The following is a 72,089-nucleotide window of genomic DNA, read 5'->3' as shown; positions in this document are numbered from 1 at the left end:
TTGGCCTGGCTTGGTGGCTCATGCCTGTAATCCCAGCACTTTGGGTGGCCGAGGCAGGCAGATCACCTGAAGTCAGGAGTTCAACACTAGCCTGGCCAGCATGGTGAAAACTTGTACCTACTAAAAAAACAGCTAACCAAGATATCCATTCTCTTACCCTACTAGATAAATAATTTCCATGTATTAGTAGCTAATTTAGTTTAATAATTATGTGGGTCCTTTCAGCAGATGAGAGTAGGAAAAAAATAAAAAATAAAAACAATAATTATATGGATCTTAAACTCTGAAACTTAGAAAAAGGGAAAAATATTAGACATGGTCATATGAAAGCCACTTGTTTAAAAGGCAGGATGACATTTTGTATGTTCCTTTCAACCCATCCATGTCGAGTAGGGAACCATGTAGCCATTACTCAATCATACATTTTATTTTTTAAGACTGTTGGAATTTTGTCTGCATTTCTCTAACAGGCACCTCAGCATCAGGAGAGGGCAAACTCCAGAAAAACACCTGGGCTGTAAGTAGGGAGTACTTGTGAGGTGTCTAGTCCTCAGAAATGATATGCTGTAGACAGAATTTGAAATAAAAAAACTGCATCAGTTCATTATGAGAATCTCAATTTTAATTGATTGAAAGTAACAGAAAATCTGGACGGGGAGGAAGATGGCAGAAACCACTTGTGCTGGTCAAATATCCACGTGCACCTCTGCATTTACCAGCCTCCTTTGCAGTCAGATTGGAGCCTTCGACTGAATCCTAGCCAACAGGATGTGGGTGGAAGTGACGGAAGCCACTCCAGGCCTGACTTTAACTCATCTCATGAAACCTTCCAACTTCATGTCCCCCTGCTGTGTGTTCCAGAGGCCATAATTTACGAAGTAGAGAAAAGTTTCTCATTCTGTATCAGACTTTTCACAAGCAGGTGATAACCCTTTATCACATTAAACCACCGAGACTTCAGGGTTTATTTGTTATGCCATTAGCTAAGCCCATCCTGATGAACCTGGACAGATTAGAGAGCACGCCGTCTTACTAGAACAGGTGTGCCCAACTCTCAGTTGGAACCCAGGATTTGAACTTAAATCTATGCACTGTTAATAAGACACCAGGTAAATTAAAAAGCCAAAGACATCAAAAGGAAAAAACCTTTCCTGAATTGAAAATACCTGCGTCTACAGATTGAAAGAGCATAAAATATTCTAAGCAAATTCCAAACTATGCAGTAAGTGGGTGAATTGAGATTTACCTATCACTCCAAATCCTATGCTTTTAAATTCTCAACACTGAAGCCGAAGTGGTCATTTAAAAATCAGGCCTGAAATCCATCACTTCCCTGCTTACAACGTTTCAATGGCTCCTCGTTGCCTCGGGGATTGGGTCTAATCTCTTTGCCTTCCTGTGGCATGGCCCTGCTTGCTTGTAAACTCATCTCTTACAGCCTTGCTCTCCCCTGCTTCTGCTCTAGCCATTTCACTCCATGTTGTTCTCCACACATGCTATATCCTCTCACCTCTGCTTCCTTGAAAATGCTATTCCCTTTCCCTGGATAAAAAGCTACCAAAAATTCAAAAATGCTCTATGAATTGGTATGTTATGCAGCACAACAGTATCTATACACATTTGAAAAATTATTCATATATAGTCCTCCTATGGAAGAATGAACAGTGCTCCAGGCAACCAAAGTAAATATAGACTAAATGGGATTACATCAAGCTAAAAAGCTTCACGCAGCAAAGGAAACAGTCAGCAAAGTGAAAAGACAACCCACAGAATGGGAAAAAATATTTGCAAATCACCAATCTGACAAAAGATTAATAACCAGAATATATAAGGAGCTCAAACTACTGAATAGCAAAAGAACAATCAGATTAAAAAATGGGCAAAATATCTGAATAGGCATTTCTCAAAAGATGACAAATCCAACAGGTATATGAAAAAATGATCAACATCACTAATCATCAGAGTAATGCAAATCAAAACCACAATGAAATATCATTTCACCCCAGTTAATGTGGTTTTATCAAAAAGGCAATAATGAATGCTGGCCAAGACGTAGAGAAAGAAGAACTACGCTGCTGGTGGGAATGTAAATTAGTACAACCGCTGTAGAGAACAGTTTGGAGGTTCCTCAAAAGACTAAAAATAGAACTACCCTATGATCCAGCAATTCCACTACTAGGTATATACTGAAAAGGAAGGAAATCAATATATCAAAGAGACACATGCACTCCCACGTTTATTGCAGCACTATTCACAACAGCCAAAACACGGAATCAACCTAAGTGCCTATTGACAGATGACTGGATAAAGAACATGTGGTACACACAGTGGAATATTATTTAGCCATAAAAGAGAATGAAATCTTGCCACTTGCATCAACATGGATGGAACTTGAGGTTATATTAAATGAAATAAAACAAGCACAGAAAAATATCACATGTTCTAGTTCATCTGTGGGGGCTAAAGAGGTGGATCTCATGAAGATGGAGAATAGATTGGTTGTTACCAGAGTCCAGGAAGGTGAGGGGGTGGTATGGGTGAAGAGAAGTTGATTAATGGGTACAAATATATGGTTTGATAGAAAAAATAAGACCTAGTGTTCAATAGATTAGTGGTGTGACTATAGTCAATAATAATCTATTGTAGATTTCAAAATAGCTGGAAGAGAATAATGTTTCTGGCATAAAGACAAATATTTAAGGTGATGGATATTCCACGTGTACTGATTAATCTTTACAAACTATATAAATGTATTAAATGATCGTATGTACCCTGAAACTACGTACATCTATGCGCATCAGTAGAAATTTTTGTTTAAAAATAATAAAGAGTGCTTATAAGAATTTGTTTAGAGATTATAAAAGGAATTGATCGTGTGATATTAATAGCTTTAAAAGTCACATAGTAAGAGAAATATCTGAATCATAGTCTGGGCTTTGGAGTTAGAATTTTGAGCACTCAGTCACTTACAGCTTTAATCATTTGACCATGACGAGCTTCTGCCGCAGCAGAAGGAATTCTTAAAAGTGGAGCAATATTTCCCATTCTACCAGTTCTGCCACATCCGATCAAGAGACAGACTCCATTTCCCCTCCTCTAGAAACTGGGTGGCACCTTGTGATTGCCTCGAACAACAGAATGCTGTGGAAATGACACTGCATCTCACCTGAAGCCAGGTCATCAAGGGTGAGACAGCTTCCACCTGGCTGTCTCTCACTGGGCACTCAAACTGGGAACCCAGCCGCCATTGTGAGGCAGCTCACGGAGAGGGCGCATGGAGGTGTTCCAGTCAACAGCTCCAAGTAAGGTTTCGGCCCATGGCCAGTGTCAGCCACCAGGCATGTGAGTGAATGAACCTTCAGATGATTCCAACCCTGAGCCTTCCAGCTACCCCAGCTGACACAGAGCGGAGCAGAGATGAGCTTTCCCTGCCTCGACCTGTCCAAACGCACACTGGTGAGTAAAGCAAATGCTGTCATTTATTATTATTATTATTATTATTATATTATTATTATTTTCGAGCTGGAGCCTTGCTCTGTCACCCAGGCAGGAGTGCAGCAGCATGATCTCGGCTCACTGCAACCTCTGCCTCCCGGGTTCAAGTGATTCTCCTGCCTCAGCCTCCTGAGTAGCTGGGATTACAGGCACCCGCCACCACACCCGGCTAATTTTTGTATTTTTTTTTTTTTTTTTTTAGTAGAAACGGGGTTTCACCATGTTGGGCAGGCTGGTCTTGAACTCCTGACCTCAGGTTATCTGCCCACCTCAGCCTCCCAAAGTGCTGGGATTATAAGTGTGAGCCACTGCACCCGGCCAATGCTGTCATCGTTTTAAGCCACTAGGTTTTGGGACGGCTTATTATGTAGCAATGGATAACTGGAAAAACCACTTCACATGGCTCTTGTGAGGATAAACTGAGACAGAATGTATAAAATGCCCATTACAGTGTCTGAAATATAGTAGATCCTCAGGAAATATTAGTTATTATACCTACAACGTGTCAGTAACCGCTTGCATCTGACACTGCCTTCTCCTCTTCTATACTCAAATCTCCATTCGCCTCTCTTTCAGCAGAATCCTTGTGACTAAATCTAGGGCTCATCTAGATAATCCGGGACAATCTCCCCCTCTCAATATCCTTAGCTTAATTAAATCTATCAAATCCTTTTTGCTCTATAAGGTAACATTCACAGGTTCCAGGGATTAGGGCATGAATCTCTTTGGGGCCACTATTTGGGAAATTACCTCCCAAATAGTCAGTTTATTTCTTTCTACTTTGTTCCAGGAAAGATGATAAGGAAGTATAGTGTATAGTAAATCCTTGCCTTTAATACATACAATACAGTAGACACAATAAGCTGCGTACTCAAATACCTAGAACAGAAAACAGGAAATAAGTGCTACATGTCTTAAAAATTGATAAAGGTGAAAAAAAAAAAAAAACCTATAAATAGCAGAAACCTCCAGTGAGTGGGATTGCAGATTCAGGACCGTATCAAAGCAAGGCCCTAGGAGTTTGGTGCAGCTAGAGTGCCGGTGGGGAAGGCAAAAAACAGGTGAGTTGAGTTAACAAGCCCCTACTTATATCATGAAAGGCTATTATAAACTCACTGTTTCTCACCAGTTTTAAATATATAACTTTGCTTTGATGTCTGCAAACTACTGGGAAGAAAAGCAGTTAAAAAGAACAATAACAAGCAATGAATTGAAAAAAATAGCAAAATTAATTACAGAACATTGTGAATAGAGCTCTGTATTCATTTCCTGACAGAGTACCATGAACTCTGTACCTTAAAACAAGAGAAATTTGTTCTCTCACAGTTCTAGAGACCAGAAGTTTGAAACCAGCAGGACTAGTTCCATCTGGAGGCTCCAATGGAGAGAGAACCCGTTGCTCGCCTCCTCCAGCTTCCCGTGGCTGTGGGCATTTGTGGGCTCGTAGCTGCATCACTCTAATCTCTGCTTCCATCTGCACACTGCCTTCTCCTCTTCTTTAGTCAAATCTCCCTTTGTGTCCCTTTCAGAAAACTCCTGTGACTACATTTAGGCCCCATCTAGATAATCCAGGAAAATCTCCCCATCTCAAAATCCTTAACTTAATTAAATCTGTCAAATCCTTTTGCCACATAAGGTAACATTCACAGGTTCCAGGGATTAGGGCATGGATGGCTTTGGGACGATTATTCAGGCTCCTACAACCTCATAAAAAGATTCCAAAGTTGGAGAGAAATTCTAATAAAGATTTTACTTATTAGTTTATTACTTTATGTGGAAAATAAAGGACAAAACATTAATAAAGGGACACATAAAGGTCTGCCTCCAAGGGAATTGTGTGACTTAGTAAACAGAAAAGAAAAAATGTTGAGTTTGTGGATTAAAAGCAAACTTGAAAGTGTGCCTCCTTCACTTTCTGCTGGCAAGGAAAAAGAAAAAAAAAAAGAGGAAGGAACAAGAAAAAAACAAGGTTTTAAAGAAAAGAATTTTTAAAAAAGAATTAAAAAAATACTTGACATACTTTCTCAGGAAAGCGAAAGCAGCCTGCACTGTGACTTAAACATAACGGTAGTAGAAATTCACTTTCATTGTTATCTCTCTCTCTCTCTTTTTTGGCCTATAAAGGTCAGGCTCATAGAATAAGGAATTCATTGGTCTTCAGAGCATTCAAGGAAGCAGTGGGTGGGGAGTGCTAACCCAGAAGCTGACAAAAGTGTTGACTTCTGGTACTAAAGAGAGAAAATAGACAAATGAAAAATGAAGCAGATGATAAAAAAAGAAATAGAAAAAAGAGAGAGAAAATATTAGCCAGAACAAAACTGTAATGTGCGGAAGGGATCTACATGTCCATCAGTAGGAAAATGGCAAAATATGTTCATCAGACAAGGACCCTTCAGCTGTGATGAGGAACATTCTTCATTCTAACAAGAAAGGAAGTTTACAAATTATCAAGGGAAAAATCAAGTTGCAAAACAATATATCCAATATGACCCCACTTGTGTAAAACTGTGTATGTGTATTTGTACCAACATTCACATTTCTCTGTATGTATAGAAAAGTCTGGAAGTGTAGCCATCAATGTGTTCATTATGTTTACTTCTGAGGGATGGAATGGGAGAAGGGACAAGTGTGCAAGGCAAAGAGGGGATTTTACCAGCCCCAGTGTTTATAAAGATCGGTACATGGCTAATCTTTAACCTATACTCCTCACTCCAGATTATTTTGAAGCAAAGATAAAACTTTTAATAGATCTCTGTTGCTTGAATATTTTTATAATAAGTCTTTGTTATTTGATAATGGTTGTGTTTACTGCTGGAAACTGTTAATAGATGCCATACTCCTAATAGCAATAGCTGTCATTTCCTATTACAGTGTGAGGCAGTGTTCTTTTATTTTTTTTACATTCATGTCTTACTTAGATTTTGTAGGTATGTTTAATAAATTTAATAACCATTAAATTTAAGTAGATGCATCTAGATAATACACTTTCTTTTTCTTTTTCTTATTATACTTTAAGTTCTGGCATACATGTGCAGAACATGCAGGTTTGTTACATAGGTATATGCGTGTCATGGTGGTTTGCTGCACCCATCAACCTGTCATCTACATTAGGTATTTCTGCTAATGCTATCCCTCCCCTTAGCCCCCAGGCCCCTGGCAGGCCCTGGTGTATAATGCTCCCCTCCCTGTGTCCATGTGTTCTCATTGTTCAACTCCCACTCATGAGTGAGAACATGCAGTGTTTGGTTTTCCGTTCCTGTGTTAGTTTGCTCAGAATGATGGTTTCCAGCTTCACGTCCTTGCAAAGACATGAACACCTCCTTTTTTATGGCTGCATAGTATTCCATGGTGTATATGTGCCACATTTTCTTTATCCAGTCTATGGGCATCTGGATTGGTTCCAAGTCATTGCTATTGTGAATAATGCTGCAATAAACATACGTGTGCATGTGTCTTTATAGTAGAATGATTTATAATCCTTTGGGTATATACCCAGTAATGGAATTGCTGGGTCAACTGGTATTTCTGGTTCTAGATCCTTGAGGAATTGCTACACTGTCTTTCACAATGGTTGAACTAATTTACACTCCCACCAACAGTGTAAAAGTGTTCCTATTTCTCCACATCCTCTCCAGCGTTTGTTGTTTCCTGGCTTTTTAATGATGGCCATTCTAACTGGCGTGAGATGGTATCTCATTGTGGTTTTGATTTGCATTTCTCTGATGGCCAGTGATGATGATGAGCTTTTCTTTCATGTTTGTTGGCTGCATAGATGTCTTCTTTTGAGAAGTGTCTGTTCATATCCTTTGCCCACTTTTTGATGGGGTTGTTTTTTCTTGTAAAATTGTTTAAATTCCTTGTAGATTCTGGATATTAGACCTTTGTCAGATGAGTATCTTGCTATTACAAATTAGTCTGCTATGATAATTTCTGTACAAGTTTTCCTTACAGACATATGCATTCATTTCTTTTGGATAAATATCTAGGAATGGAATGTCTGGATCCTGTGGTATGTATATGTTGACTTTTTAAGATATTGCTAAATAAAAGTGGTTGTGCCATTTTACGTTCCCATCTGCAGTATATGAGAGTCCCATTTCTTCCACATTCTTGCCAGTAGGGTCACTGTTTCAAAATTTAGCCATTCTAATTGCTGTGTGGTGGTATCTTTTTGTGGTTTTAATTTGCATTTCCTAATGACTAATGGTAGTGGTTAATTTTCATGTCTTTATTTGCCATTCATATATACTCTTTCATGAAGTGTTTGTTCATGTATTTTGCTCATTGCAGGGAGCAAGGGGAGTGTTTTTTTTAATTATTATTGAGGTTTTGGAATTTTTTATACATCCCAGATGCCAGCCATTATCAGATATATGCAAATATATACTCCCAATGTGGTTCATCTTCTTATCCTCTCAACAGGGTCTTTCAAAGGGCAGAAGTTTGTAAATTTGATGAAGTTCAGTTTATAAAAAAAAAATTTTTATGTATCATGTTTTTGGTGACCAATCTGAGAAATCTGCATAATCCAAGGTTTTCTTCTAGAAGTTTTATACTTTTAGGCTTTACATTTAGGTCTATGATGTATTTTGAGTTCATTTTTACATATGGTATCAGATGTGGATCAAAGCATTTTTTTATGCAAATATTTTATTGTTGCAGCACCATTTGTTGAAAAGATTATTCTTTCTTCGCTGAATTGTCTCGTCAAAAATCAGTTGTCCATATATGTATGAATCTATTTCTGAACTATTATTCTATTGATTTGTCTATTTTGATGCCATTACTATACCATCTTGAGTACTGTCACTTTATAAGTCACCTTAAAATCAGATAATGTTGGTCCTCCAACTCTGTTCTTTTTCAAAGTTGTTTTGATTAGTCCTTCGTATGTGTATGTATATTTAAAAAATTTACGTATGCAATTCTGACTTTCATAAAATTTCCACTAGGTGATTTGTTAGAACCCAACAACCCCCTTGTGACCTAGGCCCTGTTTAAATGCATTAAGGATACGGCTGATAATGGCTTAAGTACTGTTCCCTACTGGCTGAGGCTGAAAGTAGACCTGAGAAGTTGAGATGGCTAATACAAAAGCCAACAGTCTTTCAGAAGTGAACATAACATGGAACTGTAGCAGGAGCATCAAGGGACCCCACAGTTAGCAGAAAGAACCAACAGAACCTAAGGAGTACTTCCAGTACTTTCTTAGGCATAGTTTAATATGCTCCCATTTTAAAATAAAGTACAAATAAACCCTGTCTGTCATTAACACTTTAGCATTTGAATCAGGTGATGAGACCACATTCTTCCAGGCAAGATTGTAAAACCAAATGGAAGGCAAGATTTCCCTGGAGGTAGAGAAGGAGGAGACAGATTCTGTTGGGCACAGGAAGGAAAGGCAAGACTGGTTGGGATATCTGAGGCCCAAGGCAGCCAGAGGTGGCACATGGCCACGGGGGCCTGAGGGGAAAGGATTTACCAAGAGAGGTGAGAATATGCTGCTTTGGCCACTTCGCAAATTAACTGGGTGTCCCATGGCAGCAATTGCCTAGTGATTACCTGGAAAATCTTTATGTGTTTTTTTGTTTTTGTTTTTGTTTTTTTTGACTGCCTATGTGCAGTTCAGCATTTCCACTTCCTGCTCCATTTACAAAAGGGTCCCAAAGTTTATCTTGTGACATTTGGTCCTTTATTAAGAGGAAGCAATAGGAGGTCATTTTTAGAGGATAACATCCTGTGCTGTTACCATTTCCATAAAAGGGAGGGGATTTCCCTACTTCTTAGGAGAAAAGAGTATGAGAGAATCACTTCCAGCTTCTCTTTAAACCCCTAATTTACTGTTCCCCAAGTCACAAAGAATGACTCATCTGAGTAGTGAATTGAGAACTTGAGCATGCTTGGCTAGGGGCCTTCTGCATTCTCTCACCACACACCAGCCTGTTAGTAATACATAGTTTTATGGTGCTGACAGGCTCTGCCCATGCCAGGAGAGGTCTTTTTTCATTAACTCCACCAGTGACTAGGTGGGGATGATCAGATCACAGAGGATATATAAGGAAGCCCACTTGGCCATAGACCCAAGCCATATTCTCCAGCTTACCTTTGTCAAAAGTAAATTTGGTATTTTGATCTCTATGTCTGGCTCCTATGCCCTGGTTCTAATCTTAGGAAGGAAAGATATGTTTTTGGTGATTTCCTACCAACCCTATGTTGGTAGTTCAGGGGCAAATATGCTGGTAGGAAAGGGTTAAAAGTGTGAGAGGAAACAAAATGAAAAAAAAAAAAAATGTGGTCAGGGAAACAGCACTGAGAAGTCCTCAAGGCAGAAATGCAGGCTGTAAGAATTGGGCTTTGGCTCTGTTCCTGCCACTGTGGAGCCTACAGGGTTCATGAAGAATGGGCCCCATTTGGGACACAATCTCAGACTGCAGACAGACCCTCCCCAACCCTGCTGTAGGAGACCTTTCACTCTCTCTATCGCCAGCTCCGGGTGGGAATTAGTCAAGTGTCTTACCTGCACATGGTGCTTTTGTCCCTTAAAAAGAAAACAGACTGGTGTTATCTGTGTGTTCAACTTTCAATGCAGCTTTGACTTTTCTTGTGTCCCAACATTTGTGATAGAAAAGATGGAGATTGTCTTAGTCCACTTTGTGTTACTATAAAGGAATACCTGAGCCTAAGTAATTTATAAAGGAAAAAGGTTTATTTGACTCATGATTCTGGTGGCCAGAAAGTTCAAGATTGGGTGAGGGCTGCTGGCTGCTTCCATTCACAGGAGAAGGTGAAGGAGAGACAGTGTATGCACAGGTCACATGGCGAGCAAGGGGTGGTGGTGGAGGGAGAGTGTGCAAGGAAGTGCTAGGCTATTTTTAACAACTGGCTGTATTGGAATGAATACAGTGAGAATTCACTCCTTACTCCACCTCCCAGGGACGGCATTAATCTATTAATGAGGAATCTGCCTCCATGACCCAAACAACTTTCACCTCCCAATACACTACACTGAGGATTAAATTTTGACAAGAGATTTGGTGGGGACAAACAAACTATACCCAGACCATAGCAGAGACTAAACTCAGTATTTCCCAAAGTGTGGTGTTCATGTTAAGGTGTACATAACTGTACATAGAGCTCACACCTTAATTATCTCAATAGTTATGAATTCATTTTAGTGTATAGAAAAAACTGTTTAACTCGTTAATGACAAGTGATACTCGTTTTCCATATATGGCAGCAGTGTGAAGTTTTACATTTCAATTTTTTTCAATTGAAAAAATAATTTTAGATAAAGTAATATTACACACAGTATTTAAATATCATAGAAATTGTGCAGGTTGTCTGTGAATGATGGGAGTCTAGGATAGCTAAAAGTAATTTGGTAAGAATTACAAGATATACCTAAGGTCAGGAGTTCAAGACCAGTCTGGCTGACATGGTGAAACCCCAGCTCTACTAAAAATACAAAAATTAGCTGGGTGTGGTGGCACGTGCCTGTAATCCCAGCTACTCAGGAGGCTGAGACAGGAGAATTGCTTGAACCCGGGAAGCAGAGGTTGCAGTGAGCCGAGATCACACCACTACACTCCAGCCTGGGTGACAGAACAGGACTCCATCTCAAAAAAAATAATAATAATAATTACAAGATATTCATTACTTGTATACAAATGAATACAAAATATTCATTACTTTTTAGAGGCTATTAATAGCAATGTTGGTTCTTTCTAACAGTGATGAATTCTAAGATTTGTGATGAATTAATACCACAAATCTTTTAGAGGTTAATTATAATCACACAAAGTTCACCAACAATTGAATCTTTTTTTTTGGCTTCCAAAATGACACTTACTGTGAAATGTCCTGATTTACCCACCCACTGACTTGTAGTCACTAATTTTCCCAAGACCACTTCAACTATAAAAAAAAGACAAGTCGTTTTTAAAAAAGAGATAAAACATTACTCTCTTAACCACAAATAATTTATTACTCAGGAGTGACTATTTTTAAAGTTATGTAGACATTGCAATTATAGTACTTAGTCTTTTCCTAATGTCCTGATGCCTGCAACTTACTTTGAAATGCACAAAAAATATGACAAATAATGGATATGTGATTGAGCAAATATAACAAAAAGCTTATAAATTATAGAATCTGGATGCTAGATATATGGGTATTCACCATAAAATTTTCAACTTTTTCTATAAAGTTGAAAGTGTTCATAAATGTTGAGGGAAAAGACACTGATATGGCTTCTTTTATGTGTATTTCCTTGGCTTTATAGGTGAATTTGATATAGAGTACAGATCAAATGTAGATTTATAACCTTGGACAGATGGCACTTTATGGTCTGACATTTCTTATCTACCAGCCTAGACAAGTAGTTTTCACTTACCTAATGATTCAAACTTGCTCTTAGGTTAAAGAGTGGGTTTTACAATGGCCACAGGGGGAAAAAAGGCAAGAACAGACGCAAACAGGCTGGCAACCTGCATCTCCTTTCTTGAACAAAGGTCAAGAACAAGGGGTCACTGTTCACTATCTGCAGCTGTGAAAAAAATGTGAGCTGCAGGCATGCTGTTTCATAACTTTCACACACAAAAGTCTTGAATGTGAGGGGCTTTCCTGTTTCTTCATTTAATGTGTATTGCACTTTTCTAAAGTTGAATTTTAAACTCTCTTTGGAAAATTATTTTGAAGAGTGGAATTTCCAAAGTATATAGAATATAGAGGGCAACACCAAGTTTCTACTACATCTATACCTCCATTAACCCAAAAAGCCAGATTAACCCAAATAACTTAAAAGCATGTCAAGTGCTCTTATGAAACAAATAAGAATGAAGTTAACTCAATCCAAGGGCAATGTTTACGCATTTTCTCATTGCTTAAAACAAACACTTGACATTGAGGAAAATAAAAACATTAAATGTAGTGCCTGTCCCTCAAAGTGGTTTCTCTGTTATTTTTTCTAATAAGGAAGAGTTCTACTTATAGGGTTCATTCAAGTTTATGAAAATGTTTTCTTTTGACAAAATGAAAAATAGTTTTTTCCAGTTCTAGAGAAAGTGCATATGAAGTAAATTAGGTCAAAATTAAGAGGATATATTTTGCTCTTTAGGATTTCTATAAAGAAATGATGCATTTTAACAAAATATTTCTTAAAGATGTTCCTTTGTCATGGTGAGATGTGCATTTTCATATACATATCACATAAATAACTGTTTAGACTGTGTTCTGCAGCAAAGAAATGCTACAAAAAATCACCTCAAATTTACCCACCCACAGACTTGTAGTCATTAATTTTCCCAAGACCACTTTAACTATAAAAAAAAAAGACAAGTCATTTTTAAAAAAGAGATAACATTACTCTCTTAACCACAAATAATTTATTACTCAGGAGTGAATATTTTTAAAATTATGTAGACATTGCGATCCTAACAAAAAGACAACCATTCTCAAGTATCTTATTACAGTCATTCATTGATTAACAATTAATTGAACAGCTTCTATGTTATAGTCCCTAGGCATATGGCAATGAACTAGATATACAAAGTCCCTGCTGCCATGGAGATTACATTCTAGAGGAGTGGACATAGACAATAAATGAATAAACAAATAAATAAATGAGATAATTTCAGATAATGATAAAGCCTTGATGAAAATAAGCCCAGGTGATACGACAAAAAGTGACAATGGATGTGGGTGTAGTTTTTTAAACATTTTTCTTCTTAAATTTGGGTTAAATGTAAACATTTACCAAAGTGATAAATATCTGCAGTTTAGTCCGATAGTACCGTATTTATTAATAGCATTTGTTACAAAAAAATACAGAAATCTCCATCTGCTTCTTCCCCTTATTCTCAGAGCAGGCTGTTCAGAAGCAGGCTCTTTGAAGTGACATTTGAGCAGAGAAGCGAATGACAAAAAGGAACTACTTAAGTAACATCTGGATAAAGAGCTTTCCAGACAGGGGCAATGGCAAGAGCAGAGAGCCTCAGACAGGAATGAGGGTCCCCAGTGTTGCTAGAGCCGGGGAGCAAGGGAGAAGGCCTAGGAAATGAGGCAGTTTATCTTTTTCATAGTAGCTTCCATGAATAGACTGGATTGTGGGTGTAGAGAGGGGAGAGTGATAGCAGAGAGGAAATATGAGATTGAGGGATGATGGTGGCTTGGACTAGGGTATTAGCAGTGACAAACTCCAGTGCAGTTTAAGACACACAGCACTTAGACCTGTTGATGGCTGGGATATACAGGGGGGACAGGGTAAGAAAGACTCCAATTTTGGAGCAACACGGTTCAGATAATTAGGAAAGCGTTGTGTATATTTGTCACTGTTTTGCCTGCTCAGCATCCAAATCTCCTGTGATCATAGAATCTACTTACTATGTAAATTCTAAGAAAGGATGCAAGCTAATTCCTCTCTGCCTCCTGGAAGCTGGAGTACAATCTCATGCTTCTGTCTGGGACTGTGAATCAGGAGTAATGCAGAGTGAGGATGTTTTCTAACTAACTCCAGTGGGGAGTACATGAGGCTGCTTAGTGACAGTGACAGCAACAGCAGTGTCGTAACCAGGTATGGCCTTGATTGCTGTCATTCTGACGACCTAGCCTCTCTTAGTTTCTGTTTCTTTTCCAAGTCTATTTCTCAAGCTTGCCCATTAAAAAAAAAAAAATTAAAAAATAGAGGTATGACATATAAAGGGCACAAATCTTAAGTATGCAACCTGATATGTAAACACCTATGAAACCACCACTTAGACCGAAATATAAAAGACTTTCAGCACCCTCAGTCTTCCCTCTGATACACTATTTTCTCAATAAATTCAGTTTCTGCCTGAGTTAGCAAGTCCGTTTCAGGCTGAGGCAGAATGTAATCAAGAAATCTGACTTGTGGCACTTCAGTGTTTATCAAATATGACCCTTCAGGAAAAAGAGCAAAAGAGCATTTTTGTACCAAAGTCCTCAGGTTGAGTAAGCCTCAAATTAAGACTTGTTATTATTAATCATAATACAACTTTATCATACCAAAGTGCCTAAAAATTGATATATTTAATTTATAAAATCTTAGCCATCAAAGTTAATCTGTGGTCTGGAAACTAAATTCTTTTCAGGGACCCTACCAGTACACAACCCTGTTTCTTTAGGGTCCATAACATGTAAAGCTACATAATCTGGAATTTTCCACACATTTATTTTTTATTTTTTGAGACGGAGTCTCGCTCTGTCGCCCAGTCTGGAGTGCAGTGGCGCAATCTCGGCTCACTGCAACCTCTGCCGCCTGGGTTCACACCATTCTCCTGCCTCAGTCTCCCGAGTAGCTGGGACTACAGGCGCCCGCCACCACGCCCAGCTAATTTTTTGTATTTTTAGTAGAGACAGGATCCAGACAGTTATAATGTGGGACTTTACTTAAATATATATGAAGTCTTGCTGGGGGCGGTGGTTCACGCCTGTAATCCCAGCACTTAGGGAGGCCAAGGTAGGCAGATCACGAGGTTAGGAGATCGAGACCATCCTGGCTAACAGTGAAACCCCCGTCTCTACTAAAAAACAAACAAAACAAAACAAAACAAAATAAAACAAAAACACAAAAAATGAGCCGGGCATGGTGGCAGGCGCCTGTAGTCCCAGCTACTCGGGAGGCTGAGACAGGAGAATGGCGTGAACCCGGGAGGCGGAGCTTGCAGGAACCGGGATCGCGCCACTGCACTACAGCCTGGGCGACAGAGCGAGACTCCGTCTCAAAAACAATAAATACATCAAAAGATATAGATGAAGTCTTCTGGCCTTCTTATTCTAGTAGTAACTCTATGAGCACCATCACCAAGTACAGAGGCATTAGTACTAATCGTTAACAGGATATTATAAGACATTTTAATAACTACTATATTAACAATACCAACGTCCAATAGAAGGAACTCACTGAAAAAACAGGGAGTCATTTCAGTCTCATTTGATGGCCCTCCATCATTCAGCTGCTCAGGCCCTACTCCTTTCATAGTCCACTGGCAGATTCTTTTAGCTCCTGCTTCAAAATATATCCAGAATCCAACCATATCTCACCATCTCTATTGTTTCTATCCTGGTCCGAATCTTTCTAGCCTGGACTACTGCAAAACTGGATGCTTGAAGGTAATAGTGAAATGTCTTCAAAATTATAAAGAAAAATGAGTTTGAACATAGAACTGCAGGCCCAATAAAAATAAACTGTGAGGAAAAAATAAAGACCTTGTCAGACACACAAGGACTCCTAGTTTCTCTCCTATGCACCCTTTCTGGGGGAAAAAAAGGCACCTGTAAATATACTTCAGCAAACAGAAAAGACAAATTCAAGAAAGAATGCAGCAAAAAAAAAAAAATATATAGGAGTACAAAGAAAATACATCCCAAGATGATAGCTAAAAATCACTGTCCAAATTCGATGAGGCTGATTAAGAAGCATAAAATGATCTCGGGGTTAGAGTGAAGAACATACTTTCTTCCTTCCTGTCAATTCTGTCAAAGAAAAATAAAGACAAGAATATAGTTCCAGAACTCCAGGATGAGAGCTAAAAGCACTCTGAACAAATTTGGTAATTCAATAGTATGATTAAAAGAAGAGCTACAGTAAAGCAAGTGTTTTTCTTCTGTCAAATAAAAGCAGGCTGGAAGCAGTGGCTCACACTGTAATCCCAGCACTTTGGGAGGCTGAGGCGGAAAGGATCGCTTGAGCCTACAAATTTGAGACCAGTCCTGGCAACATAACAATATCCCGTCTCTATTGAAAGATTTTTTTTTAAAAAAAAAGAAATAAAAGCAATTACTCCAGGAACCATTAAAGTATGCAAAAGCCATGACCCAATTACGTAGCAAATGACACATGGCATGATCTGGGGAAGTTGACGGCTGGCTATAAAAGAATCCATTTGGCCTTTATGCGTGAAAACATTCTGCTTAAATCAGCACAGACTTAAGGATATAAGATAGATACATAGAAGGAGATAAATCACCTGGTTTACCTGTGCATACTTTTGCATAGTGTGACTGCTAGTTACTGATTTGCAGTGTTTAGAATAAATATACAGTATACAGTATATACAATATACAAATAAATATACAGTATAAAAGGAAAACATTATACATCTATTAAAACTGATTATATAAACTAACAGTATAACTTAAGAGAAGTTAGGAGGTAAAGGACAGTAATGGAAGGGAAGTACAAGGTTGGTCATTTCCTCAGTGTTAGGGAAATATATTTAAAATCAATGGATCAAAAAAATTATTAACTATGGTTATAAAGGAGAACAAATGAACTAAAAACATAACAAAAATGGTGAGAAGGAATGAAGTGAGATAAACTGTTTATCATTCATAGAACGACAAATTCGGCTTAAATGATAAGAAACAGCAGCAAGAAACGTGCCGTTACCTCTAAGAGGTGAAATTGGTGTGGATGGAAGACAGAAACACTTGTACTTTTATCTTCTATCCATCTGAATTGTTTAGAATTTTTATTCAGGTACATGCTCTAAAATTAAAATTGTTTTTAATCCTAAAACACATTAGGGGCTGGGCATAGTGGCTCACGCCTGTAATCCTTGCACTTTGGGAGGCTGAGGCAGGTGGATCGCTTGAGCCCAGGAATTTGAGACCAGCCTGGGCAATATACTGAGATCTTGTCTCTATTAAAAAAAAAAGAAAAAGAAAAATTAAAGCTGGCAGCCTCAGAAAGGAGCAACAGTTGACACTACAGAAAGATCCTAGGAAATTATAAAAAGCAGGTATAAAAACTCTCAAAAAATATTTGAAGTAAAATGCCATTTAAAGTAAAGACATCTAAACTTATCCAACACTTCGGGTACAGCAGAGTCAATAAAAGCAGTTTATAGTTATAACTTGGTGATTAGACAACAAAAAAAGATAGAATTCTCTAAGAGGGCAGAGATTAACTTTAAAACTATTCTCATCCAAAATAATATAGTAATATAGTAATACAAGCATGGCCCTTAAAGTATTTCAGATTCTGGAAAATTTTGGACAAATAAATGTTATTTACATATATTGATGGATAATACATGATGGTCCAAAATTTTAACACCTTTGTTTAAAAAGAATATTAAAATAAGTGATCCTTAAACCATTATAATTAATAGCATAACACGAAGATTGTAATATTTTAATAAAATTTTTACATTTCTAGAGCAACTTATTCAATTCATACATGATATAGCAACAAAAGGAAGGAAACTGAGACAGCTTTCCTATAAAACATTCATGAGTACTTTCCTTTGACTATTTACTCAATATATATGTTCTCTTGGTATTCTTCTGAATTGTTAACACAAAGTTTTAAAAAATGAAAATTTCATATAAAAATATTTATCTTTTTTAACAATGGGTTTTCAAATTAAATAATGTCTGTTTATCAATATTTATTGCATAGAAATATTTTAAGTATTTTAATATTTAGAAAAACATCAGGAAGTCAGTTTTTCAATGGCTGCCATATCTTAAAAGTTGGTAACTTAAAGTCTATTTATAATTTTAAAATTACATATTCTGTAGATATAGAAGTTTAAAAAAATACATTTTGATTTAATACAAAAGCCTTCTAAATTTACATTTTCAAACATTACTGTGATTCTATAACATTGTATATATACTTAGCCAAAATAAGTTAATTTTTAAAAATCAGTAACATGTAATATGCTGGCAAGACTATTTAGAAACAAATGGGGGTAATTATAAAGTCAATGTTATAAATGTACTACTACAAATAAATAATTAAAACAAAGCAGAATATAAAAATGCATAGAACAGGGGCAGATTTATTAAATCTTAAGTCACCAGTGCACAAATCTGGGTACTTAATCCATTAAGGAGTTAGAGGATTTCACATTTAAAAGATGACTTTTCCCAGGGGACATTGTGACTTTCTGTGAATAAAGGAAAGAAAGTCTATTATTTCTATTCAGATGCTTCCAGAGTATTATTGTTCAAGTGTTTTTATGTAATTCCTCCTTTAATTTAAATGTTCTTTCCCTGAAAAAAATACTTTAAGATAATAATTTTGGCCTCATGACATATATACTTTAAAAATACATGTGATTCTACAATAACTCCTTCCCCATCCTGATATCTATACATATATGCATTTATAAATATATACATAGTTTCAGGATTATAAAAATATTTAATTTTTATAAGCTTAAATAATTACTGTTAATACAGAAAACATTAATACTTGTATAATTTCACTTTTATTTATAAAAAGATTTTCTTATAGCAGCATTTGCATTACAAATAAAATTTGACCAAAGGATGTTGCAGTGTACCAGGACCAGTACTGCAAATCAGACTGAGCAGCTGTGATGTTCTTCTAAAAGAACATCTAGAGGCCAGGCGCAGTGGCTCGCGCCTGTAATCCCAGCACTTTGGGAGGCCAAGGTGGGCGGATCATCTGAGGTCAGGAGTTTGAGACCAGCCTGGCCAACATAGTGAAACCCCGTCTTTACTAAAAATACAATAATTAGCTGGGCATGGTGGTGGGTGCCTGTCATCACAGCTACTCAGAAGGCTGTGGCAGGAGAATCACTTGAACCGGGGAGGTGGAGGTTGCAGTGAGCTGAGATCGCACCAGTGCACTCCAGCCTGGGCGACAGAGTGAGGCTCTGCCTCAAAAACAAAAAAAAAAAGGGACATCTGTCTCAGCTACAGAAGAGTGGTTCCCATAAAGCAGAAAAACCTTGAGGGGCTAATAACTTATGTGAACCTTCTTAAGTGCATTTGAAAGTTATCTCCATAGAGTTGGCAAGATGTAGTAAAATATCCCAAGAAGTCCAAGTTTTATTGATCCCCAGAAAAGTTTTCTAGTGAGATAAGTAAAAATTATATTAATGAATAGTGTTTTTAATTGAATCAGATAAACTTATTAGAAATTAATTAAAGATTTCAAGAGTAAAAAAAATGAAAACATCGCTGTGGGTGGTATAAGAAAATAAAAACAGATTTGAAACTTTAAGACATTACAAAAAAAAAAAACCCTCAATCTCAAAAACTCATATTAAGCTTGTTTTTGTTGAGCTCACGTTCCAGATTTCCAATCAAAATATCAATACTTTCTTGTAGATCTTTGAGATTGTTTTTTCGATCCACTGTAGACTCAATTGTCTGCATTGTCAAATATGTCTGAAATGTACACTCTTTGGACATGGGAATTGGCTGTTCAATCATTACTTCTGGCCCATCCATTTTGCTATAATTTTCTCCGATTTCTCTATCTTCTGAAGGGACATCTTCATAATCCACATCATTTAAATTTTCTTTTGTATTTAAAAAGTAGTTTTCCCCACAGCTGCTCCAGTCTCCTGCATAACGATTGCTAAGTGGACTGTCTAATCGGTTTTGCCTTGGCCTAAGTACTCCTGATGAATCAGTACCACTCAAATTTAACATATGAGGTCGTTCTTTCTTCTGCCTCAAATAATTCAGAGAAGACTTCTGCTCTGGGAATAAATTGTCTGTTGATTTTTTGATAGTTAAATGCTGCACTAGAAACAAACAATAATTTTGCTTTAGTGACAGTAATCCAACTGAACTTAAAAAAAAAAACAGAGCTAAAGATAAGCCATTTAATCATCAACTACAAACATGCATTAAAACAAAAACATGCACTCTACCAAAAGAAAGCATTCCATAATTATTTTTGTATTACCAGACATACTCTAGACTAAGGACAGAAGCAGTATAACGTTCCATGGTGCTAATTCATGCTACATCATAACGTTCCCCAAACAAATCACATTTCCAATGTCGATTAATTTTCTGTGCAACTTTATTATTATCTAGCTATAATTCAAACAATAGCTAAGCTGGTAGCTTCTCCTAAATTAAAAGCTACAGCAAAAAGCAGGCAAGGCATATTGGTGTACAAACAAAATATAACAAGAAGTTCCTTTGTCTGCAAACATCTAAATGAGGCAAAGGCATCTAAAGTGATCAGCCTAGTAAGTTCTGACCCTTGTGGGCTTTTCTGCAATTCTATTAGCATCAGAGTCATAGTTTACTAAGCAGATCAAATTTCACTTTGATAAAATGTACAGATACTAGATTTGACCACTTGTTACCTGAGTTTGATTATACAGCATTATCTACTATCTTCATTTATTGCCTGGAAATAGTACAGATATTTTATTTTCTCATTCTGGTTAGGTATTTTACAACCCCAAATAACATTTTCCATATTAAGACCAATTTCTTCTGAGAGTATGCATTGTACTAGCCATATAGACGATTACCATAGAGACACAAATTACTTCATTATAAACCAAGGTTTACTCTTGTGTGTTGAACAAAATATTTATCTAAGGCTATTCTGTATATAAAATAGACAATTTAAAATGCTGACACATAGCTATTAAAGATTACCCATAATATCTTTCTCTTTCTGCTTGTTTATTCTCCATGAATAAGTGCCCCTTCCTATTTCCCTTCACTAAGATAAAGCAACGTAAATCAGTGATAACACACCAACTTTATATTCTCCAATATATAATGAATGCTTGTTTGCTGTTGTATAAAATGAGACAACTGAAAAACTATAAAAACATATATATGGTTCTAGTTTTCCAGACTTAAAGTGATATTCATAACATTTTTCATAGATCTCACACTTTTTTAAATTTAGATTTTATTGAAATATTTGATAACTGTACACAGGTATGTTTTTAACATTTCTATTGCATTTTTAAGATGGTTATTATGTATCACTATAGATAGCCAAAATTTCTTGATCTAAAATTTTCTAGAAAATAAAGCTTATTTACTTTAAATTGATCTTTAATGTTGGTATTAATATAGAATGGTCCATACCATCAACTGATGTAACTGCAGAATGGATAACTGAATTTTCCACTGTAAAATTATTCATATTCTTTTTCCTCCTCTAGCTGCTTATCACCACTATCTCCTTGCTTTTCCCCCCTCATTCTTTGTGCTATTCCTGTTCTTTTTAGTGCTTAACTGTCATGCCTGTTGTTTTCACCAACCAATTACAATATTCTGCTAGCCCTGAGGTTATCTGTTCTGATCTAACCATGTATTTTTGCTTTATGTCTTAAACTTGTCCTATTGTGCCTGCATTTTCAGACATTTGCCTGCAAAATCCAGATTCATTTTGTTGCCAGTTGCTTAGTTACTCACCTAAGACCCTATTGAAACATTGTTTCTGTATCTGATATTTTATATCTTTTAGACTAAAAATTTCAATATCTGGAAAACCAACATCACTGACTTTTTAAGACTACTGATGTCAGAGTGGTTTACAACTAAATATACAGTGAAAATGGCTAATTTTAACCTCAAAAGTTCTGGTTTTCCCATCACTGTTGACTACCCACCTTCAGTAGAATAAAATTAAAAATGCAGTCTATAAGGTTGCTGAAAAATAATTCAAAATATAATAAGTACTAAGAAACTTAATTTTTCCTTATCTTGTTTTCTACCAGTAGATTTGTTTCTAATTAGTACTTTATGATCCTTTTATCTATAATTACCTTATTTAACAAAAATATACTGTCTAGTTAGTGCCAAATACTCTGCTAGGACCTGGGAATATAAAGTTAAAAATAATCCCCGATGTCACCAAACTTAAAATCTTGTAAGAAAGACGAAATAAAAAGAAATAAGAGAAAAACTGATACCTTTTCCAAAAAACTGGCCCCAAATATATTTATCATAGAAAATGTGGTATAGCAGCCAGGTGGTGGCTCATGCCTGTAATCCCAGCACTTTGGGAGGCCAAGGCAGGCAGATCACTTGAAGTCAGGAGTTCGAGATTGGCCTGGCCAATATGGTGAAACCTCATCTCTACTAAAAACACAAAAATTAGCCGGGCACAGTGGTACACGCCTGTAATCCCAGCCACTCAAGAGGCTGAGGTAGGAGAACTGCTTGAACCTGAGAGGCAAAGGTTGCAGTGAGTCAAGATTGTGCCAGTGCACTCCAACCTGGGTGAAACAGTGAGACTCCATCTCAAAAAAAAAAGAAAGAAAATGTGGTATAGCAAGGATCTAGGAATTATACTCTCTCTAAATTGATTTCTCCATCTTTAAAGTGATAGGGGGGCCAGGAGTATTATTTTCAGTATTCTTAAAACAGAAAATGAATATCTAAAAGAAACATTTTTGTGAAAACTCAATACATAAAACAGATAAAAAAGAAGGCTGTTCTGGTCAACGGGGAAGTGTGTTTCCATTTTGTTCCCCCACTCCTTGCGGATGTGGCTTCTAAGCTGCTTCCAAAGAACCCCAGAGCTTAGTAGAAGACAATCTAAAAAACTATTGGCAGGACGACTTTTACCTTCTAATGCTGATATGCTGAAGTTCTAACCAATTACTTTGAAGATAGGATTTTTCAAATATAAATCTCAAAGCAAATTATCTTCTTGCCCAAAATTAAAAAACAAAAAATAACATGAAACAAAACAAAAAGTTTAGAAAATAAGGGGGCGACTCTTTTTAACTCTGGAGTTGGAGAATTTCCAAATGGAAAAATAAGATATGCATAGCAAGGAAAGCTAAAACCTTCTATTGAATGCATGGAGATAGGATAGGCATTCACTGAGTTAATATGCTATGGCCTACTAGTCTTTGCCACATTCTCTATGTCACCATCAACTTTCTCAGGCCAAGTAAATGCACCTCGTCTACTTGATTTCTGCCTTTTCTTGAATTCAACAGCAGGTGATTGACAGGGTAAAACTGTTGTTTCTTCTCAGCTTTCTGCCCTGTTCTTTGTCTGAGGTACTACAACTAAAGAAAAATAACAGGTTATAGAAAAAGGAGCAGTTATTTTTAAAACCAACAACACAAATCTTTGGAATAAGGTGCTGTACACTAGGAACAGCTGTTTACGGCTGTCTTTAGAATACAGTGAATTTGAAATCTGAACCTGCTTTTTCTTTTTTACATTATATACATTGTTTCTTCGAGACGGAGTCTTGCTCTGTCGCCCAGGCTGGAGTGCAGTGGCGCGATCTCGGCTCACTGCAAGCTCCGCCTCCCGGGTTCACGCCATTCTCCTGCCTCAGCCTCTCCGAGTAGCTGGGACTACAGGCGCCCGCCACCACGCCCGGCTAATTTTTTGTATTTTTAATAGAGACGGGGTTTCACCGTGGTCTCGATCTCCTGACCTCGTGATCCGCCCGCCTCGGCCTCCCAAAGTGCTGGGATTACAAGCATGAGCCACCGCGCCCGGCCTGAAATCTGAACCTGCTTTTTCTATAACACAAGATATACATTGTTTCTTCTCTCAAACCCAAAACTAAGGTGGCTACTATTACAAAATAATAAAATGACCTTAACCTCTGGCACAGAATAATTAATAATTAATCATAATGAACTCAGGCACTGACAGTAAACTTAATGGTATCTCCAGGGAAGCAAGTTTTCATTTGTGGTAATGACAAGATGGCTTTCTCCCAAATTCTTGGTGTTTATTAGAATTAAAGCTGTTCTAGAAAAAGGAGACACAGTTGACACTCTGAAAGATCCCTTATGTTGGGCATCAAATGCTGAAATTAGCTCAATTACCCAGAGAATCTTGATTCAGGGTTTTAAAATAGTTAAAATAACATTCTAATTCAGTTAAAACATGAATTAGAATAATTTTTAAGCCAGCATTTAAAAGAAAATAAAAGCTTTAACTTTCCAAATTTTAAAGTTGAATTTTTTTTTTTTTTAGACGGAGTCTCACTCTGTCCCCGAGGCTAGAGTGCACTGTCGCAATCTCGGCTCACTGCAACCTCCGCCTCCCTGGTTCAAGCGATTCTCTTGCCTCAGCCTCCCAAGTAGCTGGGACTATAGGTGCCCGCCACCATGCCCAGCTAATTTTTTTGTATTTTTAGTGGAGGCGGGGTTTCACTATGTTGGCCAGGCTGGTCTCAAACTCCTGACCTTGTGATCCACCTGCCTTGGCCTCCCAAAGTGCTGGAAATTTTTATTAACTTAATTTTTAATTCACTTTAAACGATGAAATCAAGCATTCTCTTGTACTTTAATCTTTCTGTCCCTATCTATCTATCTATCTATCTATCTATCTATCTATCTATCTATCTATCTATCTAAAACAAAAGAGTAACCGAAGACATTGACTGAGTGCTCACTTTGTGCTAAACATTTTGCTCATTGCCTTAGATGCTTTATCTCAATCTTTACAACAACACTGAGGCAGGCATTATTTAGAGAGAAGCAAACTGGGAGTTGAAGAGGTTAAAGTTTTTGTCGTAGCCCATCCTGCTGGCAAGTGCCACCATCCAGATCTGAACCCAAACCTGACCCCAGGGCCAAGCATGGTTACTAGTGTGCTCTACACTAAACACCAAAGTACTTCACACTTGGTCCCATGCAGTGTGGGGCGAGACTAGCAGGGGTTACTAAAAGCTAAGAAAATTTTGAAATTTAAATGCAGGGTCCTTTATAGAATGTCAAATTAAACACATATTTCTTTTAACTCTGAAATTACATCAGAGATAATTAGGAAAATAACTGTCAGTCTTTAGTTATTGATTGAAATAAGGATTGGATAAGAAAGATGGAAAGGTCAAGGATAATTCCCAATGCAAGCTGAGATAATTTGACTAATGACCATGAATGCAGTTAAAGACGTAAAGAAGAATTGACTTAAGGGGAAAAATGAATTCTGCTTTATACCAGTTGAACTAAAAATGAGAAGAGTAAATAAATTAGTGTTTATTGAGTCTCTTTTACATGTCAAGAGCCACACTGAGCACATTACATACACAATTTTTAAAAATCCTAATAAAAATCTATAAACATATTATTAAATCCATGTGACGAAAGGTGATACAAGGCTCTAAGACGTTAAGAAACCAACCCAAGGTCAGATTGCTAATAAGTGGCACAACCAGGATTTAAATCTAGATCTGACCAAGTCTAAAATGTGCACATTAATCTACATGCCTACAATGTCATCAGCAAAGGCAGAAAACATTTAAATGAAAAAATCTAAAGGGCAGGTATCAATTCACAACATTTTGAAAAAGCAAAATCTAGAAGAGTTTCTTCAATCATATATGAGCATATTTAATGATTAGTTAATTCAAATACCCTATCATTGAAAGTGAAAAATATTTCCATAGAATCATTTACCTGGCCAGAGTTGGAGTAAGTAATGAAGAACTTCAATGTGTTTTTTAAAATCCAAAGCACTTGCGAGTTCTTCTGAATCAGTAAAGACTCTGTTGTTATGGGTGGAAGGCTCTTGCCTCTGACTTAATAATACTGGTCCAAAGCACACAGCCAAATTCTGGCACGTCATCTTATTCACTTCATGATAGGAAGCCACCAATTTCAAATGATCCAACAACATCTTTAGGGTTGCCTAAATTAAATTAAACTTCAATTAATATAGTCATAAAGGGGCAAATTCAAGGACACAATTTATAGCAGGAAATACAGATAAGCATCTTGTCACTTTTAAAAGGATTTTTTTTAAAGATTTGCTTATAAATTGGATGTTTGGAACCTAAAACATAGTTTCTAATAGAAACATTATATGGGGCCTAAATTATGTTCCAGCCGGGCACAGTGGCTCATGCCTGTAATCCTAGCACTTTGGGAGGCTGAGGCAGGAGGATCACCTGAGGTCAGGAGTTCAAGACCAGCCTGGCCAACATAGTGAAACCCCATCTCTACTAAAATACAAAAATTAGCCGGGCATGATGGCGGGTGCCTATGATCCCAGCTACTCGGGAGGCTGAGATGGGAGAATCGCTGGAACCCAGGAGATGGTGGTTGCAGTGAGCCGAGACTACACCCCTGCATCCAGCCTGGGTGGCTGAACGAGACTCTATCAAAAAAATATATTATGTTCCAACAACACAGTTTAATCCATTAAATGGTTAAAATATACATTCTTTATAAAATACTTATGAATGCATTCCAAATTTCAGCTGGAATCCCTGGGAAAATGCATCCATTAACTCTTTCTCTTCTAACATGGCAACAGCAAAGGCTGTGATGAAAAGGGGATTAGGGTAAGAATGTTCATTTTTAAGTACAGATAAGTCCTGTAGTTGTAAGTTGTAATCACTATCATGCTTAAATCTAGGAAGCTAACCATTCCGGAACATGGCCAGGTTCTATAATTATTTGGATTATGAAAGACATGTTTAAAAGGCCAATATGCTTCTTAACTAATATAAATATAAATAAATAAATATATATGGTAAATAAAGCTTAAAAAGAATACTACAGTTAGAAATGAAAGAAAAAAATTAACGAAAAAAATATGTTTTAATCCTTAAAGAAACTAGTAAAGGGAGTTGGCTCAAAAAGTGGAATGGTTATTTAGGTTTCAACAATTATGGAAAGAAATGATGTTTTTTGATGTAGTGGCATAGGATCAATCATTTAACAAAATGAGTAATTTTTCCTTCAAAATTGTATTGAAGACATTGATGCCAATTAAAAACTTTAATTTTTTTTTTTTTTTTTTTTTGAGACAGGGTCTCACTCTGTTGCCCAGGCTGGAGTACAGTGGCATGATCACAGCTCACTGCAGCACCGACCTTCCTGGCTCAAGCAATCTTTCCACCCCAGCCTCCCAAGTAGCTCGGGCTACAGGCATGTGACACCATACCCACTAATTTTTTAAAAATTTTTTGTAGGCCAGGCATGTGGCTCACGCCTGTAATCCCAGCACTTTGGGAGGCCGTGGCAGGTGAATCATCTGAGGTCAGAAGTTTGAGACCAGCCTGGTCAACATGGGAAATCTCGACTCTACTGAAAATACAAAAAAATAGCTGGTGTGGTGGCACACGCCTGTAATCCCAGCTACTCAGGAAGCTGAGGCAGGAGGATCCCTTGTTTTGGGAGGCAGAGGTTTCAGTGAGCCAAGACAGGGTCTTGCTATGTTGTCTAAGCTGGTAAAAATCTTATTTAAAGAAAAATCAAAATAACATTATTTCTGGAGCCAAAAGCGACAAGTGGATTTGCTGGTCAGAAGGCCATTTAGTAGCTGTGGCAAGAACAAGTCCAGCAAGATGAGGTAGGAAGCCAGATTACAATGTGCTGAGTAGTAAATGAGTGATGAAGAAGTGATAACAGCCAGAATAAACAGCCCTTCAATGTTTGGCTATGAAGGGAAGGAATGAAGGGAGAATGAAAACTAGAGAAGAATATGGCATTTTAAATCAAAACAAGTCAAATATATGAATCATATTTCTTTTTTAAATTCATAATTATTTCCCAACACAACTCCATATACATTGGCCTCTTAAGGGTATTTCTAGCAATAATTGTGATCATACACACACACAGACGCAACACACTACACCTGGTTAAATATATGTTCAATCTCAATAGCAAGCAAAGGAATGCAAATTTTTTTGTCTACTAAATAAGATGAGCCAAAAAATGTAATTGTCATGTTCCTTTTGAAAATTAATCTGGCTGGGCGTGGTGGCTCATGCCTATAATCCCAGCCCTTTGGGAGGTCGAGGCGGGTGGACTGCTTGAGCTCAGGAGTTCGAGACTAGCCTGGGCAACACGGTGAAACCCAGTCTCTACAAAACATACAAAAAAAATTAGTTAAGGGTGATGGCACACGTCTGTAGTCCCAGCTACTTGGGGGGCTGAGGCAGGAGGATGGCATGAGCCGGGGAGGTTGAGGCTGCAGTGAGCTGTGTTTGCACCACCGCACTCCAGCCTGAGAGACAAAGTGAGACCCTGTCTCAAAAACAAACAAAAAAAAACAGAAAAAAAAAAGAAGAAAGAAAATTAGTATGCAAACATATAAGGGCCTTAAAATGTTCATATTATTTAAATAAGCAATTCCACTTCTGAGATTCTATTCTAAATAATTCTAAACTAAAAATAAATCTGTGTACAAATATTTATAAATCACTCAAAATCTAAATATACAAAAGAGAATACTGATAAATTATGTTGTCAAATCCACTCAATGGTATATCACACAGTTATTGACTGATTGAGACAAAGTCTGGCTCTATCGCCCAGGCTGGAATGCAGTGGCATGATCTCGGCTCACTGTAGCCCTCCCTGGGCTCAAGCCATCCTTCTACCTCAGCCTCCCAAGTAGCTGGGACCCTAGGCACGTGCCACCATGCCCGGCTAATTTTTGTAGAGACACAGTTTCGCCAAACAGTCCAGGCTTACTCAGTCTTTTTAGAAAGGATGGTAATAGCGTGGGCCTTAGAGTCAGAAAGACTTATAGTGTGATAGACTATAATATTCACAGAAGCTATGTAACTTTCGGCAAGTGATTTAAATTCCCTAACACTCATTTCTTCACTTACAAGTGGCACTTATAATTTTACCTAGTGCTGGGCATGGTGGCTCACACCTGTAATCACAGTACTTTGAGAGGCCAAGGTGGGCAGATCACCTGAGGTTGGGAAGACCAGCCTGGCCAACATGGTGAAACCCCGTCTCCACTAAAATACAAAAATAAGTCGGGCATGGTGGTGCCCACCTGTAGTCCCAGCTACTCAGGAGGCTGAGGTAGGAGAATCGCTTGAACCTGTAAAGGTGGAGGTTGCAGTGAGCTGAGATTGCACCACTGCACTCCAGCCTGGGCAAAAGAGTGAGACTCCATCTTAAAAAAAAAAAAAAAAAAAAAAAAAAAAAAAAATTTTTTTTACCTAGTGTTGAGAAACCAGTATCTGTACTTTTTCCACCCACCCCCTCAAACTTCACCCCACCCTTCTGCTTCTGCACTCTTTAGCTGTTCCCTTCCCCTAATCCAAAGGAGGAGTAACTGTTAATCCAACTGGACAGAGCATAGGACATTCAGGGGACCACAGTAAACTCGCAAATAAAGTTACTGGACTTACAGTTTCTACCCACTAATTCTTGCTCTTTCTGCCCCAACATGATAAAAAAATGTAGGCAAATTTGGCCTCATCTAGACAAGCCCAATCATATATTTCTCCTATTTTCCCTTCTATTCTAAGGAACAACAGATAAAGTTAGGCTAAGGCTGGTTCTGAAGACCTACCTATCCTTCTCTCTCTCTCCTACAGGCATAGCTGAGGATGCTGGTCTGAAGATTTTGGAGAGGGGGTGAATGGAAAGGATAAGGAGGAAAAAACGAGGGGTGGGGCTGTTGTTTATCTTAAAGTTAAGCCATGTACACCAAAACAGCTGTCGTATCTAAAAAATACTAAAAGGAGACACACCAAAATGTTAATTATAGCTGCCTCTGGATATTGATGATGCAATTTTACATTCTTCTTTTCTGTATCTTTTCAATATTTCTATAATGAACAAATATTATTGTAATAATATTTTAACAATACAATTAAAAAAACTTCAGTGAGTATTCATGCTTGGGCTAAAATCACATACAGAAAAGATAAAACTGTTTCTAGATTTATTCTGTTTAATAAGCTTTTACAGACTTAGGCTGTTTAAAGGCAGTAACGGCAGAGCTTTTAAATCCATGAGTGCCACAAATGTCAAATATCTAAAATTATTTGTAGCTCTGGAGCTAGGTATACGGTTCATTAACTGGCTTTCAGGAAAAATGTATACTGGTAATGCTTACCTTCTCAATCTCTGGCAGACAATCCAGCAGGTCAACAGTGTACTTAGAGTCACTTGGGTCATTCTCACAACCATTTGATGACATTTTCAAAGGACTTTTTGCCATTGCATCTAATACAGCCTCATAAAGCTGCTTTGTTATCAGAGGAGAAGGGAGTTCTCTTAAATAATCCTTAAGAACACCTTTAAAAAACAAACCGCAGACAGTTGGTGATTGGACTGCAAAGTGAAATAGAGAACTATGGTCAATTTTTTTAAATTTAAGTATTATAGCCAACTTTCAACATTGTGAAAACAATAAAAGCAACAACATAAAAAGAATTATAAAATACTAGCATTTTGAGCATTTTGTATTCTTTTAAGTTGCCTTGATAATTGACTTGTTTTGAAAGCATGCTAAAAATGTACACACATAATTTTCAGTTACCATACATGTTAGGTTTGTTAATCATAAAGTAAGCTATTCTTGATACATATACCCTTATTGATTCTGCCCCCTATAAAAAGCTTCTCTAAATGTATGTGAAACAGAAATTAAGAAAGCAAGGCATATTTATGTTAATTATAAATTATTCCAATTACACAAATTTTGAGTTTCTAGACTTTAAATTGATAATGAAAGAGTACCAATTGTCTGAAACCCTTGGAAATAAATACATTTCCTCTTTAACACTGGAGAAGTGTCTTAAACAGCTATATTGGATGGCTGGATAATTGCTAATGCTACACCATCATATGGAAGAAAAAATCATTCCTAAAACCAAACAAATAAAACCAAAAGCTAAGAACAGAAAACATCAGACGTGTCACTATAATGGGAATGAGGAAAGTCAGTTGCAAACATTCCACACATAGTTTTGAACTAGGAGATATTACTTATAGTAGAGGAAACTGGAAAGAATAGTGGTTTTTATATATAAGCAAGGTAGGTAAGATACTAGCTAAAGGCTGGCATGTGATCACAAGGGAAAACAGGAGATATTCCTAACACTAAAACCTAAATATATACAATATTGATTCAGAACATGCTCTCAGCCTTGCTTAGTTTGAACTTAAACATGATTCTATACGAAGCTTCCCATCTCTCTTTTTTTTTTTTTTTTTTTTAATTGTGACAGGGTCTTGCTCCATCACCCAGGCTGGACTACACTGCTAACCTCAAACTCGTAGGCTCAAGCAATCCTCTTACCTCAGCCTCTTAAGCAGCTAGGACTACAGGTGGTTGCCCTCACACCTGGCTAATTTTCTTATCTTTTGTAGATCAGGGTCTCACTATACTTCCCAGGTTAGACTTGAATTGCTGGCCTCAAGTGATCCTCCCACCTTATTCTCCCAGGGTTACTTGGCATGAGCCACTGTGCCTGGCCCCAAGTTTTAAATATTTATTAGTAACATGATTCATTAGTTTCTTATGCATCCTTCTAATGTTTATGCAAATATAAATACGATTTGTCTCCCTCATTGAGTATCCTTAGTTTAAAAATCCAAAATGCTCTAAAATCCAAAACTTTTAAAATGCCAACATGATGCTCAAAGGAATGCTCATTAGAGCATTCTGGATTTTTGATTTTTGGATTAGGGATGCTAAACTGGTACAATAATGCAAATATTCCAAAACCCAAAGAAATCAGAAATAAGAAACCTGGATATCCTATTTTGTTTCTTGCTTTTTCATTTAACATCATATCCTTGAGATCTTTTCAGGCCATAGAGAGCTTCCTTAATCATTTTTATAGCCACATTATAATAGTCCAATGTAAGGATGTCCCATAGTCTTATCTATTCAGTATCTTACAGATGGATACTAGAATTGTTTGTTATCTTTTGTTTTTCCAAAACATGCTACAATTAATAACCTTGCACATAATCACTTTGTATATATGCAGGTGTGTCTGTAGGATAAATTCTTAAAACAGGACTGCTAAGTAAAAAATGCATTTGCAATTTTGAGGAAAAAAGAGGAATAAGAATGTTTCTTTCCTAGGCTTGGAACTTGAGTATCTAGGTGGATACTAGTGACATTACTTCAAATAGAGAACACAGGAGGAAAATCATGTTTGAGGGGGTAAAGAGAAGAGTTTCATTTTGAACATATGGAGCTTAAGGTAACTATGGGGCATTCAAGGCTGCTGGATATAAAAATCTGAGATGAAAGAGATGACTGGAGACACAGATTTAAGAATGATCAACTTAAAGATAACTGGATCTTGGGAATGATTATCAGGGAGACATACAGAGTGATTAAGAGAAGGCTTAGAAAATAACCCTGAAGAACATCCACTTTCCAGGAGTCATCAGGGAAGAGGATCTTCCTTAGTCGTGACTAAGGAAGAATGGCAAAAGATATATGTATGGTGAGAGGAGGTGGGGATGGGGCGAGAGGAGAGTGGCAAGAGTGAGGCCAAGCTGAGGAAAAATGTTTCAAGAAAGAGTCTATGATATCTAATGATACCCAAACAATAGTTGGGTTAGATAAGAATAGTGTTAAATATTGCAGAGAACAGTGTTTTTTCAAAATTGGCTGCACACTGAGGCTTAAAAAAAAAATTAGATTCTGGAGCCCCATGCCAGCCCTACTAAATCATAATCCACAAAGGTCAGAGCTCCTGTCCCAGTATTTTTAACAAATTTGTCTTATGTTTAGGCAATGGGGTTTTGTAACCAGGCATAGAAAATAATGATCTAGAGACAATTTAAGAACCCAAAAACGTCCACCAGAAAAGGAAGTCAGCAACCATGGCAAGCACAGTTTCAGAAAATAAAGGACACTGAAGTCAAGTTGCAGTTGGTTAGGAAGTAAATGGGCATTAAAGAAATAGACAAAGAAATGCACACAACCTGTTCAAGAAATCTGGCTTTGAGAAAAGTTGATAACCACAGAGGAGAGGGAAGGGTGGGGGAGAAACAAGATCAAAGTGGAGATTTTTCTTTAAAGACAGGAGACACTTAAACATTTCAGTGGTAATGTAAAGGAGACAGTAAAAAGGTTTTCAAGGTTCAGGAGACAGGAAATATGATCGATTGAGCAAAGTCCCTAAGAAGAAAGAAGAAACTTCTGAGAACACATGAAGGAATTAGAATTTGTCCAAGATGTAAGGAAGATCATTTCTCTATTATTACAGAAAGGAAGTGGAAAGAATGTATGCCAAAGAAGGCACATTGGTAGGCTGGGTCACAAGAAGTAGAGCAAGTTCCCATCTGATGGCTTCTGTTTTCTCTGTGAAGTTAGGAGGCAAGGTTGTCTGCTAAGAGTGACATGGGTGAAATGAGGTTTGAGGGGAGTGAGAAGATACTAAATAGACACTCCAGAGAATAAGAGAGCTCATAAGAAAACATACAATTATTAGGCACCATTCACAGCCTTCTAATGACTTTGAAGTACATGGATTAATACTGATACCAAATAATATTTTTTTTTTTCTCATTGCAATCAGTAACCCAGATACAGGCTAGAAAGGCAGACCAGTGTTTCTAGGCAAGATGGAGCAACAGGGACCAGATTTACCTTCCTGCTTGCAACAACTGAAAATGCCCAACAAAATATCTGACAAAACTATGTCCAAGACATTGGACATCAGGCAAAGGACAAGGATCCCTGAGAGATGGGAACCAAATGAAGTGTGCCCACAACAACCACAGCTTACTGCCTGGAGAGACTTTCCAGGTCGCAGTAAGGAAATGAAAACCCAGGTAAAGCTCGACAGTTGAAGGGGAGCTAGAAATTCAAGGAGGCTAAAGCTGCTAGACCTTGCAGGACAGAGCACTTGAGAGTAAAGGACTGCCTAGAGATGACTCAGGAAATCAGCAAGGAGTCCCAAGTGTTCATCTGAGTACTAATCAGCACACGCAGGTGGGGCAACTCCCAAGGCTGGAGAAAGAACCAGCCAAACAGATTAGAGAGAACAATTCTTGGAGTTTTCATAGTGCAGGCAATCACTCTCATTCCATGCAGCCAGAGTGGAAGACTTCGTAATTCATGGGATATGGGTACAGCACTATGTTGAATTGTGGCCCCCACCCCCAACCAGAAAAAAACATGTTGAAGTCTGAACTCCTAGTACCTCAGAATAGGACCTTATTTGGAAAGAGTCTTTACAGAGGTAATCAAGTTAAATGAGGTCACTAGGGTGGGCCCTACTCCAATATGACATGTTCTTATAAAATGGGGGACACAGAGAAAGACACACAGAGCAGATGATATGAAGAAACACAGGGAGAATGCCATGTGAAGATGGAGTATTGGAGTTATGCATTTACAGGCAAAGAAAGGGCTGTCAAAGGTTGCCAGCAAACCACCAGAACTAGGAAGATGCAAGGAAGGATTCCCCTGCAGGTATCAGGGGGAGCAGGGCCCTGCTAATGCTTTGATTCTGAACTTCCAGCCTCCGGAACTGTGAGAAAATACATTTCTGTTGTTTTAGCCACCAAGTTTGTGGTACTTTGTTATGGCAGCCATAGAAAGCTAATATAAGTACACAGTATATGGCAGAGTTTTGCTTCAGTAGAGAATCAAAGAAATAGACAAAGAAGAGCCTTATTTAAAAGCAGTTCACATTCTGCCTAATAAAGCTTAAAAGCAAGACTAAAAACTCTTTGCAAGTAACGTACTTGCATACCAAACAACAGAAATATCCAGCACCCAAGAAGGTAAAATTTACATTTGATGTCCAGTAAAAAATTACGAGGCATATAAAGGAGGAGGCAAATATAACCTATAATGAGGAGTAAAATCAATGGAAACCAACCCAGAAAAGACATACACAATAGAATTAGTAGACAAGGACATGAAAACACTTATTATAACTGTATTTCATATGTTCAAGAAGCTAGAATAAAGACAACATATTAAGTAGAGACATGGAAAATACTGAAAAAACAAACCCATATCGAACTTCTAGTAGTGAAAACTAGGATGTCTGAAACTAAAAATGCAATGAATGAAATTAATATCAGAAGACAAGACTAATATAACTTGAAGATACAGCAATAGAAACAATCTAAAATGAAACAAAGTATGGAAAAAGCTGAAAAAAATACATTATCAGTGAGCTGTCACATAACGTAAAATGGCCTAATACATGCTTAATTGCAATTTTCAAAAGCAAAGTAGTGGCAGTGGGTAGGTGGGGTGGAAACAAAAACAGTTTGAAGAAAAAAAACAGAGAAAAACTACAATTATAGTTGAAGATTTCAACACTCCTCTCAGTGAGTAGAAAGAAAACAAAGATGTAGAAGACGGGGACACTATTAATTAACTTGACTTTATTGATAGTTACAGCACAATCCGTCCAAAACCACCAGAATACATTCTTTTCAAGAGCACAAATGAAACATTTACCACAAAAGACCATATTCTGGGCTTCAAAATAAGCCTAAATAAATACAAAAGCATTTAGGACCTATGAACCAGAAGACTGAATATGCACACATACAAACATGAGAATCATTCTCTCACATACAAAACTTATATAGGTAGTAAAGATACAGTTGATTAGGTAGATCTGAATGTTGAATCACTGACATTTCCTGAAGGTAGAGCTACAAATTACTTTTTTAAATCCACTAACCTACCCCCACCTTACCTCACTTTTACCACCTACTCTAGTCATACGCTATACATGTTACCCAGACCAAATGGCTCTCATAAACAATCTCAGTATATGTGGGTTGCTAAGTCTATGACCATTCCTCAACATTTAGCATTCCTTGGTGCTTGCACAGTTTTGACGTCTATATGCAATCTAGGTAAAGGAAAACGGAAACAATTTGTAAGTTAATGTTCCAGAGGTCAGAGAACATATAATATGTATGGTAGGAAAATGTATGTACAAAAAAGATAAATATTAATGTTTTCAAGATCATTTACTTATATTCTGATAAAGTTTTCCGTGAACGGCAAATAGGACAAAAATGACTACGGTAGGATTAAAATCATAAAAAGGCATGGTCAAATGAACTTTGAGGTACTGAACCTAGATATTGATTATGTAGCACTGACATGGAATCTATTTTACAGTAGTTAGACACATGTAATCTTCCTCAGAAGACTTATTTTTAATAATCACTAAACAATAGATGACTTTTAAAAAGCCTTCTGTTCTTTGGTAATAAGCCCTATAAAGAATTATGAATAGGCTGGGCGCAGTGGCTCACGCCTGTAATCCCAGCACTTTGGGAGGCTGAGATGGGAAGATCTCCTGAGTTCAGGAGTTCAAGACCACCCTGGGCAACATGGTGAAACCCTGTTTCTACTAAAATACAAAAAACTAGCTGGGCATAGTGGCATGTGCCTGTAGTCCCAGCTATTCGGGAGGCTGAGGCACAAGAATTGCTTGAGCCCCAGAGGCGGAGGTTGCGCCACTGCACTCCAGCTTGGGCTACAGAGTGAGACTCTCTCTTAAAAAGCAAACAAACAAAAAAGAATTATGAATGGACTTTATACCTAAAATTTTGTACTTGATTTAAAAAAAAACTGGTTTGTCTGGAGTATTTCATTCCATGCTCCAGACAAACCAACTACTAAAAACACATTAAACTGTGAACAAAATCTGTCACTCACTTCATTAATTTCTCATTTTTTAGACCTACTGAACTATTAATTATATTTCAAAGTTTACTCAGAAATGTGAGTTCATGAGGAACAAACACATTAAGCAACATTGTCACTGGCCAACTCCTCAAATCAACAATACCCTTTATTTTTAGCCATGAAAACCTTGTGTCATGCAACTATTTTGCAGACAAATCTTAAATCATTTCATTGCCTTTTTATCAAGAAAAAAAATAGCTCTAAATTCTTCTGAAAAACAGCTTTACCCAAATGGAATAGTACAAAGAATTGAGCCAAGAAATATCCAATTTATAAATTACAGAAACTCTCAATTTTAGGAAAGAATGCTGTAAATCCAATATTCATTGACCTATTGTTCATATCTTCTGCATATGCTGCCAATTTCCAAAACTAGGAACCCTTTCTTCATTTCATATTTTAAAATTATACATGTTTAACATAATTTTTATTTATAAGACAAAGCTTTACCAAGACAAAATCTATATTTATAGAGTGTACTTGCTGGAAATTTGTATTTATAAAACTTCTCTTTCATGGATTCATAAAATGAGTCTTTTGCTGATTTTGTTAATTACACATTAACAAGGAAAGAACATTCTTCGGGTATCTCAAATTTTTATAGAAATATGCCTCTTCCTATATAAAAATTAAAAGGAACCATTATTTCTGATTTGTCAAAATATGTAAGAAAAAAAGTGACAGTTTGTTTTATCTTATTATTAAAATGCTTGGAATCAAAGTTTTGATTATCCAAGAGTTATATATTAAATACTTGATGAAAATACAGTCATTCAGCACTCAAAGGGTGGGAAGCTCAATTATTCAGAAAGCCTCAATCCTAAAAGTAAGCTTTAAGGATTTTCACCAACAAAATTCTCTTAAATATGTACAAGATGAAACTTCCTCAAATTTTAACCCAAACAATTAATTGTGAGTAAAAATAAGAAAGTAAGTTATAAGAGAAAAATAAACGCATTACAGCAAGAAAAAATGGCAGTTGTCAGTAGAGAGGAGAAAGAACTACCAAAATACACAGAAGACCTGGAGATACACACTGAAGCATCTATAAATGAAAGGACACGTCTGAGATATTCTCAAAATAATCAAGGGTGAGAAGAAGCAAATGGGGGGATGAATGAGACAAGTCTGTTCATGTGTTGATATTATGGAAACCAGGTGATAGGATTTTTCATAGTATTCTAACTTTCGCATATGCTTGAAAACTTCAATAATTAAAAAATTAAAACAACAAAAACAAATATGGAATTATTATAAACCAGTAGCTCCTGAAGCTTACCAATAAGGTTATGAGCCATTTCTTAATGGCCAAATTCAAAGGCCCTTTTCTTTTCTCATATAATCTCTCCATAGAATGACTGTATCACACCTTTGCTTAATCTCTGTTGTCTCTTACTTCCCAAACTTTCTGACTCCCTTCCTCTCAATCTCTTTAGGTGTTTCTTCTTTCTTTGCCTGCCTCCAAAGTTTGGAGACACCCAAAGTTCTTTCTTTTCAAACTTTATGGACAACTGCAACACTTTACTACACGTATATGCCAATGACTCTCTTTCCACTCTTATCTTTCAGGGGTAATAGAAGTATATTTCCAATGCCATACATTGAATTACAGTCACCACTTGGGTAAATAAGAGATCCCTCAAATTCTACTGCATCCTCTTCTTAGCTGCAGATGAGCAGTTTCAACTTTGCTTAATCTGCCCATTTAGATCTCCTACTAGCACTTCAAATTCTATATATCCAAAGCCCAATTCATAATCTTTCTTGACCCTTCCCCACCAAAAGCAGTAGCTCTCCCTGAAGCTCTCTTTTTCTGCTAATGGTACCCAATCAACCATGTCTCAAAGTCACATCTGTCTGGGATCCCTCTTTCTCCACCTCCCTTCAATTCTACTTCTTCCTATTTCTACTGCTACAAGTCCCTTTAGCTCTCACTACCTCTTTGCTTGGACTACGGCTAAGGCTTTCTAATTGGTTTTCCTTCCTCTGGTCTCTTCTAATTTCAATCCATCACACAGAGTTGCCAGATTAATATTCCTGAAAACAATCTCTATGATATCACTCCCCCACTCAAAAAATCTTAATGGATCCCCTCTGGCTAGTAAATAAATTTAAATTCTCTAACCAGATTGTCAATACCCTCTATATCACCTAAGTACCAGTCAAACTCAACTTCCAAAGCATTTTATGTATGCCTCTATGAAGGTACCTTTTTCTTTCTGCTAGCTACTATAGCTAATTTAAAGTAGGTCTTACTTCCCTTCATCATGTCAGCTGTTTGTGGGCAAGGGACCATAGCTTAATACCTTCCCATAGAAAATAACACAGTAATGTTTGTGAAGGAAGAAAAGACTTCAGAATAAAAACAAATTAAATTTCAGCTACAAACGTATTTCAGTTATCTTTCTTGCAGATGTAGTCTTTCCAGAAAGAGTACATAAAATAAAATCTATTTATTACCTGTTATTACATTTATATCTGGGTACTGGTTTTCACACAGACCAACAGCTTTGCTATCTCTCTCAAAAGCCTCTCGCAGTTCTTTCTTGACTGCTGCCGAACCACATAACCGATACAGGCCTACTACCTAGGAATAAAATTATGGCCACATTACAGTAAATTTGAGAAAGGGAAAATATAATTACATTATAGATCACATGAACTTTGCAATCAAATATGTTCTGATGTCATTTAATTTAAAATACCTCAAATATAGCTTTTGAAATCTCATATACTATGTTGATTAGTTTAATAAAAATATCCTATTCTTTCATTTAAATTCAAACAATACACTATCAGTTCAGTAATGCTGGCTACCTATCTTAAGCAAAACACAATCCCTTCTTTTCAGTTTTATATGCTCAATCAAGATCTCCATGCCCCAGGAATGTGCGCCCTTTTTCCACATCTTTTGTTCTAGACTGAAGTAGTACAGCACAGACACTGAACAAGGGTTTTGGAGTCATAAAGCCCCACTCCCTGCTTCATAAATTTGGGCAAGTTATTTAATCTCTTTAAAACTCAGTTTCTTTTATCCTTAAAATAAGTATATAGTTGAAATAAGGTTCTAGTATACTATTTATATAAAACTTTTTAAGAAAAAAGATTCTCAGGAAGACACAGAAGCAAACCTAGGGTTTTTTTTTTAAGTTGTCAAATTAATCGATTATAAAGTGATAGAGGAAATTTAAAATAATAAAGGTAAAATAAAACCTCTACTTCAAAGTTTATATAAGATAGATGCACAGACACTACCCATCCCACCAACCTACATTGAAAAGATTTGTCTTTAAACACTGTTATACAGGTTCTAAAATATTAAGTCTTAAGTTATTCACTATAAATTTACTTAGAAGAAATAAACATGATCTCTGTAAAGAGAAAACATGCCTGATTAAGCTATCAAAGTTCTTTGAAAGAATAAACCTTCAAAAAAACTTGAGGAGAGAATAAGTGATTGTCAGCCACACTTCCACATCTAAGACTATTTAGAAAGCTCAGTCACTTTGAATTGAAGGAAAAATTATGGAGAAAGAAACTATTTGAAGAGAGAAATAAAGTAAAAGTAACCTTCCAGGATTTGAATTAGGAATCACTGTAAAATGCAATAAATGATCTAGAGGAAGAAGTATACAAATGAAATTTCCAGGTTTACTTATGACACTAATCTCTTCTGACTCATTAAAAAACTGATAGAACACACTATAAGGTGGGTCTCAATATGAGAAAGTGTCAATAGATACAGGGAAATATTATCTAAAATATTTGAGATGATAAGCTATAGGTATTAATTGAAAGATAGTAAAGAACCTAAAACTATTTCCAAGAGGTGATAATGCAAGGTGCTGCTACATTCAAAAGGATCAAGATAATATAGGAAACCAAGAAATACACTAGGAAAAAAATTCCAATTTCCTACTCTTATCCACATTCATGATGCATTCACATTGAGAATGGAATGAGTTATGCAGGTCACATCATCTCAAGAAAGACACAGTAGAAATGTAGACAGTTCAGAAAATGAAACTAAAATATTAAACAGGATCAAAGGAAATGCTACCACAACAGAAGAAACGAACTCAATTATAGCCCTGCTGGTGTGAGCACATTTAAGTGTCATAAAGTACCATACAAACGATGTATCCCCTTAAACTTGAGAAGAAGATGAGCCTAGAACAACTTAAAGGAAGTACTACTTAACTAGCACACAACAAATTAATGGGATATTTTACCCCCAAAAGTTGAAATCACAAATATAATTTTTTAAAAGATGAATAAAGGAAGGAAGATCTAATACAGGTACTTCAAGGAAAAGATATTTTAGGATATATCCCTACTTTCCGATGATGAGATGTTGAATCAAAACCTTGAAGTACATGCTCGATGCCTCTATGAAAGACAGACCATGAGTATGATCTCCATAGCAATTTTTCCCGTTTTAAGCAGGAGATAGATGGTAGTAGCATTCAAAGCATTTGGAAGATGCAAAGACCCATGCCACAAACTCTTTGTATATGACTATCAAAGCCTATTTTCATGTTTACAATAAAAACCTAACAAAACAAGAATAATTCCTGACTAAAAGGGTAAACAAAATTTAAGCAGTATGCCAGTCTGTAAAATACAAGCACAATAAGCCTCTCTCTATTGGGGGTAGGGGAGAGGGGAGGGCAAGTGCGGGAGAAAGAAGCAGGGGAAACACAACAAAAACGTCTTTAAAAAGTACAGTTCTAGGCCGGGCGTGGTGGCTCACACCTGTAATCCCAGCACTTTGGGAGGCCAAGGCAGACGGATCACAAGGTCAGGAGCTCGAGACCAGCCTGGCTAACATGGTGAAACCCCGTCTCTACTAAAAAAACACAAAAATTAGCCAGGCATGAAGGCGTGCAACTGTAATCCCAGCTAACTGGGAGGCTGAGGCAGAATTGCTTGAACCCAGGAGGCGGAGGTTGCAGTGAGCTGAGACTGCACCACTGCACTCCAGCCTGGGCGACAGAGCAAGAATCCGTCTCAAAAAAAAAAAAAAAAATACAGTTCTAAATAAAAATGAAAAGCATTGCTAAAAATGTTTTCTTGGCATTTAAAGTGGTAACAGTCTATATATACCTGCTCTTTCTAAATATTTCAGAAAATAGACTGTAAAAATATAGTGCCATTTGAGTTACTTATTTTAATATTCAACTATAAAAGTTTCTGTTTAATAATTAGCTTTTAGGTCTGAATAATTTCTGAACTCTACCCTCACTGCCTGAAAAAAGATAAAAGAAAAAAACAGAATCTTAAGAAAAATAATTAACCAAAAGTTGGATTGGAAAAGTAAAGGCCTCACTCACACAAAGACAACATAAACTGGAGACAGAATGATGTATCTGAGTTAGAAGTTTCATCCAACCCCACTGGGGGGCCTGAAGAGGGGAAGTTTCAATAGTTGAGATGTGTTACCTCTTAGCTTCAGGAAGCTACTCCATCTTTTTTTTTTTTTTTTTTTTTTTTTTTTGCAACGGAGTCTCACTCTATCGCCCAGGCTAGAATGCAGTGGCACAATCTGCGCTCACCGTAACTTCCACCTCCTGGGTTCAAACAATTCTCCTGCATCAGCCTCCCAAGTAGCTGGGATTACAGGCATGCGCCACCATGTCGGGCTAATTTTTGTATTTTTAGTAGAGACAGTTTTCACCATGTTGGCCAGGCTGGTCTTAAACTCCTGACCTCAGGTGATCCGCCCGCCTTGGCCTCCCAAAGTGCTGGGATTACAGGCGTGAGCCCCCATGCCCAGCCACTCCATCTATTTTTATAGACACAAGCAAGTAAGACCCACAGAGATTAAGTGACTTGCCCAACATGACACAGCTAAGTAATAATGGAGGAGAAACCAGAATCCAGTTATTCTGCATCTTAATGCAAAATTCCATTAACTTATGCTGTTTCTATAGTTTCCATGTTAAGCTTAAGTTTATTAAATAAATATTTCAGATTTTATAATATTTACTCTCATTGTCTTTTAACTTTTTAACCAATATTATAAATTCAGATAGTACTAAAGCAGAAATAACTCAACGTAATTTTTAGTCTTAAATGTATCACAAAAATTAGTATAAAAAATTAATATCCTTTGCCTACGTTATCAGCTCTGACTTTTCCTTTTAATGCCATTTTGAAGCAATCCTGATTTCTAATTCTAAGACCCATGAAGCTCTGTGTTGCAATATAAATTTGTGGAATCATCTGGCATGCTCTCAATAATGGACAACATGAGTCAAGTTAAAAATTATACCCTAAACAGTAATGGAATAAAAATAAAGAATAGGAATGGTAAAATATCTAAGTTTGATTTTTTTACATTACCTTGAATTCCTTCCCCCAAGACTTACAATTAATCAATCAATAAAGGAAGTAGTAGGGAACTATAGTAAGATAATACCTGACAGCCTCTCTTTTCAATTTCCATAATACATTTCTGTATCAGAAGGGGCACCATCAGTCCTAGATTTTCTTTCTCTACAACTTTTTGAATATCAACTCCAAATATTATTGGTTCTTGGTTTATATCTAGTCCATGAAGAGAATTCTCCCACTGTTCCATAAGAGTCACTTTCACATAAATAAGACCTCTAGGTTCAAGTTTGACAGCCAATTGATGAGTCTTTGTCACTCTAAATAAGGTGGGAAGAACAACAGTTCCATGACAACAAACTCGATTTTTTCTTGGAGTGGGTTCCCAACTGAATACTACTAGTTTCAAATGTTGTGCATTTTCAATTTCTATGTTGAAAGTGTGATCCATGTCTAAAAATGTTGTTCGACATGTGAGCAAAGCTGTTCTTGCTTTGTTTACTGAATCTACCTGAATTGCACAAAAGACGTCTTTTGAATCTATCCGAGGTGGTTTTAAATCCTCAGCACCATAGAAATGTACACTCATGAGTCCAGATATGTACTGTGAACACTTAGGTTGATCAGAAAAGCTATAATGCCTAAAAGCATCAATGTCTATTTCATTTTTGCTACAACTATTTGAAATTATTTCTTTTCCTTTTCCAAATTTGTTTTCAGATCCATGTTTGCTAGCTTTAGCTATAAGTTCAGGTGAGTCTCCATCACTAAGGTAACCACCTTTGCAGGAATACTTAGAACTCATAGAGTTTTTCTTCTGGTAGCTGTGCTGGGAGGATACACTGGTATCAAGATGGTATCGGCTTATAACATTCCTCTTAGCAGCGGTGGTTGTGTTCCCAGAGGGCAGAATATCAGTATGATGAATTTCTCGGCAGTTATATTTAGACAAAGAAGGAGTATTATCTGGACTGTTTATATAATTCAATGTTCCCTTAACGCTTAGCTTTCGGCTAAATTCTGGCAACTTTTTCATTTTCATGGAAAGTTTCCTCACAGTTCGTGGAGATTTTATTTTATCTGGCAATGACCAATTAATTGAACTGCCTTTTTTCACAGGGCTAGGATTTGGAGAAGATGGTTCTATAATTCCCAATTCAGTACTATTTGTAGCAGCCAGGATCCCAGAGCCTTAAAAAAAAAAAAAAGAAAGAAAGAAAAATACGTTATAAAGCAATATGTTTTGATTTCTACTTTTATTTTATAAACCATCAACTGAACAAGCTCTCACATAGGCAGAAATTCTTCTCTTATTTCATCTCAATGGGGAGATTTCATTAGAAGTTCAGGTCAACTTCCATCATGATATTCAAGCAGAATACTGCATTATCCCAATTATTTAAAATTTAAGTTAATTTTTCATACTTTATTCCTTATAGAGAAAGATCTAATAACCTCACATCAAAAGCTAATGTATGTAACACAACATTTCACAATTAAAATGAGAAAAAGCGTTTATTCATTTTAAAAATCAACAAATGACCTTTCTTTAAAAAGTATTAATACTCTCCCTCCACCCCCATGTATCCTAATGACAAGTAGTTTCTTTATAGAGAAAAAACTATTTTAAGTATGCCTACAGGGCTTTTCTATTAAGAAGATAATAGAAAATGGAGTGTTTGATAAACTGGATAAAGCATCCCCTTGTACTAAAATTATAGTACAATTCTACTGGCTTACTAGTTTGAAACATTCTAGAGTTAATCAGGGTCCTGCTTTAGTCTATAAACATCAATCTGTCTATTTTATCACAGCCTAGAAAAGCTATCCAGTATATTAAATTTCTTTAGATTAAATACATTATCACATTAAAAAAACTGACTCTTTACATATTGTTAGTAAATAATTTCTACTGAAGTCCTTAACTAATTATTAAAATGAAATACTGTACATGATAGCAACTTCTACTGCAGATAAGACTGAATTTATTAAAACCAAAATGCTTTGTTTTTATAAAACCCAAGAGTAAAAATATTACCAAATTCCACAGTCGCTTAAAATTAAACTACAACTATACTAATCAAATCACATACTATCTTTTAAAAGAAGGTATAAAGTAAAAATCTTTAAATATAAATTTATGAACTAGGCTAGAGTCGAGTGAAACTGGCACACTCCTTCAGCACCTAGAACAGTAACTGGTACATAGCAGGAACTCAATATTTAGTGAATAAATGAATAACCAATTGTTAGTTGCCTTGTAAACTGGCAAACTTTGTAGAAAATGCAATATAGAAATTAACAATAATAATTACCAGGCATAAACACCAAGTAATGATACTGGTAATTGATCTGAGTGAAGTAAAAAATATCATGAAGATCAGGGCAATAGCACTGGAAACAATCTATCAACTAACATTAAGGAAACAGTCAAACAGATTAGGACACATCAACGCAGTTAAATACTGTACTACAACGGTTGAGAAACAATACTACGCTATATGTAACAATGCAAGATGAAGATACCAAGTAAAAACAGCAAAAATCAAAAATAAAGTCCACTATGATTACAACTAGATAAAAGATACATATATATCATGGTGGCTCACTGTTATCCCATTACTTTGGGAGGCTGAGGCAGACAGGAGTTCAAGACCAGCCTGGACAACATGGCAAAACCCCATGTCTACAAAAGATACAAAAAAATTAGCAGGTGTGGTGGTGTGCTATAGTCCCAGCTACTAGTGAAACCGAGGTGGGAAGACTGCTTGAGCTGGGAAGGTCGAGTGTTTCTCAGGCTGGGAGGCTACAGTGAGCCATGATTGTGCCACCTGCACTCCACCCTGGGAAACATAGCGATACCCCGTCTTAAAAAAAAAAAAAAAAAAAAAAAAGATACATATGTATCTGGGAGTTAATGAGGAAAAAACAAGTCATAATTGTATTAGGATGAATTAGCTTTCCAATTCTCTGATCAAAAATTATTTTGAAATTCAACCATTTTCTTTGCCAATTTCTCAACAGCTTTCTGCCAATACCTCAACAGCTTTCTGCCAATACTGCTAAGAAATGGATCACTTTAGGTAATGGTTTTTCCACCAAAATAAAACAACAAAAAAAGATGACTTATAAATAAACCGTCTAAATATTTCCTTTGGTCAATTTAGGATTTTTGACCAAAAAAATTTTAATTATATATTCATATATTTTACAATATTAAATGTAAATATTTAATATTTATAGTATACATTTATAATTATTTTATAATTATAAATATATTTTAATTATATATTTATGAGAAGAATGACAGTAAAAAAGAAGACAGTGAAAAAGGCAGATATACCATACTTTTAAGTTGTGTTTTTAAAAAAATGTCTGTTAGTCTTTCCAGGTTCACAATTTGCCACAAACATTAAAAAAAAAAAGTTTAAGGATAGTCACTTAAATCAAGGTGTGTCACTTCATGAACACCAACTTTCTATCTTTGCTCTTATCCTTACACTCTTGCCTTCTCTGAACTATTCCATATCCATCGCTATCTGTGATACTATAGCCTTCCCTATCACTCCACCCTGATCACAATCTGCATTCCAAATTACTATTCTAGACAGTATTTATTTCTTTCCCCATCCAGATTACAAAAGCAGCACACATTTGCTCTGGAGAATTAGCCTATAATTAGAAATGCACAAAGAAAAAAATTTAATTACCTTCAATCTCAACACCCAGAAAAAAATAAAAACAAACAAAAAAACACATTTCCAGGACAGCTTTCAGCTTTTCTTTCAAAATTGCCATCATACATTACACATTGTTTTGGAACTTGCTTTTTCTCTTAATATACATTTACTCCACCTTCCTATGTCCCTGAGAAAAGGTTTTAAATGTAAGTAGTTTATTTGCAAAGTACAGAAACATCAGCAAGGGAGTTGAGAAAATTCAGGGGAAAATTCAAGCTGAATTATCAAGCCTGCTATCACTATGGGCAACTGGAGCTTGACCTCATGAGAAAACTCTGGGAAACAACATAGAATATAAACTCAGAATTATTCTGCCCAAGGGTTGAGGGAGCTGACATAGTTCTATACCAGCTCTTGTCAGTCACTGGTTGAGAGGCAAGCCGAGGCTGCCCTGCAGAGATTCTCTAAGACTTCAGAGAAAGTCCTTAAGCAGAGGTGAAGATGTTGGTGGCTGGAAATAGGCTTCTCCCATTTAAATAGTAAGTAATAAAACCCAGGGGATATAAGACAAAGCACTGACAGCATCTCCTATACCCCACATCTTTAAATATTCTGCATCATTTGAAATTCTGTACATTAAAATGACTTGATATAAAACAGAACTGCTTTCTATTCTACATTTGATATTTACAAGCAAATGTGCCTTATGTTGTTTCCTGGGTAGTATGTCTGGGACTAAAAGAAGCATATGAGAAAATTAAAGGCAATTTTTGTACATCAGAAACTTTTGAATGTTCACAATTTCAAATGGGTCAACCTAATATACATAAAACTTCAATTATTTCATTTTTCAGTTCCATAACTACTGTAGCACTTATTTTCAAATGGGTCAACCTAATCTACATAAAACTTCAATTACTCCGTTTTTCAGTTCCATAACTACTGTAGCACCTATTTGCAAGGGCCTTACTTCTACTTCTCATTTCTTCCTCTCTTCTTTCTTTTGCGCATGAGGAAACTTACGCATAAAAAACACAAACTAATGACCACTGGTACACTAAAAACAAAACTTTTCAGCTGCGGCCAGGCCAGGTGTGAATGAATGAATGAATGAAGCAAAATAAGACTTACTTTTTCTTCAACTCCCTATGATTTCTTGCTTCCAACTAATAGGCAAGCAATTACTGTCTCAAAGGATTGACATATTAAAGCACACCAGATTATAAAGTCAAGTCTGTGGCCAGGCACAATGGCTCACACTTATAATCCCAGCACTTTGGGAGGCCAAAGTAGGCAGATGGTTTGAGGTCAGGAGTTCGAGACCAGCCTGGTCAACAAAGCAAAACCCTGTCTCTACAAAAAATACAAAAATTGGCTGGGCATGGTGGCAAGCACTTGTAGTCCTAGCTACTCAGGAGGCTACGGTGGGAGGATCACCTGAGCCTGGAGGTCAAGGCTGCGGTGCGCCATGATTGTGCCACTGCACTCTAGCCTGGGTGACAGAGTAAGACCCTTTCTCAAAAAAATAAAAATCAAGTCCTGTGATAGTAATAATTAAACCAGCATGTATGTTAAAATGTTTATAAACCTTTTTGAGTTTTATTTTCAAGAAAATATATTCACTTCACAAGAAAAAGTACATGAATATAACAAACATCTTTTATATTTAGTTTTAGCTATTATCAAATAATTGAAAAATGGAAGAAGAAAGAAAAGACAGATATATGATCATTTTTACCTGCAAAAGGAGATTTCAACATGGGACTGTCCTCTACCATTATACCTTCTTGTGTCTTGTGTCCTAGCCTTTGCTTGTACTGCTGCACAAATTCTGTGGAATGGGCAGGATCTATAGGATTCATTCCATTTGACCGTGTGGTCTGAATATCACCTGCATGTTCGGAAGAGCACAGTGAGTCTTCAGTATGCTGCTCTGCTTTCATCAGGTCACTGCCAGACAACATGCTCAAATTGACAGCAGGGAGCTTCAGAACAGCAGAGTCTGCCTCACCAAAACTCAAGGCACTTGATATACCAAGGTCATCATCCTCAGGAATGGGGTTGTACCATATTTCTCCTTCATCATCTGCATCATTTTCCTCATTAAAATCTAAAGCACAGTTTTTCGATAATGAAGAGTTCGTAGCATTACATACCACATATGTACAGTACTCTTTAGATGATTTGAGGAAAGACTGTGATAGCTGATGTTTAGGTAGAGACACAGGTGAGATGGATAAATGACTTTTATCTTGGCATTTCTTATTTTCTTCTTCCAGATTAAGAGGCCTCAGAGTACTCTGATATAGCCAATTGCGTTTCTTTGAAACAGTGATGCTGTTAAGTGGCCTATGACCTCTGAATTCAATATTATCCTTCAGATCTTCAAGTTCTCTTCTCTTCAGTGAAGACCCATAGGCATTTTCAAATAAATCTGTTGCAAAGATAGAATAGAAGGTAGAATATAATGTCTGGTATATCAGAAAGACATGTCACTTCAGACCAGTTATTTAAAAAAATTTTTTTAAACAAAAAGTAACAACAATCACATTCAGAGACTAAAATTGAACTAGAAAAAATTTGAATTTTACATATAAATATGATTCATATTATTTAGAAATCAAACTGCTAGTATAAGTGTCAAAGAATTCTAAGAAAAAGGATATACAAACTCTGAGACTGCCTTTATAAAAACTATAGTGCTAACAAAGCCTTACCCTAAGCAAAACATACCTTATAAAAAGTTTATCTAGAATGCTTTATACACAGTATACCTCTAAGCAATATTTGAATAAGTTTCAATTCATTATTACAAGGACCAGAAGTCCTTAGAAATATAATATTCCTCCTACCCTTTTCACACAAAGATTAACTTTCAAACCAAACAAGAAAGTATGCATTACTGATATTAAAATGTCAACATAACATTGGCTTCCTATCCATATAACACAATGGCACCTTATGTAGGGTTTAAGTTCTAAATATCTAGGGCAGAACTAAAAATAAAAATCCCTTCAGAAGGCCCCAGATTAGAAGCAGGTGTGCTATCTCACAGTATGCACTACACCACTATTATTTTTTTTGGCCAGGCACAAACTTAAGCAGCAGAGAAATAAGAATGAACAAAACAATCCCTTCCCTTAAGAAATTCATAGTCCAGGGCCTGCGCAGTGGCTCATGCCTGTAATCCCAGCACTTTGGGAGGCCGAGGCGGGCGGATCACGAGGTCAGGAGTTTGAGACCAGCCTGGCCAACACAGTGAAACCCTGTCTCTATTAAAAATACAAAAATTAGCCAGGCATGGTGGCACGCGCCTGTAGTCCCAGCTATTCAGGAGGCTGAGGCAGGAGAATAGCTTGAACCCAGGAGGCGGAGGTTGTGGTGAGCCGAGATTGCGCCACTGCACTCCAGCCTGGGTAACAGAGCGAGACTCGGTCTCAAAAAAAAAAAAAATTAATAGTCCAATGGGAGACCTCAAATGCTTACATATATGCGTATCTTAATATAAGTAAGACTCTACAAATGTATACACAACATTAATTTCATCTACAGAGGAAAATATTTTGTGTTTCCAGAGTTGTAAAGCAGGCTTCAATGACAGTCCATAAGCTAAGTATATAACCATCATTATAATAAAAATTCACCGTACATAATTAAAACCACATTTGTAAAAATCTAAGATCATCTCAGGTTTCTAAATTATGGAATTATATGGTCAACTCATCTTATTGGCACAGCAAGTAAAAAAAATGGTCTAAAAATAGAGTGATAAAACACACTAAGCTACAAGGAGCTTAAAACAACCAAAAAATCAGATTTATGCATAATCAAGGTTTTCAGTAACCTCCCTTCTACTGAAAAGAAAATCCTTTAAAAAATCCAAATGTCCAGCCTGGGCAACATGGCAAGACCCTATCTCTACAAAAAATTTAAAAATTAGCCAGGTGTGGTGGCACACACCTGTCATCCTAGCTACTTTGTAGGCTAAGCTAGGAAGATTGCCTGAGCCCAGGAATGTGAGGCTGCAGTGAGCTATGATTGTGCCACTGCACTCTAGCCTGGGCAACAGAGAGAGACCCTGTCTCTTAAAAAAAAAATAAATAGCCGGGCGCGGTGGCTCACGCTTGTAATCCTAGCACTTTGGGAGGCCAAGGTGGGCGGATCACGAGGTCAGGAGATCGAGACCACGGTGAAACCCCGTCTCTACTAAAAAAATACAAAAAAATTAGCCGGGCGTGGTGGCGGGCGCCTGTAGTCCCAGCTACTTGGAGAAGCTGAGGCAGGAGAATGGCGTGAACCCGGGAGGCGGGGCTTGCAGTGAGCCGAGATCGCGCCACTGCATTCCAGCCTGGGCGACAGAGTGAGACTCCGTCTCGAAAAAAAAATAATAATAATAAATAAATAAATAAATAAATTTTTCCTTTTACAAAATCCTAAACATGTACCCAACCAAGCAAATTAATAATAAATAAATAAATAAATAAACGAACCTTAAACACAAATTGCAAGTCACATTCAATTCCAGATGCAGGAATTAGACTAGAAATCAGAAGGGAAGGAAGCTCCCATGAATACCTACTATGCCAGGCATTTATTTACTCCACAAATGAGTGACTATTATGTGGCAGGCATGAGAGATAAAGCAGTAAGGAGGCCCCCAACCTCATTTAACCTCTAGAACAATCCTATGAAACAGGTATGATTACCATCATGGGCCTCAAAGAGTATGAGAAATATGGTCAAGTCGCTAGCCCTAGGATTCAAATTTAAGCCTGTCTAACCTTAAAACCCATGCTCCACTCACCATGCTACTGGCAAACCACACCATGCTACCCATATCATGCAACTCACAAACAGTACAGAAGTAGGCAACCCTCTCTGAACATGGGGATATTCATCCCAATTTATCTTATAAATTAAAGTGGCTGCTGGTAAGAACTAAGTGAAATGATGTTCAAAATACTTGAAAAACTCTAAAGTTCTACTCAGAAACGTCAAGTAACTTGTTCAAGAGTACCTTGTTGGTAAATGGAAAAGGCAGCACTCAAACTCATTCTGACTCCAAAGTTTGTGGTGATATACCTAGGCTACTATAAGGGAAATTCAAAAGTCTTTCTCTGGTTCTGTCTCCACTACACTTAAAATTAACAACTGAAAATCAAAACATACTCAGCAATCACTGGGGTTTCTGGGTTTTCAGTGATCACATGATTTTGCCAGGTGCACTGAAGTCTAAATCTATTTCACATTTAAGTTCAAATCCAGTATTACTTAACAGTATTTCAGACCTTCACAGGATATTATAGTTTGACCCAATTTAAATTTGAAGCAAACAGTATAAAATTACATTACTTATGATGGCTAAGAGCCACATCTTATTTTATCTTTTTCTCAGACATCTCTTAGAAATTCCAAATTTTTATATAGCTAGACACATGCATTATTTTAAATCTTTTTGGAGTTTTCTGACATACACTATAAATGAGTCTGTAAACATGTTTCTACTACATTGCGAGAACTGCAGTGAGAAAAATAAAGCTACCAGTATCCCATATTTAAGCAAGTTGATACTTCCATTGATATAATCATTTAATGAAAGTATAATATTAAAAGGAATTATTTTTTTACTAGATAGGGTCTCATTCTGTCACAGGCTGGGGCACAGTGGCACCATTACGGCTCACGGCAACCTCAACCTCCAAGGCTCAAGTGATCCTCCCGCCTCAGTCTCCCAAGAAGCTAGGACTACAGGCTTGCACCACCACACTAATTTCTTTTTTTTCTTTTGGTAGAGACAGGGTCTCACTATGTTGCCTAGGCTGGTCTGGAACTCCCAGGCTCAAGTGATCCTCCTGCTTCCCCCTCCCAAAGTGCTGGAATTACGGTGTGAGCCACCATGTCTAGCCACTATTTTCAATGAAATTACAAACTACAAAAGCTTGAATCCATTCACTCTGATTGCTATTGCCAAATATTTTAAAATAAATGACGCTGAACTTTAAACTTATAGATAAATGGCACATTATTATAATTTATATTGTGTATTATAAATATATAATATTACAAAGGCCAAATTTATTTATTAAACTGAATTAATCAACACATTATGCAAGACAATAAACTTGAGCAATTATTTATAAATTATTTAAAACATTTTTATCTCACTTAAATGGATCCATATGAATGTAAATTCATAGATATGGAAAGCTATTTGCAATCTTCCCTCCCATTTAATGCAACAATGTTTAACCATATTAGCATAAATTTAAGAGTTTTAGCTTCATATATATAAAATGTTATTTATAAATTATGAATTTTTTTGTAGAGAAAGGGTCTCACTGTTGCCTATATATTGCCTATAAATTATAATTTTTTTTGTAGAGACAGGGTCTCACTGTTGCCTATATATTATGTATTATATATAAAAATACATACAATATATAATAAAAAATATTTCATGTATAATATAAAAATATAACATATGTTATATATATACACACACACACACACACACACACATATATTGAAAGAAGGTCCAACTAAAAATATAAAAATAAGTATGCAAAGTTACAAGGCAAAAAAGTCCTTAGTCTCTTGCAACTATACATGTTATGGGATAATTTTCAGATTCTAATTAAAGTAATTTTACTTTGAATCTGTAAGAGAAGAAAGAAATGGCAATTAAAAGTTTTTCACTCAGAAAAATATTCCACACAGTGGTGAACTACCCAAGTCAATTCTGTTTTCTCAACTATTATTTCATAATAAATCTAGATTACTTACTGAACATTTAACTAGGGCCCCCAGCTCAAATGCATCAGCAAATTTTCCAAGAAATTGTATATTTCAACCCTCATTGAAAATGTGTAGTACCGGCTGGGCGCGGTGGCTCACGCCTGTAATCCCAGCACTTTGGGAGGCCAAGGCAGGCGGATCACGAGGTCAGGAGATCGAGACCATCCTGGCTAACACAGTGAAATCCTGTCTCCACTAAAAACACAAAAAATTAGCCGAGCATGGTGGCAGGCGCCTGTAGTCCCGGCTACTCGGGAGGCTGAGGCAGGAGAATGGCGTGAACCCACGAGGCGGAGCTTGCAGTGAGCCGAGATCACGCCACTGCACTCCAGGCTGGGCGACAGAGCTAGACTCCGTCTAAAAAAAAAAAAATGTATAGTACCTAGAGAGACATCTTTTCATCATTTTAAAAATTCTGCAGAAATAAACTCTCTTGCTTTTCCTTCTCTTTAAAAATCCCAAATAAAAGTATCTTAATACTGTATTAGATGTTTAAATCTATGTTTTAAAAGCATTAAACATTTTAATATTTATTAAAATCCTGTTTCTAAATAAGTACAAGTATCCCCTGCTTACAGTCAAACTTGGCAGTCCAGATGAAATTACTAGAATAAACTTAAGTCTTAAGTTTCTGTGTGTGTATACGTGTGTGCGTATCTTTATCTTTCCTAGACAAATCTAAAAGGGGGAGAGGGATGGAATGAAAAGGAAAGAAGCACCTTTTTTATTTTCATTCCCTTGTGGCTAGCAATAAAAACCCTAAAGAAAAAAACAGCTGTGTGTTAGCTTTTGAGACGGGAAAGTAGAGAAGAAAACTCTGAGACTGTTTTCAGTTCCACAAAAGTAACAGCGAGCAGCAAAAGAAAGGAGCACAAAAGATGAGCAGAATAAATAAATACCCCAAAAAGATGTCCTCTAGCTCAATTCCCAGTGCTCCTCAAGGCAGTACTCCTCAGCTTCGATCTTTTCACTCTCCATCTAGAATCCTAATGATCTGAGGCAAAGCAGTATTCTCACAAAGCCTGCTTGCCTTCCCCTTGATAATAACAAGTAAGTGCTAGGCACAGTACCAAGTGGATTATCTTTTTTCATCCTCACAGCAACCTGAGGACTGAGGCTACACAAGGTTGAGTAACTTATCCAAGGTCGCAAGCCTGGTAAGTGGTAGAGTCTGACCAGAAACCCAGAATCTCTATTCTGTTAACCATTGTACTATATGGCCTCCTCTCTTGCATTTCCAAAATCTCACTAATACTTGTTAGTGCAAGATGAGGCCAATATAGAGGGAACTGCTCAAATGTGTAATATATTAGTAAGTATATTAATTCATATACATAAAACAGAAGCAAAAAGAGCCCAAGTGCTTTGCTCTAATAGGGGTAGTTTAAGTACCAAGTATCGGAATAAGGTAGAACATTTTTTTTAAACTTCGGGGATGTGGGAGCTCTAGAAGCTTACTATTCAAAAGTATGGTACACCAGACAGCAGCATCTACACTGGGAGCAGAATCTCAGGTCCCACCCCACACCTATAGAATCTGCGTTTCAACAAAATTTCCAGGGAATTCATATGGACATTAAGTTTGAAAAGCACTGCTCTAAAACAGTGAACCACATTTTGAGTGGCAAAGGTCTAGCAAACAGCCTTCTTAAAAAATAAACACAACATTTCTTGGGAGCCACTGGTCTAGAAATGTAGGACTTTCAAATCAACACAACACTATTTTCTGCTGAATTTGTAATTCTCGAAGTTTTCCAGCCACTAGCAACTCCAATGTTCCATGGCACTCTTCCAGAAAAAGAAAAAAAAAAAGGCAACTGCACTTGCTTTCTAGCACCACAATAGCAGAATCTCTCAGGAAGAGATTTAAAACTAGAAGACTGTCAAAAACTATATGCCTATTGCTACTCACCTTGAAGAAGGCCAATACAGAAAAAAATTGTTAGAAAAATTCATAAAGATTATGCAATTCATAAAGGTAAAAAATCAGAGTTACAAATACTTGAGAAAAGTAGATGGGAATCAAGTCATAGTGTCAACTTCACTTTAAGATGGTTAAAGATCATACCAAACTAATTAATACTACCTTAAAATAACTGTCTAAAAATTTTAGACAAAATACTAAGTTATACAGTCTAAAGTTTTTTCTTTCACAGACCATGTAGCAGGAAAAGTGGAGTCAAAGTAGGCTAATTATTTTTTAAAGCAATAAAAGGTGCTTTTGAATTTGTTTCTGAAAACTATATGCTAATTAAAACTTATTTATAAAGATTTATAATGATGTATAGTTGGCAAACACATTAAGATTCCTTTGTAATCTTAAGGCTTGCAGAAACTTGACAATTTTTATTACGTGTAATGACTTTAGATTTCTTAAATAATCATCTCAATTAGGAACAATTCGGCCAATCTGTGAACACTACATATTTAACTGCATCAAATCATTTGGCATTATAATACTATCAAAAGTTCTTAGTAGGAGCCAGAAATCAAAATAGAAAATCATTTGTGTTTCCATTTGTCATATAGTCTCAAAAATTTTCACAATACCTATATAGATTAAGTATCTCCATTCCACTGAATAATTATTCTGTATTACAAATTCTAAATATAATTTTATTTTGACAAAATATCTTATGAATAATACTGTACAGAAAAATGTGCTATAACCCTTTTAGGATATTTAACATATTTACATAAACAAGAATGTACTGGTTCATCTAGACTGCTCCAAATAAGTTTTGCAGAAAACATGATTTAAAAGTAGAAGTCAAGTGACATCAATTTGAAGTAAATATTTAAAGGTAAAGTTTAAAATGGATACAGCAAATGCTTTTTAAAATTTATTTATTTATTCATTTTTTTTTGAGACGGAGTCTCACTCTGTCTCCCAGGCTAGAGTGCAGTGGCACGATCTTGGCTCACTGCAAGCTCCGCCTCCCAGGTTCACGCCATTCTCCTGCCTCAGCCTCCCGAGTAGCTGGGACTACAGGCACCCACCACCACGCCTGGCTAATTTTCTGTATTCTTAGTAGAGACGGGGTTTCACCGTGTTAGCCAGGAAGGTCTCTTATCTCCTGACCTCGTGATCCACCCGCCTCGGCCTCCCAAAGCGCTGGGATTACAGGCATGAGCCACCGCGCCCGGCCCTGCAAGTACTTTTTAAAATGTCTTTATACCCGGCCTAAGATTCTCCCATCTTCTTTGCAACTTTGAGGAAGTTACTTATCCCGCTATGCCTTGTTGAAATTCACTCATATCCTCAATCCAAGCAATTTAATAGAATTAATTGGATCAGACCTTTAAAGAACTCTAGAGTCTCTGATCTTATATAAACAGGGGCTTTTTTCAAACTCATGACGCCTTGGGTTTGAATCCACATAGTAGTTTGAATCCATACACAGGTACCAACTGATCTTGGGCAAACTGCTTAATCCCTCTGTTCTTTTTCTTGTAGCTGTTGTTAAATGACAGCATATCTCCATTTTGGGGGCTGTAAAAATTGTATGAGAACCACCTAATGTATCCAGAATGGACTTAGTAAAACCAACTAAACTTCATGAAAAATAATTTTTTAAAAAAGCTCTCCAAATCTATACTAGATATGTAAACACTGCACAAATTATTTTCATCTCTCCTGAAAAATGAATTAGTGATTTAAAAGGAAGTAACATCTGAGAGTTGTTTAAACCAGAGATTATGGTAGCTTTGGCTTAGATTTCTCATAAAATATCTAAAATATTATCACATAATAATTCTGTTTCATTTTAATTTCTAAGTTAGCAGTTTTAATTAGTTGCTTAATGCAAAAATCAAATTCATTCTTAAAGGAACTATATTTATTACTTTAAAAATCCTTGAATGTTTACGACTGAGGGCATTAAAAGCCATCACATGGTAAATGTTTTAGCTCTGTGACAAAAGGATGAAAAATATTTGACTATTTTTTGTTATGGCTGAAATTCAACTATGGTACCAAGAGTTAAAACTAAGCCAAAGTGGGGGAGGTAAAAATATTGTGGCAATAAAATATAATACATGATTACAAATTACTCCTGGAAATGCATGTTTAATATGAACTTAGTATAAAGTACACCTCTCTTAACAAAGAATTTACATTCTATTATCCTTTTGTTCAAGTGAAATGGAATATTTAACCTTGAGAATAAAATTTGACAGGTATGTATTGGAGCCGAATAGACAGGAAAAAACCTTGCAAGTTGGCACACACTTTGAATGAATCATTTAATTTGTCTTCATTGTTTGATAAGAAGTTTTGTGAACTTTGTTTCTCCCCACTGTTGTGTGTTTATTGGTTAAACAAAGTTAATGTGTATAAATCCAGTCCTGTAGGATTTGTAATTACTACCAGAGAAACCGCCAAGTATTGTGAATACCTTTTATATTTCAGGATTTAATGTTTTCAAAATTATTCCTGACTTGTAAGTCTTTACGATCACCAAAAATTTTTATATGTAAGAGTATTCAAAAGACCATGTTGTTTTGGCTCACTTTGAAGATATTACACTCTTTTCAGGAAAGATAATTTGATATTTACAACATAATTGACAGGTTTCTAGAATTGATAACCTAAACCTTCAGTGATAGTTAAAAATCATGCACATACAAAATAGGGAGCATAATCCTATTATAAGGATCAATATACTTTTTAAAAAACTAATTTACTTCTCATATAAATAGGATTTAAGTTTGCAAATGACTGCTTTAAAAAAAGTACCCGAGGAACATTTTTCTTTTGATTAAAATGTTAGTGTCCTTGATTTTTCACAATAAAAAGATCACTTACTTTGTTGAGGTTTCTTTGTCGGGGGGAGGCAAGTGGAGAGATGATGTATGTGAAATACTACCTGACTAAAACATTCTACTTATGGTAGGGTTTTGTTTGTTTGATTTGTTTGGGTTTTTGGTTGTGTGTATGTATGCATGTGTGTGCGTGCCTGGGAGAGGCAAAAAAAAAAAAGTTGTAATGAGTAAAATGACAGTTTATGAAGCCTATAAAATCTACCTTGAATCAAATTCAAATTTACAAACTCCACAAAAGTCTACGGATTTGCCTAGAGCTACAAAGAATAAAAATCAAGACAGTGCCGCCCATCTGTAAACCTACTAAAAGTGTGTTAAACTTAACCTTTACTCATTTAGGTAATACTTAGGGAATAGGCACACTGGTTTTTCGAGAAGAAAACACAACCTCAATTCTTCATGCCATTGTCTGATTTAAAAAAAAAAAAAAGCAAAACGAGTAAATGCATTACATTAAGTAACGCCGAAATTACTTTAAGCTGCCACTTACATGACACTTTCGCCCGGTAACGTACCTGTCTGCAAAAACATACCTTTTTCTTGGCTCTTAAGACAGAAGCCCAGTCGGTAAACAGTAAGGCTCGCGGTGCTAGCATTTTGATCGCCAAGTATCCTACCTGTCAGCGTAATTCTTTGGTCTGGAGGCACCGACAGGACACGGTTTTCACGCACTTTCAAAGCGCCCACATTTGGGGAGGCTGCCTGCGTTCCTGTGACTTTGGGGGCCGTCCCACGGGCACGACCCTTCATTCCCAGGGACAGCAGACGCCCTTTGTACATCCACTTCTGCAGCTTCTTGACTGTCACTGTCGGCGGCCTGAGGAAGAAGGGGCCTTCCTGGCGGTCTCCTTTGCCGCTGCGTATCACAGAGGACCCCGCTGGATCCCTGAAAGGGCTTCCCGAGGAGCAGCTGTGGTCCTTGGAGCCTGGAGGCTGGAGGCCGGTGGGTGCAGCCGCCCGGGCGCGGTCCCCACTCCAGCCGTCCATCCTGCCTCCACGTGGCGGGGGCTCGTCCCAGTCCCCGTGCGCGCCGCACCTGATCCAGCTGTCGCTCGGCCACCGCTGGAAGGGAGGCGGCTTGGCACCCACCCGGAGGCTCTCGAGGCTTCTGCTGCAGGACAGCTGCATCCGAGGAGTCCGCAGCTGGCCTCCCCGCGACTCCCTCTGAGGCGACCGGGGCGGGGACACCTGCTGCCGAGGGCGTCCGCCGCCTCCCCGCTCCCCGTCTCGGGGGCAGGCTCGGCGGTCCGCGGCGCCGCAGGAAGGCGGCTGGCCTGGGGCCCGGGCTCCCGCGGGGAAGCCGTGATCCGCCAAGCCCCCGCCGCCCCGCCGCGCGCCCGAGTCAGGGGGCAGGTCGTGCATGGCCTGGATCAGCAGATAATAGGCCTCTCGCAACTGGGTCCGCAGCCTGCCTGTCTCCAGGCGGCCGCCCTCCGCCCCCAGGGAGGAGCCCGCCGCTGGGGGAGGCGGGGGACGCCGTTCCGCCTCCGCCCCCTCAGGCTCGGGCGCAGACTGCGAGCCGCCGGGCAGGTTTTCGTAGTAGTCGGCGTCGTAGTCGTCTTCGTCCTGGTCCTCGTCCTCTTCCTCCTCCGCTCTGCTGCCCTCGGAGCCCTCCGGGGAGTGCGGAGGGGCGTGAGCGAGCCCATGGCTCCCGGGGGCGTCCTCCTGCCCGCCGCGCGGCCGAGGCCCGAGCGCCCCCAACTGCTCCGGGTGCCCTCCGGGGACCCGCGCCCCGGGACCCCACGCCTCAGGTGACGGCGAGGGCTGCTGTAGGCTCGGCCCGGCTCCCCCGGCGTGCTCACGTAGGGGGGTGTCTGCGGCACCCCAGGCGTCTCCCGCGGCTGCCGAAGAGGCTGCCACCGCAGCTGCGGCTGCCGCGCGGAGCCCTAGCCCCCCGGTGCCGCGGGGACCCCGCCTTCCCCGGAGCCTGGACAGCGTCCTCCTCAGAGGGTCCGCCATCCCCTCTGCCTTAGCCGCGAGGCTCACCCCCGCCGAGGGGAGAGGTCGGAGCCCTGCTGCGTAGAAAACCGCGCTCGCGGAGGCGGCGGCGGCGGCTCCCCATGACCGGCGCTGGCCCTCGCCGGCTCCTCACATACTTGGCATAACTCTGCCGCGGGAAGGCGTGGGGGGAGGGCGGTGGCGCCGCAACGCGCATGCCCCGGAGCCCGTCGGGGCGGCAGAGGTGGGTTCTCGGGGTGGCCCAGTGGTGCAGGTGGAGGCGGAGGGCGCGGGCCGGTAGGTAGGTAGTAGGTCGGCTGAAGCTGACCGATGGAAACGGGTGGGCGCACAGAGCGCGAAGGGTGCGGGGAGAGTTGAGGCAGAGGAAAGAAGAACGAGCAGGAACGTGAGTCTGGGCTGGTGGCTGCGAAGTTTTGGTTAGGGAGCCCGAGAAAGGGAAAGTGCTCTCCTGGCTGTCATCCCGGCACCTTCACCGCCACCGCTGCACGAGGTGTGTCTTAGGCATAGCAAGTCCTAGCTTGAGAGAAAACAAAGATTGTTTTGACGGACAAAGTATGGGTGCAGGTGTATCTCGGTGCATGTGTTCTAGAAATGTATCAATCATTTTAATTGCCCAGAGAGCTAGCTAGCTAAAAGCAATCTGCAGCAATTCCTTTTTTCTGTAAGAGTTCTTTTATCAAAAACAAAACAAGACCCACCCACCGATGTCTCTTTTAAGTCTGTTTTTCCTTCTTTATTTCAGTTAATGCATGCTAACAAAATTAATTCTTATATCAGCCAAAACTTGTAAAATGGAGCCACAAATATTATGTCCCTCATCACCCTACCTACAAGATTATCCTACAGGTTTGCAACTTTCCAATATAAAAAAGTTAACACTTCATTTTAATTTAAATAGTGAGTTGAGAAGCAATTGAATTGAAATTGAGACACAGTGTAATCTAGAAATACCAGCTGTCTCCCAAAAACGTTAAATTCCAGATTCTGGGTAGCAGTTGCAAACTCAAGCACCCCTCGTTGCCAGAGATTAATTGATTCAGTGACTGATAAGAATCAGTCGTGCTATCATCCCTGATTTGAGTTACTTTTTTTAGTGTTTACATAGTAGAAAGGGCCTTTTTCTGAGTTACTCATAAATATACTGACACCTAGCACAGTACATGCACTTAGTAGATACTCAAATACTTAAGAAAATATTTGTTGAATAAATAAATGTTTGCATTACTGAATAAAATGAAATAATTTTGTCCTAATTTACCTTATTTACAACTGCAGTATATTTTCCTATGTCAGTTTTTTTTTTGTTGTCCAATGGCTCCAATCTCTGAATGTGCTTTGAGTATACTACTTTTGTTAGTACCTAGTCTCTGCTTTCTGGAATAATTGTTACCTGCATCTGAGATTTGCAGATAAGAGAGAAGATTTGCAGAAATCTTACCCACTCTCTAAAACTCTGCTCTAGGCCAGGTGGGGTGACTCATGCCTGTAATCTTAGCACTTTGAGAAGCCGACAGGGGCAGATTGCTTGAGCCCAGGAGTTCAAGACCAGCCTGGTGCCGGGCGCGGTGGCTCACGCTTGTAATCCCAGCACTTTGGGAGGCCGAGGCGGGCGGATCACGAGGTCAGGAGATGGAGGCCACGGTGAAACCCCGTCTCTACTAAAAATACAAAAGAATTAGCCGGGCGTGGTGGCGGGCGCCTGTAGTCCCAGCTACTTGGAGAGGCTGAAGCAGGAGAATGGCGTGAACCCAGGAGGCGGAGCTTGCAGTGAGCCGAGATCGCGCCGCTGCCCTCCAGCCTGGGCGACAGAGCAAGGCTCCGTTTCAAAAAAAAAAAAAAAAAAAAATACAAAAAATTAGCTGAGCATGGTGGCCCGTGCCTATAGTCCCAGCTACTTGGGAGGCTGAGGCTAGAGAATCGCTTGAACCTGGGAGGCGGAGCATTGCAGTGAGCTGAGATTGTCCCACTGCACCACTTCAGCCTGGGCAACAGAGCGAGACTTTGTCTTAAAAAAACAAACAAACAAACAAACAAACAAAGACCAGCCTGGACAACATGGCACAACCTGGTCTCTACGAGAAACAAAAACAAAAAAACACACAAAAAATTGGCTAGATGCGGTGGTGTACACCTGAAATTGGCTAGATGCGGTGGTGTACACCTGAAATTGGCTAGATGCGGTGGTGTACACCTGAAATTGGCTAGATGCGGTGGTGTACACCTGTAGTCCTAGCTACTCCAGAGGCCACAGTGGGAGGATCGCTTGAGCCTGTGAGGCTGAAACTGCAGTGAACCGAGATCATGACACTTCATTTCAACCTGGATGACTGAGGGAGACTCTGTCTCAAAATAATAAGGATAAAATAATAAAATTCGGCTGCAGTGAGCTGAGATCGCGCCACTGCACTCCAGCCTGGGTGAAAGAGCGAGACTCCGCCTCAAAACAAACAAACAAACAAACAAACTCGGCTCAACTGCCTTCTTGTTTATGAAGTCATCTCTGATCTCCCAGACAGGAACTCAAGTTCTAAACTTCAATATTACTTTATTCCCACCCACTCATAGTATAGTTACTGTTTTTTGTTTTATACAATTTGTATACATGTCCTTTCTCCTTTACAAGAAAATTCATAAACTCCCTAAGGGCAGAAACTGTTTATAATTGACCTTTATGTTCTCCCCAGGAGTATAACTTTAGCATCTTATATATTGTGCATGATGAGTAAACATTTTTGAATTAGTATCAATTTTAATTTAGAGACAACAAGTGGCTTTAATTCCAGTCTATTGCCTAACTCTCCACTAGACCATGCTATATTAGTGTTGTTTTAAAATTCTTTCTGCGATGAGTAAGAGACACAGTTTGTTAAATAATCTTAATTCGTATCTAAGAAAATGCAATGAAATGTGATGAAATGTTACACTATAATTTGCATATATTGATATTTATAGTTCTACAATATTTTCATTCCATGGGCACCTGGCTATTTAATGAATAGTCGAGGCATAAAACTATGTCCCAGTGAAATATTCCCACAGGAAATGACTGATAGCAAAGTTGCCAATAATGGTTCTATAAACACAATTTGATCTTTATCTCAGAAATTGTTTCCATTCCAACTCTGTTGCAAAATCTTTTTATTCTTTGTAGTTAACATAGCTGTTAAGAACACTATAAGCTTTATATGTATCTATATGCAGATAGATATATATGAGTAGAAAAATATAATCTTAAAGATGCAGATTGAACTTCATCCTGAATTCAGTTTATCCACTTGTTCAGGAGTTATAAAACATTGGTTATTGGCCAATATAAAATACTATGCATTGTTCTAGGCGTTACTCAGAACTAAGTTTGATGCAGCATACCGCAACTGAACTTAATGCTACTTTAAAGTTGAGAATGTTCTAACTCATGAATTCACAATTTTAATCATTTTGTGTCACAACAGAAATTAATAAGGCAGTCATGGCCATATGACACTATTTAAAGACCTTAATAATGTAAATTCCACTTTTCTGTATGTGCATTACACATCAATAAAAAGTTGGTAAAAATGTATTTCTAAAGAGACAATGCCCACAAAACTTATGCCTAATATTAATTAAGATAATGACAAGATATCAACATAAACTATACTTTGTAAAATCTTTTTTTTACAATTTGTATCCTATTCCCCCACTTATCTCAATTTTCATATCTTTCTAATCCATAGCTTCCCATGAAAATTAGGGGATGGGAATCATTTTTCAGTGTTTATACTTGTTTCTCAGTGACTTGGAAATCATTTTGATGCCCCATGAATTACCAACTATGTGTTGGCACTGTCAGAAAAGATATAACAACTGTGGGCTAACAGGGCTGCAGTAAGGCAGGGATCCAAACTAGGGATGGAGTAGCACTGCCTGACTCTGGGAGAAGGGGGAAAAAAGCAGGGCAAGTTGAGGCAGAGGGCTAGGTTTAACAGTAATAGAAAGGAAGTGTTTAGGTATGTTATGGTTATTTTCTAGTCAATGTAGAGTGCATTTCTGTCTCACTGATGTTCAGTCTTCCATTATACTCTTAGTAGAACCAAAGGCAAATTTAGCTCTACCATTTGTCCAGTACTCTCTCCCTAAACTGCCTTACAGGGACGTCCTGGAGTAGACCTCCCTGGTCTGCCATGCAACTCCGTTAGTATGCAGTAAAATGTACTTCAGCCGAAAGCTGACCACACTAACACTTCACTGAGAATCAAAGATAGCATGTTCTCAGTACAGCAATTTTTACTGTTTCGTAATTAATATCTGGCAATTTGCAATATTGCTTAACCCATCCCCACCCCAATCAAAGTAATAAAAAAGATAGGCTGGGCCTGGTGACTCATGCCTGTAATCCCAGCACTTTGGGAGGCTAAGGCGGGCGGATCACTTGAAGCTGGGAGTTCAAGACCAGCCTGGCCAACATAGAAACCATATCTCTACTAAAAATACAAAAATTAGCTGAGTGTGATGGCTCACGCCTGTAATCCCAGCCACTTGGGAGGCTGAGGCACGAGATTCACTTGAGCCCAGGAAGTAGAGGTTGCAGTGAGCCTAGATGTTGCCACTGCACTGCAGCCTGGGTGACAGAACAACACTGTCTCAAAATGCAAACAAAGGCCGGGCGCAGTGGCTCACGCCTGTAAACCCAGCACTTTGGGAGGCCCAGGCGGGCGGATCACGAGGTCGGGAGATTGAGACCATCCTGGCTAACACAGTGAAACCCCGTCTTTACTGAAAATACAAAAACAATTAGCTGAGTGTGGTGGCGGGTGCCTGTAGTCCCAGCTACTTGGGAGGCTGAGGCAGGAGAATTGCGTGAACCTGGGAGGCAGAGCTTGCAGTGAGCCAAGATCGTGCCACTGCACTCCAGCCTGGGTGACAGAGCGAGACTCTGTCTCAAAAAAAAAAAAAAAAAAAAGGCAAACAAAAACAAAGTAGTAAAAAAGAGACTTTTGTTAAATGCACATGTATTTTCTGATATTTTAAAAATGTATGCTTTAGAATAGTCACTGATATTTCAGAATCTCTTATTATATTAATATACTTGGGATATATAGAGTAACTTGCCCAAGCTCACCATAATAAGTAAAAAAGAATTCAAATCCCATCTGTCTGATTCCATAGACACTACACTCCTGTGTTATTTCTTTGAATAGAAAAAGAGACTAGACAGTTGATGTAATAATCCTTGCACTGGCTTGAACATTTGCTTTTATAAATTATTTAGTTGGTCACCTTTCAGAAAAGAGTTTAATAGTTTATGAGCTTTTGTGAAATGCATCTGAACATTGGGAAGCTGCTTGTTAAACATTTGAATGCTTCTCAGTACAGTCCAACTCAAGGGTGTTAGAACTAAATCCTATATTTCCATTTAATGATAAATCTATTCATATTATACCACAATGCAAAAGAGCATCCTGAAATGTACTCTGGTTTTAAACGTAGGACAAGCTTTAAATACATAAAAGACAAAATATACAGTCAGATAAGCCTGTTTCAAAAGTAAATAGGCAGTGAGAAAAGGGAAAGTGTAGGCTGCCTTTCCTAAATCACATCATTGGACTTCAGGGTAACAAATTAGTTCATGAAGGGAACTTGCTCTGTTTCAAAGTTGTCATTCTAATAAATGAAAAAAAATTGATACAATGTTGCCATTTTGAAATAATGGATCTAGGCAAAAATCACCAGTGGCTTCTAACATCAGAGACAGACAAACTGACCTACAGCCTCTGATCAAGTATACACCACCACCTATGATTTTATTCATGTTAGAGTTCTTAGAAAAATAAAACCTGTGCTGACCAGCCTCAAGATTTGATTACCAATTTCCAGGAATTATAGAAAACAAAGAAGCATGTTAAACAACACCATGGGGATGCAATCAACAAAATCCAGACTGTGGGAAGCTACAGGACAAAGGCCCCAGTTTCTTCAACATATTAACCAATTGTAGTGAATGGACTTTATTTGGAGTCTGATCTGAACAAACATCTGTTTAAAAAAAATTATGAGCCAATCAGGAAGATTTGAACACTGACTAGATATTTGATGATATTGAAGAATTACTGTAATTTTAGATGCGATTTTTTGACAAATAGCGCTTTATCTCTTAGAGGTGAATATTGAAATATGGATGACAAGATGTAAAGCCAGGGATTTTTCTCAAAGTAATTGCAGAGGAAAGAGACTGAGGATGTGGAAGAATGAGGATGAGTTTTGGGCTGGTAAGTGTTGAAACTGGGTGACGGCTACATGGGGGATTGTTAGACTAGTATCTCTGTTTTGTACATGTTTGAAATTTTCCAGAATATATTTTTTAAATCTTAATATGAATCAGACTTTTATAATCAATCCTGGCAACTATTTAAAGCAACACAACTTTGAGGGCAGCCAGATGCAGAGGTGGTAAGATAATATTGAAATCTAGGTCCAAGAACTATAATTCCAATCCAGACCTGAGGTGGTATAATGGAAATGACTGGAAATCAGACAGAACTAGTTTAAATCATAACTTTATCAGTCATATACCCCAAAACCACTGATCGTGGAAGTGAACTCTGGCTCATCTTTGCTAATTCCAGACCATTATTCCCCCTTTCTAAAAATCTGCAGCTCTTTTGAAATATATGACATTAAACGATACTACTGCTTTTTGCTGTTTATAGTCATCTGCTTTTTGTGGTTATCCACTAACTTCCCTCCATTCATTCTAGTGTCTTCCCTCATAATTTCCTTTTCTTCACCGTTTTTCTTGTCATACTCTTGGTGATTTCATTATTCACAAAAAAGGGTCCATCCAACATCCTGGTCTCTTATTTTCTTGAGTTTCTCTTCTCTAATAATCTTAACCTCCACCCACCTCAGCCACACAGTCCTAGAGTCTTGCATTAGACTTTGTCATAACCAATAACTACAAACTCTCAAAATATCACTTCCTATTTTCCAGCTCACTCCCTCTGGCAGTCAGACTCCATTAACTCCATCCCACTAACCCACAGTCTCTATCATTCCCCTTCTGTCCTTTCCTCCCTGCTTTCTCTGTTGAGATTGTATGGTCCTTGTAGAATCACTCTCTTGCATATATCACCATGCTCTGTTGTCCCTCTTGATCTAAGTCTTTGTTTTGTCTTTTTTGTAGAGATGGGGTCTCACTATATATCCCAGGCTGGTCTCCAACTTCTGGCCTCAAGTGATCCTCTTCTGCCTCCCAAAGTGCTGGAATTACAGGCGTGAGCCACTGCACCCAGCCTATTGCCTCTTTCCCATTGTCCTCCTCACTTGGCAAAACCTCAGCCCTGGTTGAAACTGATTTTCCTTCATACTCTGCCTTGGCACTTGGAAGGCTTAAATGTGGCTGGAGAAAATCACAACACAGACAGTCCCCAGGTGTTGCTAGATAACTTCACCAAATATCCCTGGTCCATTCACTCTCTTCTCAACTTTCTGACACCATCACCCTCTCCTCACTCTCAGTTATCACTTTTCTTCTTGTTACACTGAGATAACAAACACTCAGGAGAGAGTTTCCTCATCCTTCCACCACCGGCTCTACCAACCTGTTTTATCTGTACTCTGATACTCTGCCATGTGCCCACTGCTCTGTTACAATAGGGTTGCCCCTGCCCCTGAGGCCAAATTTCTGGCCTCCTGTACCTCTCTCCTCACCCCGCTTCTCTCACTGCCATCCATTCATGCTGGCTACCTCGTTGCACACTAAATGCACTCCTGCCTCAGGACCTTTGCATCTGCTGTTTCCTCTGCCTGAAATGATTTCTTCATGACCTACTCCCTCCTTCCATTCAGGTCTCACTTCAAATGTTATCTCCTCAGAGAGACCTTCCCTGACTCCCCCACCATCTAAAATAATACCCTCTGCATTTCTTATCCACTTCATTTTGCTTTATTTTTCTTTATTATACTTACTACTATTTACCATTATATTGGATGTCCATTTATTTGTGGTATCACCACCTTCTAAATGCCAGAACCTCACTTCGCAGAATGTTTCTGTCAGGCATAGGTGCCCCATACATGTTTGTTGAATGAAAGTGTGATTATTGTGCCCAAGAGCAAGTTAATATATGTTTCCATTTCCTCCATGGTAAAATTGGTTTGCCATTGTTTCACAGGGTGTTGTTAAGAGAATTAAAAGAGTAACAGTCAAGGTAGATGAACCTTGAAAACATTATGTTCCAGCCGAGCCTGGTGGCTCACGCCGGTAATCTCAGCATTTTTCGAGGCCAAGGCAAGTGAAGTTCGAGACCAGCCGTGGCAACACAGTGAGATTCTGTCTCTATAAAAAATACAAAGAATTAGCTAGAGATAATGGCCTGTGCCTGTAGTCCCAGCTACTCAGGAGGCTGAGGTGGGAGGATCACTTGAGTCCCAGTGGTTGAGGCTGCAGTGAGGCTAGATTGCACCACTGCACTCCAGCCTGGATGACAGAGCAAGACCCTGTCTCAAAAAAATAAAAAACAAAAGCAACATTAAACTAAGTGAAAGAGGCCAGACACAAAAGATCACATAGTATGATTCCGTTTATATGAACTGTCCAGATAGGCACATCCATAGAGGCAGAAAGTAGATTAGTAGCTGCTCGAGGCTGGGGGAAGAAGGAAATAAATGAATGATTTCTAAAGGACATAGGTTTTATTCCTAGCATGATGAAAGTGCTCTGGAATTACATTGTGATAATGATTGCACAAACTTGTCAATATACTAGATTTTAACATGGTGAATTTTATAGTATGCAAATTTTATCTCAATTTTTAAAAAGAGGACTATTTTCTCGCCTTATTTTTATTATTATTTTTTTTTTGAGATGGAGTCTCGCTCTCTTACCCAAGCTGGAGTGCAGTGGCACGATATCAGCTCACTGCAACCTCTGCCTCTGGGGTTCAAGCAATTCCCCTGCTTCAACCTCTTGAGTAGCTGGGACTACAGGCGCCTGCCACCACGCCCAGCCGATTTTTGTATTTTTCTAGTAGAGATGGGGTTTCACCACATTGGCCAGACTGGTCTCAAACTCCCTGCCTTTTTATCATTAGTTATCCTCCCAACTAATATTCATGGAAAATCTTAAAAGAAAACATTTTATTGGAACTTTTGGGAGAGGACTGGAGATACAAATAGCTTGAAAGCTACTTCATTGGGTAATTGTCAGAAATACTGTCACATTCCCAAATGCTAGTTTTTCAATAAAACCTTGATTCTATAGAGTTTTCGTTCAGTATCCTCGGTGGTTTGGTTCTAGAATCCCGCTCAGATACCAAAATTCACAGATGCTCAAGTCCCTTATATAAAATGGCATAGCATCTGCGTGTAACCTAGGCACATCATCCTGTCTACTGTTCCAGATTCCTTATAATACCTAATACAATGCCTACATACCACTTCATTCAAGTGGATTCAACACAGTACTCAGTGGATGGCAAATTCGAGTTTTGCTTTTTGGAACTTTGTGGGATTTTTTTTTCAAAATATTTTTAATCTGAGGTTGGTTGAATTCATGGATGCAGAACCCACAGACATGGAGGACCAACTATCTACTCAACAGATAAATACAAATGGCTTCTTAAAGTTCACTTTTCTCTGTCAACCACCAAAGAATTCAAATACAGACCTACCAAATTAAATAAGACTTCTGGCCCCCTCAATCTCTCACTTCCACCAAGAAAACAAAAACGTTTTTCAGCATTTAGAAATAACAGACTACTTTCATTTCCTGCTGGAAAGTCATGGTTCTTTCATGTAAACAAAACCAAAGATCATTACCCTTATAAGCAAAAAACTACCTGGAAAAACCATAATTACACTGAAAAAGATAGGTAAGTAAACGTATCTTTAGCCTTTTGTATTCTTTTACTGGATAATTTTCTCTAAGGTAGAGGGTGAGGAGCTATATATTATGTAACATTTTAGAAATAGCAGAAAACCAGTTAAGGGGAAAAACACAAACCAAAACTACCCGATAACTTCTTTCCTGATTAAAATTATCTTCCAACAATTCAATTATATGTAAAGAGGGAACCGTGGCTACACACGTATTTATTAACTCTTTCTGGTGGTCCAGAGGAACCTGGATTATTTTTACCATAAAAAAATCAGTCATTTTCAGCCGGGCGTGGTGGCTCAAGCCTGTAAACCTAGCACTTTGGGAGGCCGAGGCGGGCGGATCACGAGGTCAGGAGATGGAGACCATCCTGGCTAACATGGTGAAACCCCGTGTCTTCTAAAAATACAAAAAAATTAGCCGGGCGTGGTGGCAGGTGCCTGTAGTCCCAGCTACTCGGGAGGCTGAGGCAGGAGAATGGCGTGAACCCGGGAGGCAGAGCTGGCAGTGAGCCGTGATCACGCCACTGCACTCCAGCCTGGGCCACAGAGCGAGACTCCATCTCAAAAATAAATAAATAATAAAAATCAGTTATTTTCCTCCCAGCCTCATTTTCATAAGAGCAACTACAACTATCAATGACTCTTTAATTTTACTGTAGAAACACCTCAGTTTTAGTTGCTGTTTTTTGTGTTTTTTTGTTTTTGTTTTTGTTTTCAGACGGAGTCTTGCTCTGTAACCCAGGCTAGTGTGCAGTGGCGCAGTCTCGGCTCATTGCAAGCTGGTTCACGCCATTCTCCTGCCTCAGCCTCCCAAGTAGCTGGGACTACAGGTGCCTGCCACCACGCCTAGCTAATTTTTTGTATTTTTAGTAGAGACAGGGTTTCACCGTGTTAGGCAGGATGGTCTTGACCTCCTGACCTCGTGATCGGCCCGCCTCGGCCTCCCAAAGTGCTGGGGTTGCAGGTGTGAGCCACCGCGCCCGGCCCTCAGTTGCTGTTTTAAAGGGTGGTGCATGCATGCAATTATGGCACACACAAGAAAATGAGACATAGTATATATAAGGCCAGATATGTCCATTCAGTGTAGAAATGATACGTTCCAAGGAACATATTTCAAGTGAATTCTTAGGTCAGGAGTTCAAGACCAGCCTGGCTAACCTGGTGAAACCCCGTCTGTATTAAAAATACAAAAAAATTAGCTGGGCGTGGTGGCAGGCACCTGTAATCCCAGCTACTCGGGAGGCTGAGGCAGGAGAATCACTTGAACCCAGGAGGCGGAGTTTGCAGTGAGCCAGAATTGTGCCATTGCACACCAGCCTGGGTGACAGAGCGAGACTCTGCCTCACAAAAAACAAACAAACAAACAAAAAAAACAAGAAAGTATATTCTTTCAAAACAAGAAAGTTTTTAAAGTAACATGTTTTTAAAAGGTTATCAAAGCAGTGAACGATTTTGCTTTTTTGTATATTTGAGATAAATACTGGTAAATCACATCAGGAATTTAGGATAGTTTCTTTGCTCTGAAGAGCTCTCCCTCCAATTACTCATCACAAGACAAGACAGTAATTGTCAAAGAAATTCTTTTCTGCATTATTATACTTTCCTTGAAGGCTGAGATCATGTGTTATTCATTGAATCCATTGGGCCCAGCACTGCATGCCTCTACCTATCTTTTAAAGTCTGGACATCAGTCTCAAGTCACATTCCTGTCACCTTCTTAGCATTTTTACTAAACAAGTCATCTAAGAGTTAACAGTTATTTCACATACTAACACTGAATCCAAGATGAAGAATAGAACTATTTATTTTGTCATCAGAGTAGACAAAATCACCATCTCTGACTCATTTAAGATGAAGCATAGTCCAGGTACAGTGGCTTATGCCTGTAATCCCAGCACTTTGGGAGGCCAAGGCAGGACAGCTTGAGCCCAGGAGTTCAAGACCAGCCTGGGCAACATGGCAAGACTCTGTCTCTACACAACATTAAAA

General features: G+C 38.1%; 1 protein-coding gene across 3 annotated transcripts; it reads right to left on the bottom strand.

Annotated features, from left to right (window-relative positions):
* Window positions 1-15,908: 15,908 nt before the first annotated feature.
* SYDE2 (synapse defective Rho GTPase homolog 2) lies at window positions 15,909-59,715 on the bottom strand. 3 transcript variants are annotated; one of them, XM_032155474.2, is made up of 7 exons: window positions 58,901-59,715; window positions 48,403-49,098; window positions 43,073-44,175; window positions 39,112-39,238; window positions 30,064-30,245; window positions 25,644-25,875; window positions 15,909-20,024 (listed from the first exon to the last, which is right to left on the bottom strand). In XM_032155474.2, the coding sequence occupies exons 1-7, from the start codon at window positions 59,643-59,645 to the stop codon at window positions 19,525-19,527; spliced, it is 3,585 nt and encodes a 1,194-aa protein (XP_032011365.1). In that variant the 5' UTR covers window positions 59,646-59,715; the 3' UTR covers window positions 15,909-19,524. The 3 variants fall into 3 exon arrangements, with proteins under 3 accessions (XP_032011365.1, XP_058295608.1, XP_058295609.1); XM_058439625.1 differs by having other exon boundaries at window positions 18,794-20,024; window positions 30,064-30,281; window positions 58,901-59,411; XM_058439626.1 differs by having other exon boundaries at window positions 19,844-20,019; window positions 30,064-30,281; window positions 58,901-59,411.
* Between the last annotated feature and the right edge of the window lie 12,374 nt (window positions 59,716-72,089).

The sequence above is a fragment of the Hylobates moloch genome, unplaced genomic scaffold, assembly GCF_009828535.3.
Source record: "Hylobates moloch isolate HMO894 unplaced genomic scaffold, HMol_V3 SCAFFOLD_5, whole genome shotgun sequence".
Lineage (NCBI taxonomy): Eukaryota > Metazoa > Chordata > Mammalia > Primates > Hylobatidae > Hylobates > Hylobates moloch.
Note: the sequence above shows the minus strand (reverse complement) of the source record. Positions and strands in the feature narration are given on the sequence as shown.

Excerpts from the sequence above, each read along its gene's own strand:
- SYDE2 (XM_032155474.2), bottom strand. The coding sequence starts at position 59,645 with ATGCACGACCTGCCCCCTGACTCGGGCGCGCGGCGGGGCGGCGGGGGC. Across the intron at positions 30,246-39,111 it reads AGATATAAATGTAATAACAG|GTGTTCTTAAGGATTATTTA; the intron begins GTAATAAATAGA and ends TGTTTTTTAAAG. Across the intron at positions 20,025-25,643 it reads CTTACTCCAACTCTGGCCAG|TGCAGCATTTAACTATCAAA; the intron begins GTAAATGATTCT and ends GTTTGTTTCTAG.